The sequence below is a fragment of the Rhinolophus sinicus genome, chromosome 15 (assembly GCF_057876585.1).
Source record: "Rhinolophus sinicus isolate RSI-liver-muscle chromosome 15, RSI-T2T, whole genome shotgun sequence".
NCBI classification, from domain to species: Eukaryota; Metazoa; Chordata; class Mammalia; order Chiroptera; family Rhinolophidae; genus Rhinolophus; species Rhinolophus sinicus.
Genome location: NC_142515.1, coordinates 77,056,040 through 77,128,128, shown reverse-complemented (window position 1 = coordinate 77,128,128; position 72,089 = coordinate 77,056,040). Strand labels below are relative to the sequence as shown.

The 72,089-nt window shown below is 43.0% G+C and overlaps 2 protein-coding genes and 1 long non-coding RNA gene across 3 annotated transcripts in view; 2 read left to right on the top strand and 1 right to left on the bottom strand.

Annotated features, from left to right (window-relative positions):
* Nucleotides 1-3,093, top strand: part of NFILZ (NFIL3 like basic leucine zipper) — a 14,726-nt gene extending 11,633 nt beyond the window's left edge. The window contains exon 2 of the mRNA XM_088792320.1: nucleotides 1-3,093. This exon is cut by the window's left edge and continues 752 nt beyond it. Within this exon, the coding sequence (XP_088648446.1) occupies nucleotides 1-124 (124 nt within the window). The 3' untranslated portion in view covers nucleotides 125-3,093.
* Nucleotides 3,094-17,380: 14,287 nt separating this feature from the next.
* Nucleotides 17,381-29,094, top strand: LOC141572808 (uncharacterized). The gene is made up of 2 exons (XR_012498303.2): nucleotides 17,381-17,553; nucleotides 28,487-29,094. It is a non-coding gene; the product is annotated as an uncharacterized LOC141572808 (long non-coding RNA).
* Nucleotides 29,095-51,330: 22,236 nt separating this feature from the next.
* On the bottom strand, nucleotides 51,331-58,864 carry LOC109434061 (putative adhesion G protein-coupled receptor E4P). Its single transcript, XM_074338708.2, is given in 6 exon segments — nucleotides 51,331-52,485; nucleotides 52,576-52,755; nucleotides 53,885-53,980; nucleotides 54,991-55,057; nucleotides 56,642-56,876; nucleotides 58,669-58,864. Coding segments are annotated over 6 exon segments (792 nt in total). The 3' UTR covers nucleotides 51,331-52,467.
* Nucleotides 58,865-72,089: the final 13,225 nt, after the last annotated feature.

The window sequence follows — 72,089 nt, the reverse complement described above, 5'->3', positions numbered from 1 at the left end:
TCCTGTCGGAGGGAACTATCCTGAGGGTCTCACTCAGCCGTCCCTGCCCCACAAACTGCGCATCAAGTCCCGAGCCTCAGGCAGAGCACCTGGAAGTTGGGAGGGTGGCGGGGGCCCCCTGTGAGGGCTTTCCCTGGGCAGGGCTAGGCCTGTAAGGGGTGGTGGGGCTGAGCGTGAGTTCGTCTGGGGGGATGAGTGGCTTGGCCTTGACCCAGCTCCCATTATTTGGCAAGGCTTGTGGGAAGCAGGGGGGCAGTGCCCTGGCTGGGGAGTCCCCTTCTCAGTGTCCAGGCCTCTAGGAGCAGGGCATGGGGTTCCCTCTTGGATCACACCATGGCTCCCATCTTCCCTAAGATAAGTGCTTTGGGTAATTCCTTGTCCTCCCTTCTTTCCCTTCTTCCGTCTACAATCCATCTATCCATCCGTCTGTTCTTCCATTCATTTATTCATTCAATCACTCATTCTTGTGCTCATTTGTTTGTCATTCATTCATTGATGCATTGTCTCATTCATTTATTTACAATTCACATGTCCCCTCACCCACCCGCTCATGGTCTTTATACCCCTCCCTCTGTGCTCAGCTTAGTGACAAGTGTGAGGACACCCTCCTGGCTTTGGGGTTGTTATTCTGGGAGTGGTGGGTTTTGGGGACAGACATTCTGAGGGCCATCCTGAAGGAAGCGGTAACGTCTCAGGTTGTCTGAATCTTGATTTCTTAGGGGGCGCTTTTTGGGGGTCTTGCTTCCCATCCAGTTTGGGGATCAGACTTACCCAGTCCAGATGGCTTCCTCTGTGTCGTGGGTCAGGACTGTGAGCCACTGGAACAGGTCAGCGATATCTGGGGTGGGGGGTCAGTTTTCTCTCTCTCCCTGGCTGCTCACTGCTTCTTCTCCACCCCAGCTGGACAAGAAAATGCACCTGTCTCCAGGGACCCTGGAGCCCCAGAGCTCAACAAAGTCCCCTCCCCCCACTTTTTAATCACTCACTCAGGCCTTTCTTCTTTTTTAAAAATTGTTTCAGTGCTTTTATTAGATTCTGGATAAAAAGACCCAACTTCACTTGCGGGGAGAGCTGGTGGTGGCTCCTCTGGGCTGATACAGTCAGTGAGTACTGAGTACCTCCGGCCAGGGGTTCCTCGGATTCCCCAAGGTCATTAGGCCTCAGGCACACTACCTACCAGGCTCAGGGGCTGGGCTAGTTCTTGGCTACCCTGGGTTTATCACAGCCTCAAAAGTGTGCAGGCCAAGAGCCCTGCTTCTCCTGGGCAGTGCAAGGAGCCCCATACATCACTGCTCAGCCCTCGTGCTCAGCCCTCCAGCAGGGTCAGAGAACAAAGGACCCACTCAGGCGTCCCGTCCTGCTGGTCACAGCTGCAGCAATCAGCCTTGTGGGGATCAGACAGCACCCGCCCCTCTGAGAATCTGCACTGGCAGCTCAGCAGCTATCCCTGGGCACACATTGGTGGGTGGTAGTCTCCCAGTGCCCTGCTTTCTCTACCATCTTTGGGCTTAGGACACATCTCCTAAGAGTGTCCTGGGGAGGCAGGAAGGAGGGCTGCCTGGAGGAGGTGGCTCCGGTCTGTCTCTCCCTAACCAGCACCCACAGTCAGGAGGGGTAGACTGGGAGTGCAGAGGAGCCCACTCCCGATACAAAGATGCCACACAGCCATGGCTGATCCTGCACAGAGGCCTTTAATGCTGCCCTGGCCTTGGCCAGGGGATATGAAAAAATCCTAAAGGGAGAGGGAAGGAGGAAGTGGGAGCGGCTGGGGAACATCCTGCTGCTGGGAGTTGTGGGTGGCTTGGTGCTTTCCCTCGTTGATGCCACCCAGCCAGTGTGTCCGAGGTGTCTGAGGTGTCCGAGTCCAGCTCACTCATGCCCAGTGGACTCCAGGGAGCAAGAGCTGGCCACGCGTGCATGACTCAGGGCCCCTATAACCTTCCAGCACCAGTCGGAAAAACCCAGAGACAGATCTGCCTAAAGCAAATCAGAATTTCCACATCAGGAGGTCCACCCAGAGTCTCTTGATGAGTGGTCATCCTGTCTCTATTTGAATACATCTAGGGATGGAGAACTCACTTCCTCCAAAATTTTATCACCACTCCTTCGCTAGACTCAAAACCCACTTGTTGCAAACTTCCACCCTAATCCTGTTCTTACCACTGGGGGTCACTCAGAACCCCCTCCTGCATCCTTGGCTCTGCTTGGAGGTGCTGGTTCCTCCTTTCCAAAGTAGAGACCACCACACCCACCTCAGAGGGTTTAAGAAGATTAAATTTCATTTATTGCATTCATCACACTTCATACACAGCAAGTGTTCAACAAATGTTGACTGCCCTCTCTTCCTTTCCTTCTCAGAAAGCTCTCATGTTCCCAGACCCAGAGTAGGGCTCTCTTCAGGGGAAACATCCTCTCATTCTTCAAAATGCTTTCTCTTTGCCCCGGCCTGGCTCTTTTCTTTTTTTCAATGCTATTTGTATATGATGGCCCCTGGAACTAAATATGAATCATTTCTTCATTCATCAAATATGCTTTTTTTCAACAAATATTTTTTGAGCTCTAACTATGTGTCAATCAGGAAATGAATGAGAGGAAAAGGTGCTTCAGACTAAGGAGTTTGCAAGAGGAAACTTGCACAAATATCTAGAACATTCACCCTAGACATGTTGATTTCCCTCCTCCTATGTTGGCCTCTGGGACCACACGTGTGGCCTCTGCCCTCCAAGAGCCAATGGGCAGCTGTCAACCTTCCATGTGGCTGCCTGGGAGGTGGGGCTGTAAGAACTCTAGTGTTATCACCTACCCTGCAGTGTACATGGGCCCCTCAGGTTATGTCTCACATTCATGATTGACTGACTTGGGGACCGAATTTTAAGACATTGTGCAACCACATGTTACCTTTCCTCTTCCACCCATCCTTGAAGGCTGGTGAGATCTCTTTGGCTATGAATGTGTGGAATTCCCTTCCTGCTTCAGGTCCACGTAGAGTGTGCAATAAACATTGAATGAAAGTCTGCCCAGTTAGTTGGTGATTGCCAGGGGCAGAGAGAAGATGAGTTGAAGATGCTGATGAAGCCACATTTCTCTGTCTTGTCCACAAGGAATCACAGACACATCCTGGCTGAATCCTTGTTGCCTGGCTTCTTGAGAGTCAAATCGTGGTCCAAGGACCAGCAGCGTCATCATCACCCGGGAGCTTGTTAGAAATGAAGACTCTCAGCCCCCCCACAAATGGCTGAATCACAACCTGCACTTTCTTTTTTTTTTTTTTTTGATTTTTTTTTTTTTAATTAAATTTATTGGGGTGACAATTGTTAGTAAAATTACATAGATTTCAGGTGTACAATTCTGTATTACATCATCTATAAATCCCATTGTGTGTTCATCACCCAGAGTCAGTTCTTCCATCACCATATATTCGATCCCCCTTACCCTCACCTCCCCCCCCCACCCCCCTTACCCTCTGGCAACCACTAAACTATTGTCCGTGTCTATGAGTTTCTGTTTCTCATTTGTTTGTCTTGTTCTTTTGTTGTTTTTGGTTTATATACCACATATCAGTGAAATCACATGGTTCTCTGCTTTTTCTGTCTGACTTGTTTCGCTCAGCATTACTCTCTCAAGATCCATCCATGTTGTCACAAATGTTCCTATATCATCTTTTCTCACTGCCGAATAGTATTCCATTGTGTATATGTACCACAACTTCTTTATCCATTCATCTATCGAAGGACATTTTGGTTGTTTCCATGTCTTGGCCACCGTAAACAAAGCTGCAATGAACATTGGTGCACACGTGTCTTTATCTCTAAATGTTTTCAGATTTTTTGGGTAGATACCCAGGAGAGGGATTGCTGGGTCATACGGCAATTCTATTCGTAATTCTTTGAGGAACCTCCACACTGCCTTCCATAACGGCTGCACCAGTCTGCATTCCCACCAACAGTGTATGAGGGTTCCTTTTTCTCCACAGCCTCTCCAACATTTGTTACTATTTGTCTTGTTGATGATAGCCATTCTGACTGGGGTGAGGTGATATCTCATTGTGGTTTTGATTTGCATTTCTCTGATGATTAGTGATGTTGAGCATTTTTTCATATGTTTATTTGCCATTTGTATGTCCTCTTTGGAGAAATGTCTCTTCAAGTCCTCTGCCCATTTTTCAATTGACAACCTGCACTTTCACAAGGTCCCCAGAAGATCCACATGCACTTTAAAGTTTGAGAAACATCGATCCAGAGCAGGGTTGGCAAACGTGTCCTGTATGAGGGGCCGGAGAGTAAATTTTTTTGGTTTTGTGAGACAGATGATCACAATTGCATCTATTCGACTCTGTCGCTGTAGCATGAAAGTAGCCATAGACAATATGATAACAAGGGGGTGGAGCTGTGTTCCAATAAAACTTGATTTCCCAGATTTGGCCTGTAGGCCGTGGTCTGCTGATGATGTATGCTCTGGAGTGGAATCGTGGATCCTGGGATGCTTGTCTTCAAACTTGATACTGCCGAAGTGTTCTGTAGAATGGTACTACCAATTTATACTCCCTTGCAGTTTGTGTTCTGCCAACACATGGTTTTGATGGACTCTTTGAGTTTTGCCAACCTGGTGTGTATAAAATGATTTTAACTTGCATATCTCTGTTGAATATCTTTGCCAAAATCTGTAGGCCACTTGGGTTTCCTTGTCTATGATCTCCTGTCCAGTTGGGATATTTGCCTTTTCTCTTATTGATTTCTCAGAGCTCTTTACATATTCTGGATATACATCCTTTATCATGGATGAATATCACAGACTTCTTGTCTGACTTGTCTTTTTATTTTATTTCTGGTGTGTTTTGAACCACTCTGAACCAAGGCACTCATTCCATCCCTGTACACAAGTTGGAAAATTGGATGTAGCCAAATTTATCAATCTTTTATGGTTTGTACATTTTTGTCTTGTATAAGAATCCTTCCATGTCTCAAGGTCCTCAAGATAGTCTCCTAAGTGTTCCTATAAATGTTTTCAAGTTTTACTTTTCACATTTAGATATTTAGCCCATCCTCTTTCTGTCTTTCTTTCATTCTCAAACTCTCTTGAACAAAAGAATCACCTAGAGGTGCTTATTTAATTACAGACCTCCTGAGTTCAGACTTTCCAGGAGGCAGCCTTGGCATCTGTACTTTTCACTAGCACCCAGGTAATTGTTATAATCAGACCAGTTTGGGAAAAGTCGGCTTAGTGGTTAGCAGATGGGATAGGAAGTTGGTCAAGCCCAGCATCCCATCCTGGCTGGTGGTCTTGCTCATATTGCTTATCAGTAAGTGGAGATTCCAAGTGTGCTCATCCTGCAGAAATTTCTTGTGAAGATTAAATAAGAAGAAGTACATAAATGACTTGGCACAGGGCCTTTCCCTGGGAACTGGATTGTTATATCCTCATGGAGAATGTAGCTAATCCTGTTTCCCTTTTTGATTTGGCCACCAGGAGGCTCAGGGCTAAATTTATGGCTCATCCATAACTATTCATTCATTTATTTATTCTAATACTCACTTAGCAAATATTTATTAATGATATACTATGTATCAGGCACTAGGGAAAGAGCAATGAACAAAAGAGATGTGGTTCCTACCTCTGTGGTGCTGGCAGCCTAGTGGAAGAGACAGATAAAAAAATAAACAAGAAAAATGTATAATAGGATCAATGGTAATAAGTGTCATGGAGAAAAGAGAGGTAGGGGGCTTGGGAGAGGTAGCAGTGTGTGGGTTATAAGAATTGAAATAGGTCAGAAAGTGTCTTGCTGAGAAGGTAACACGTGAGCACAGTTGGGGGAACTATGCATGTCCTGGGGAAGAGCACTCCCAAGGCAGAGAGAACAGTGCATGCAAAGATGCTGAGGCAGGATTTTGCCTGGTGAGCTGGAGAAACATGGAGGAGGTCCATGTGGCTGGAGCAGAGTAAGTGAGGGGGAGAGAGGGAGGAGTTGAGGGCAGGTCATGCAGGTCCTATTGGTTCCTCTCTGAGTAAGAAGCGGGTGCCAGGGAGTTTCATATTTCTGCTGTAACTGTTCCTTCCCCAAACCCACTCCATCCTGTGATGTGTGAGGCTGAGTGAAAAATTAAACCCACCACACAGGCAGAGGAGATTTGGCCCATCATCTGAGAAAGTGGGTGACTGACAGCAGTGTCACTCTAACACATCTCCCCACAGGCAGCCACATGCTCCCTGCACTTTGCACTGAAGCTCTCATCACATCTTTGTTTCTGACTCTTTCTGAAAGATGAAGGGAGGAGCAGGTAAAGCTGCTCCATGAGGCAGAATCATGGAAGGAAAATACAGATGTTTCTTTTTTTTATTTGTAGAGCTGCCTTCCACTAAATAACCATTTTGGACACGTGTGGGAGGGTGGGCTGTCAGGGGTGCGTGTGTGTGTGTGTGTGTGTGTGTGTGTGTGTGTGTGTGTTGCTGGAAAGGTGAAGGACTAGCCAAGGTGGGGGCAGGTCAGTGAGAAAGTGACCAGAAATAGCCGAGGTTGAGTAGCTCAGATAAACTAGAAGAACTGAAGATAAGCTGGAGGTAAGGTGGCTCCAGCCAGTGACAGTGAAGATGACAGCCATGCGAGACCAGAGGGGTGAGAAGACGATAGAGGATTACACCTGCCCTACAATTATTGTGACATCTGACTGTCTGTCACCCAGGACAAGTTGGCTCATTTCCTGGTCACTTGGTCTGGGTCAGTGCCTGTGCCTTAGATTCTGATTCATTTACTGCAAGAAGCTTCATTATTATTATCATCAGTAACCAATGAGGAGACTGAGGCTCAGAGCGCTTATACACTTTGCCTAATATTGTTCAGCCAGTGGTGAATGGGCCACTGTCCCCCTCACCACTGCACTGGCTTCACGGCCAACTTTCTCTTCTTTGAATTCCTTTGCTGCCTCAGGCCTTTGTATTTGCTGTTCCCTCTGCTACAATGCTTTCCCCTCCATCTTTATTATTATTTTTTTACTATATTTTACTTATTTTATTATTTTTAAGTTTAGTTGGTATACAACATTATATTATATTAGTTTCAGGTGTATAACATAGTGATTTGACATTTTTATACCTTACAATGGGATCACCCCACTAAGTCTAGCTATCATCTGTCACTGTGCAAATTTAACCTCAGCCTTTATATGACTCACCTTTTACACCTTCAGTTCTTGGCTCAAACGCTATTTCCTCACGAAAGGCTTTCCCAAAACATTCACTCTGAAATAATTGGTTATTTATGTCGACCCTACACATAGTAGGTGCTCAATAACTATTAAATGAATAAACTAGTTGGACAGGAACTGTTGATCCTCGTCATTATAATTTTTGACTGCAATTAACTCGTATGTCACCAGGTTTGACAGTCTGACTCCACCTCAAGGATGAAGGCATGACAGGGACAGAGAGCCTGTCCATTCTGTCCACTGCAGGAGGCCTGGTGTTTGGGACAGGACCTGTTACATAGTATGTGTGTGACAAATATTGTCGAATTTCATCCAAGGTTCAACAAAGAGCCAAGGTCCACATGATGGGGTAGAGGGAGAAGAGGAAGGAGGGTGTCATGTGGGTTCATCATACGTCATTCATTAGTCCACTCACAGCTTTCTGAGAGAATGAAACCAATTCCTTGCCCCTCTGAGCTTGTGCTTTGAGCAGGAGATGGACAAATGGAAGGTCAGGATCATGTCAGACGCTGCTGAGGGCCATGAGCTGATGAGCAGGCGCCTGGGGCATTCAGGGACAGGGGAGGTCATGGAAGGTCCCTCGGAGGTGACATTTGAACCATGACCTGGAAAACATGAGTGAGTGAAAGAAGCCAGTCACAAAAGACCACGTGTTGTATGATCCCACTTTTATGAATTATTCAGAAGAGACAAATCCATAGACACAGAAAGTGGGTTGGTGGTTGTGGGGAGCGGGGGGATGACTGCTTAATGGGTTTCCTTTTGGGGTGAAATGTTTTGGAACTAGATAGAGATGGTGGTTGAACAACCTTGTAAATGCACTAAACACCACTGAATTGTTCACTTCAAAGTGTTAATTTTATGTGATGTGACTTTCACCTCAATTTAAAACAATGCCAGTGAGTCTGTCGTGCACAGAGGTCAGGCGGGCATGTGAGAGACGGAAAGGAAGAGACCTCAGGGAAGTGGGCGCAGAGTGCAGAGGGGCTGTGGGAGGAGATGGGCCTCTGTCTGGTCCCATCGTGGACACATGGCCCTCAGGGGCTGTGGTTGACCGGGGGTTAAGTGCCTGGGCCCACTTGGGTGAGGATCACACACACACACAGACACCCGCTCCTGTGTGCATGTGTGAAACGACGCATGTACACACGTGTGCTCGGGGTCTGAGTGGGGACATGATGCATACACATGCACATGTGTGCTAGAGCCTGAGTGGGTAGGGGGGGTCCCTTCAAGTCTCCCATATGTGGGCCCCCACCCTCTGTCATAGTGGATTCCCCTCTCATAAGCCCAAAGGTGTAAGGGCCAAGGTCTGAGCCAGGGTCCCCCATCACCCCTTCTCTCCCTGCTGCTGTACAGGCCCCAGGGTCAGCCCAACCTCCCCTCCCCCCATGTAAATTCTGAGAAATCCTGTCTGTGGTTTGGCCTGGCCCCTCCTCTGCCCCTGGCTGGGCTGTCCTGGCCACTGTCTTCCTGTCTTGGGGCCTGGGTGGGGGGCCCAAAGGGAGCAAAGGCTAGGACCCACCCCCTCCCAGCCCAGGTTCTCAGATACTGGGGAGAGGACTCCCCCCTGCCTCTGAGCCCTTTCCATTGCCTCTCTGGGCCTCAGTTTCCCTTCTGTAAAATGGAGATAAGAATAGTTCCTGCCAGGCAGTTAGAGCAGCGTCTTGCAGGTAGGAAGGGCCCGATTCCTGCTGTCTGCTGTTTTTACCCACTTCCTGCATCTTGCGTTCCCTCCCTCCAGCCTCCATGCTTTACCCTTGCTGTGCCTCCTCCAGAATGCCCTCACTCCTATCCCCCTGACAAACCCAGGAATCATTCAAATCCCAGCTCATCAGGAAACAGGAGAGCAGTGGGATCAGCCGGGTCTGAGAGATCGGGGATCTGGGTTCGAATCCCGCCTCTGGCTCCGATACGCTGGGCAGCCTCCGATGGGTCACTGTGCAGCTCTGCGCCTCGGTTTCCCCATTGGGCTCTGATGCTCTGTGGCTCTAAGACTCCCTGACGAACAACCTTCCTGGGGTCCCTCACCCCTCACTCCCGCCCCAAGTTACTCTCCCCATCTCCATGCGGAGCCCCCTTCCTGGACTGTTTTTGCCACAAACCGTGAAACCCTTGGAATTTATTTTGCCCGAGGTTTGGGGACCTCCAGAGACCTGCCTCTAACTCTCATGCTTCTGCCCTCCAAAGTGCAGCTTGAATCCGTCTGCTTCTCACCTGGGCTAACAGTTCCCCTCCTCAGGGTTCCCAATTCACTTGGTTGTCCCCACTGGCCTTTCTCTGCCCTCAGCCCTCCCATGGCTCCCTCTTACTTCTAAAAGACAAATTCAAAATACACCCTGAGGCTGTCAATACAACACAAATCTGGACTTAGTCAGGAGACCCTTTATTCAGAAGGGTTCTTGCAAGTGGGGAGGAAAGGGACTATGCCATAGAGAGATCTCTGACCGGGAAGTCTGCTGGCCTCTAAAGAGATAGGCCACAGCACCTTTCTTCTATAGAGAGGAGGGGACAAGGTGGGAAAGAGCCAGGTGTGGGAGGTGGGATGAAAGGACAGGGGGTGGGGATGGGAGAGCGGAACAGAGGAGGTACACCCAGGGCCGCCTGTTCTCAGGAGGGGCTGTCTGCTGGCCGGGGCGAGGGTCCCTAAATTCAGTGTCCTGGAGGAAGGAGCGGAGATTAACCCAAAGTCGGTTAACAAGCATTTTGTTCTGATTGGTCACCTAAATAATCACTTAGGACCCAAAGAATCGGAATTGCAGGGTGTGCGTCTGGCCTTGTTACAGGTAAATCAGTATTAGGATTCTCCAGAGAGACAGAGCCAGTAGGAAGAATGGATCTGTTATCTATCTATCTATCTATCTATCTATCTATCTATCTATCTATCTATCTATCTATCCATCCATCCATCTATCTATCATCATCTATCGAGATATAGAGAGATAAATACATAGAGATATAGATATTTATAGATCTCTATAGATCTATATTATATAGATATGTATAATATAGTATATGATAGATATCTATATTATATACATATAGAATAGATATTACATAGATATCTATATGTATCTCTATAGATCTATTAATATTTTATAATATCTATATAATGTATAGCTCTACAGATCCACACAGATACAGATATCTTTCTGCTTATAGCTATATAACTATATATCTATCTCTTTACTTTATATATTTATATTATTTATAGTATATGTCTATATCTGTATATAGATACCTATCTATGTCATTATCTATTAGATATCTATAGATATAGATATGTCTATAGATCTCTCTATTTATTATCTTTTACTCTATTATCTATCTATCTATCTATCTATCTATCTATCTATCTATCTATATATCTATATATCTAGATATATATCTATAGCCTGGCATATATATTTATTATAAAAAATAGGCTTATGTGATTATGGAGGCTGACAAAACCCGAGATCTTCAGGGTGAGTCTGCAGGCTCAAGACTGAGGAATAACTGATGTTTCAGTTCAAATCCAAAGGTCAGAGAAAAGCTGATGGTTTCGAGGGCTGTCAGGTAGGTAGAATTCTCTTACTCTGAGGAGGGTCATTTGTTGTTGTTGTTCTATTGAAGGCTTCAACTGATTAGATGAGGCCCACCCACACTTGGGGAGAACAATTTGCTTTACTCAATCTACTGATTTAAATGTTTATGTCTTCCATAGTCACCTCAGAGACACACCCGGAATAATGTTTGACCATGTATCTGGGCACCATGTGACCCAGTCAGGTTGACACATCAAATGAACCATCCAGTGGGTGTCTGTGAGACTCATCTAAGTCCTGTGGAAGGGTGGTTTCTTGCAGTAAGCAGTTTCCCAGAACATAAAGGGTGTGTGTGGGGGGGAATCCTCAATCTTCATCATTTTCTGAGACCACAGAGCTTGGGTAAAGTTCAACCTGCCCCATCACCTCCCTGCCCTCACACCTCCCTCACTTTCCTGTGTTCCCCCAAAATGCCACGCTGGTCCTGCCTCATGGCCTTTCCACTTGTGGTTCCCCTCTGCTTGGAATGCTTTTCCTCATCATCTCAGTTCCTCTCTGATCACCTGTCTCATCTCCCTGTTTAATATTCTTCAGCGCACTTTTCAGCATCTGAAACTCTTATTTCTTTTTGTGATTATTGTCTGTTCTTTCCACTGGGCAGAAAGCTTTGAAATCATTAACAAGTAAATGTTGGCTGAGGACCTAGTACATGCCAGTCCCAGGGTAGGTGGCCAGTTACCTCCCGGAAGTCACAGTCTGCTGGGGGAAGCGACATGGGTTAGGTCACTCAGGTAGATACAATGTATGATTCTGATAAATGTTAGGTTGGACTGAAGCCTGGTGCCCAGTGGGGCCTGACCCTCTTAGGTGGTCACACAGGTGACCAGAGTGAGATCTGAAGTGGGGATAGGTGCTACTAGGAAAAGATAGAAAGAAAGAATGTGTTCCTGGTGAAGGGAACAGCTTGTGCAAAGGCCCTGAGGTGAAAGGGAAAGTGCTGAGTTTAGGGAAAGGAAGAGGCATGTGGGAATGGTATACAAAATGCAGTGGGAGCTATGGGGTGATAGTAGGCTTTGGGCCAGATGTCAGAAGGTTTCTGGGAAAATTGTTTAGCTGGAGGGCCATGGGGAACCATTAAAAGACACTGAGCAGGAGAGGGCTGTGCTCAGATTTACTTCTTGCAGAAGAAATTCATGGGGTTCCCTCACTGGAAGGGGAAAGAAGGGATGTTGGGGGGCTGCCACCTGGGCTGGAGGGAGGTTTGGGAGTGGGAAGGTGGGGATGGAAGGAGTGAGGCCAGGAGATAAGCCGAACCCCCTGCCAGGTAATTGCCAACCAGGCGGGCTGGGCCCAGCTTTGCCACCCACTGCCCAGCAACTTGGTCAGCCGTCAGTGGGGTTCTGGGAAAATCGCTTAGCCCCTGATCTTGAACCCTGTCACCTGGCCCAGCACTCCCTCCTTTTTTTCCCCCATAGCTGGCAGCCACATCTGTCCCCACAAAGTTTCAGGAGGCCCCAGGTGACAGCTGGGGTTGAGGGGACAGGAGTGTAAGTGTGTGAAAGACCCTGCTCCCACTAGAAATCCCTTTCTGTCGGAAGTTAAACCTGCCCTCCCCCAGGTTGGGTTGAACTCTGTTGTGCTAAAGTGAGGTACTGGCCATGTCCCCTTGCTCCTGGGGCAGCGGACTGGGCGGGGGTGGACACAGCAGCTGCAGGTGCTGGGCTGTGGGTGGGGGCTGCGGGTGGGACGTGGTGTCGGTGATTTCCTGGTTTCCGTGGGAAGCAGGCCCTGTGGCTTCGCCTCTTGCTGAGCCCTGGCCGTGGTCTCCAGGAGCCTGGTCTTCCGGCTTCTCCTTCCTGGGCCAGCCTCATGCAAACAGGCTCAGCTCCCCAGCCTCACGGTGCCTGTGTCGTGCCTGTGTCCGTGGGGCTGGGACTAAGGCAAGGGGAGCGAGACTTTCCCCTTGGAAAAATTTAAGGGGGTGCCCCAAATCTCAGGAATCAATGTAAATACTTCTTTTTTAATGGAAATACATTAGACATATAGACTTGTGTAAATTTAATGTGTACAACATTGATATATTGTAACATAATTGCCATTGTAGTGATAATTAGCACCTTTATCACATTCCGTAATTATATTTTCTTTTTAGTGGTTGGAACAATTAAGTTCTAATCTCTTAGAAAGTTTGATGATTACAGTTCAATGTTGCTGTCCATATTCACTATACTGTGCGTTAAAGCTCCAGGGCTTATAAAGTAAATAACATCTTGTGGGGAGCCATGGTTACAGGAAACTCTGAGCTTTACAGAATGGCTCGGTTTATGCTACCTGTTTCCTCCCCCTGAGGCAATTGTCTCTGCCTGCACCTGGGGGGAGCTTAAGCTTGTAAGCTGCTCGGGTCTGTGGTGGGAACGGCCAGTTCCTGGACACAGAAGGCTGATGCCTACCAGGGCAATTGATAAGATAATTACTTTTGGGAGTTTCAGTGAATTTTGTGTCTCCTATGTAAAAGTTAAAGAATTTACAGTTGCTAAGATAATGCATACTTTCGTTGCTAAGTTGCACGTACTCAAACTGCATATATAGGTGCAGTAAAATAAACTCAGTGGCTTCAGCATCACTGAGGTCCGCGATCGCCATCATCATATGTGAGAGTGTCTTTTATTCATTCCCACTCCCCCATTCGGGAACCGATCGACTTGTGGCGGCTGGCCCGTCACAACATCTCAATGCAGTGACTTTGATTGAGATTGTCTCCATACCATTCAATCCCCCCTTTGACAGTGTACAACTGAGTGGCAGTTAGGACATTCAGAAGGTTGTGCAACCATCACCTCTGTCTAATTCCGTAACAGTTTCATCAGCTCAGAAAGAAGCCCTGTACCCAGGGGTAGTCACTCCCATTCCTCCCTCCCTCAATTGATTTTTAAAATCAATGCAATTATTTGATTTAATTTATTGATTTAAAATCAATGCAATTCAAAAATCCTACGTAGGAGGATTCCTCTCAGCTCAGCCAAAGTCCTGACTCACTCACTCAGTCATTCAACAAACGTTTATTGGGTGTGACTGTGTGCTGGGTGAATGATACATACGCGGGCCCTGCTCTCCTGAAACTCATGACAGAGGCACGTGACACCATCCGCTGACAAGGAATCCAACGACGAACGGAAGTCAGGTGAGCACAGCTAGGGAGAGAGGAAGGAAACGGAGCTGCCTGGGTAGATGTCAAAGGAACTTAAACTTCCATATTAAAAAGAAATACAGTTCAAAATTCACATGATTCAAAATTCTAATAGTTCAAAGGGCAGGCAGTGAGAAGTCTTCTTCCCACCTCAATGCCCAGGCCCCTGGGTACCCCCAAGAGCTTCAGTCCTCAGTGGAGGTGATGTTGACCCCAAGGGGGTGAAAATTGGTTCCGGGGGGGCAGGTGAAAAAATCTGTTTTTATGTATAAAGCGCAGATATACCTAGGATATATAAACAGATATACAGTGGATCTGTGGTATGAAACTTTCATGGTGGAGGGAGGGCAACTAGGAAAAAATATCTAAAAATGATTGCTCTTTGGGGCATAATAATGAAATAAAGCTTGAGAAATTATTCTCTTTTAAAATTATTTATTTTTGTCTGTTACAGTTGACATTCAATGTTATTTTATACTAGTTTCAGGTGTACAGTATAGTGGTTAGACATTTATACAGTGTGATCAGTGATTCCCCCTGATTAGTCTAATACCCACATGGCACTATACATAGTTGTTACAACATTATTGACTAGATTCCCTATACTGTACTTTACATCCCTGTGACTATTTTCTAACTACAAATTTGTACTTCTTAATCCCTTCACCTGTTTCACCCAGTCCTCAAACTCCCTTCCATCTGGCAACCATCAGTTTGTTCTCTGTATCTATGACTTTGTTTCTGTTTTGTTTGTTCATTTATTTTGTTCTTTAGATTCCACATATAAGTGAGATCATATGGCATTTGTTTTTCTCTCTGACTTACTTCACTTAGCATAATATCCTGTTGGTCCTTCCATGTTGTCACAAATGGTAAGATTTCATTCCTTTTTATGGCCGAGTAACATTCCATTGTATATATGTACCACATCTTCTTTATCCAGTCACCTATTGGTGGGCACTTAGGTTGCTTCCATATCTCGGCTATTGTGAATAATGCTGCAGTGAACATAGGAGTGCACTTATTTTTTCAAATGAGTGTTTTGGATTTCTTTGGATAAATACCCAGAATTGGAATTGCTGAGTCATAAGGTAGTCCTGTTTTTAATTTTTTGAGAAACCTCCATACTGTTTTCCATAGTGGTTGCACCAGTTTGTAATCTCACCAACAGCGCATGAGGGTTCCCTTTTCTCCACATCCCACCAACACTTGTTTGTTGATTTATTGATGGTGGCCATTCTAACAGGTGTGAGGTTGTTTTATTTACATTTCTCTGATGATTAGTGATGTTGAACATATTTTCATATGTCTATTGGTCATGTGTATGTACTCTTTGGAGAAATGTCTATTCAGGTCCTCTGCCCATTTTTTTAATAGTATTTTTTTTATGTTGAGTTGTATGTGTTCTTTATAAATTTTGGGTATTAACCCCTTATCAAATGTATCGTTGGTGAATATCTTCTCTCATTAGACCCAGTGAGCTGTCTTTTCATTTTGTTATTGGTTTCCTTTGCTGTACAACACCTTTTAATTTGATGTAGTCCCGTTTATTTTTTGTCTTGTTTCTCTTTCCCAAGGAGATAAATTAGAAAAAAATATAAGAGCAATGCCAGAGAATTTACTGCCTATGTTTTCTTCTAGGAGTTTTATGGCTTCAGGTCTTACAGTTAAGTCTTTAATCCATTTTGAATTTATTCTTTTACATAGTGTAAAAAGGTGGTCCAGTTTCATTTTTCTGCATGTATCTGTCCAGCTTTACCAGGACCATTTATTAAATAGCTTGTCTTTACCCTACTGTCTATTCTTGCCTCATTTGTCATAGATTAAATGACCACATAGGCATGGGTTTATTTCTGGGATCTCTATTTTGTTCCACTGATATGTGTGTCTGTTTTTTATGCTAGTACCATGCTGTTTTGATTGCTATAGCTTTGTAACATACTTTGATATCATGTGGCCTGATACCTCCAATTTCATTCTTCTTTCTCAAGATTGCTGTGGCTATTGGGGTCTTTTGCAGTTCCATATCAATTTTAGGATTATTTGTTAAAGTTCTGTGAAAAATGCCATTGGAGTTTTGGTAAAGATTGCATTGAATCTATAGATAGTTTTGGGTAGTATGGACATTTTAACGGTGTTAATTCTTCCTATCCATGAGCACAGTATATGCTTCCATTTATTTGTATCTTCTTTAATTTCTTTCTTCAATGTCTTATAGTTTGCCAAGTACAGGTCTTTTACCTCCTTTGTTAAAATTATTCCTAGGTATTTTTTTGATGCAATGGTAAATGAAATGGTTTTCTTAATTTCTCTTTCTGACAGTTCATTATAAATGTATAAAAATGCAACGGATTTCTAAATATTAATCTTGTATCCTGCGTCGTTACTGAATTCATTTATCAGTTCTAATAGTTTTTCTGTGGAATCTTTAGGGTTCTCTATAGTATCATGTCATCTGCAAATAATGACAGTTTTATTTCTTCCTTTCCAATTTGGATGCCTTTTATTTCTTATTCTTGTCTGATTGTTGTGGCTAGAACTTTTCATACTATGTTAAATAAAAATGGTGAAAGTGGGCATCCTTGTCTTGTTCCTGGTCTTAAGGAGAATGCTTTTAGCTTTTTCTTGTTGAGTATAATGTTATCTGTGGATTTGTTGTACATGGCCTTTATTATGTTGAGGTATGTTCTCTCTATTCCCACTTTGCTGAGAGTTTTTTATCATAAATGAATGCTAGATTTTGTCACACACTTTTTCTACATTTATTGATATGATCATATGATTTGTATGTTTGGTTGTATTTCTGTGATGTCAGTTGTCACTTTTCTTTCATTTTTTATTTTATTTTGAGTCCTCTCTCTTATTTTCTTGATGGCTCTGGTTAAAGGTTTATCAATTTTGTTTCTCTTTTCAAAGAATAAGGTCTTGGTTTTATTGATCTTTTGTATTTTTTTGAAAAGACTATTTCATTTATTTCCATTCTGATCTTTATTATTTCCTTCCTTCCACTCATTTTGGGCTTTGTTTGCTGTTCTTTATAGTTCCTTTAAGGTTAGACTCTTTGAGATTTTTATTTATTTATTTATTTTTTGTAGAGCTAAACTTTTTTTTTTGACATTTTATTTATTTTTATTATTTTATTATTTTATTATTTATTTTTTGACTTTATTGGGGAACAGTGTGTACTTTCAGGACTTTTTTTTCAAAGTCAAGTTGTTGTCCTTTCAATCTTAGTTGTGGAGGGTGCCATTCACCTTCAAGTTGTTGTCCTTTCAGTCTTAGTTGTGGAGGGCACAGCTCAGCTCCAGGTCCAGTTGCCGTTGCTAATTGCAGGGGGCACAGCCCACCATCCCTTGCGGGAATCGAAACCAGCAACCTTGTGGTTGAGAGGACGCGCTCCAGCCAACTGAGCCATCCGGGAGTTCAGCGGCAGCTCAGCTCAAGGTGCCGTGTTCAATTTTAGTTGCAGGGGGCGCTGCCCACCATCCCTTGCGGGACTCGAGGAATCGAACTGGCAACCTTGTGGTTGAGAGCCCACTGGCCCATGTGGGAATCGAACCAGCAGCCTTCGGAGTTAGGAGCATGGAGCTCTGACCACCTGAGCCACCGGGCCGGCCCAAGATTTTTATTGTTTTTTGAGGTAAGCCTGTATTGACATTAATTTCCTTCTTTGAACTGCTTTCACTGTGTCCCATAGTTTTTTGGTCATGGTATTTTCATTTTCATTTGTCTCAAAGTATCTTTTGATTTCTTCCTTGATTTTGTTGTTGACCCATTAATCATTTAATAGCTTGTTCTTTAACCTCCATGTGTTTGTGTTTTTCAAGTTTTTTTCTTGTAATTGATTTCCAGTTTCATACCATTGTGGTCAGAGAAGACTCTTGATATGATTTCAATCTTCTTAAGTTTATTGAGACTTGTTTTGCAGCCTAACATATGGTCTATCTTGGAAAATGTTCCACGTGCACTTGAAAAGAATGTATATCCTGCTGCTTTGGAATGAAATGCTCTAAAAATATCAGTTAAATTCATGTGATCTAGAGTGTCATTTAAGGACTCTGTTTCCTTATTGATTTTTTGTCTGGAAGATCTGTCCATTGGTGTGGACAGATGGGGTGTTAAATGGGGTGTTAAATCCCCTACTATGATTGTATTACTGTTCATCTCTCCCTTTATGTCAGTTAATATTTGCTTTATGTATTTAGGTGTTCCTATGTTGGGTACATAAATGTTTACAAGGGTTATATCCTCCTGTTGGATAGATCCCTTTATTATTATGTAATGTCCCTCTTTGTCTCTTATTATAGCCTTTATTTTGAAGCCCATTTTGTCCAATATAAGTATTGCTACCCCAGTTTTTTTTCCATTTCCATTCGCATGAGATATCTTTCTCCATCCTTTTACTTTCAGTCTGTGTGTGTCTTTCAATTTGAAGTAGATCTCTTGTAGACAGTATATGCATGGGTCTTGTTTTCCTATCCATTCAGCTACCCTATTTCTTTTAAAAAATTTATTTATTACTTTTATTTTTATTTTTATTGGGGGAACAGTGTGTTTCTCCAAGGCCCATCAGCTCCAAGTCATTGTCCTTCAACTTAGTTGTGGAGGGCGCAGCTCAGCTCCAAGTCCAGTTGCTGTTTTCAATCTTTAGTTGCAGGGGGCACAGCCCACCATCCCATGTGGGAATTGAACTGACCACCTTGTTGTTAAGAGCCCATGCTCTAACCAACTGAGCCATCCAGCTACCCCTCTGGAAGCTCAGCGGCAGTTTGTTGTCTTCAGTCTAGTTGTGGAGGGTGCAGCTCACTGGCCCATGTGGGAATCGAACTGGCAACCCTGTTGTTCAGAGCTCACGCTCTAACCAACTGAGCCATTCAGCCGCCCTACCCTATGTCTTTTAATTGGAGCATTTAATCCATTTACATTTCAAGTATTTATTGACAGATACATAGTTATTGTCATTTTATTATTTATATTTATGTTCTACCCCCTTCTCCTTTTGTCATTTCTTGTAATACTGGTTTAGTGGTGATGAACTCATTTAACTTTGTCTTCTCTGGGAAGACATGATAGCTTTGTTGGGTAGAGTAGTCTTGGTTGTAGTTCTTACTTTTCATCATTTTGAATATTTCATGCCAATCCCTTCTGGCCTGCAAAGTTTCTGTTGAGAAAGCAGCTGACAGTCTTATGGGAGCTCCCTTGTAAGTAATTAGGTGCCTTTCTCTTGCTGCTTTTAGAATATCTCTTTGTCTTTAACCTTTGCCATTTTAATTATAATGTGTCTTGGTGTGGGCCTATTTGGGTTCATCTTGTTTAGGACTCTCTGCACTTCCCAGGCTTGTATGTCTATTTTGTTCACCGGGTTAGGAAAATTTTCAGTCATTATTTCTTCAAATAGATTCTCAATCCCTTGCTTTCTCTCTTCTCTTCCTGGCACCTCTATGGGTGCAAATGTTGCTACAGTTGATGTTGTTCAAGAGGTCTGTTAAACCGTTTTGATTTTTTAAATTCTTTTTTTCTTTTTGCTATTCTGATTGGGTGTTTTCTGCTCCCTTGTCTTTCAAATCGCTGATTCAATCCTCTGCTTTATCTATTCTGCTGATGAGTCCTTCTAGTGCATTCTTCATTTCAGTTATTGTATTCTGACTGACTCTTTTTTTTTTTTTTTAACAGGACTTTATTGGGGAACAGTGTATACTTCCAGGCCTTTTTTCCAAGTCAAGTTGTTGACCTTTCAATCTCAGTTGTGGAGGGTGCTGTTCAGCTTCAAGTTGTTGTTCTTTCAGTCTTAGTTGTGGAGGGCACAGCTCAGCTCCAGGTCCAGTTGCTGTTGCTAGTTGCAGGGGGCACAGCCCACCATCCCTTGAGGGAGTCGAACCGGCATCCTTGTGGTTGAGAGGATGCGCTCCAACCAAGTGAGCCATCTGGGAGCTTAGCGGCAGCTCAGCTCAAGGTGCCGTGTTCAATCTTAGTTGCAGGGGGCGGAGCCCACCATCCCTTGCGGGACTTGAGGAGTTGAACCGGCAACCTTGTGGTTGAGAGCCCACTGGCCCATGTGGGAATAGAACCGGCAGCCTTCAGAGTTAGGAGCATGGAGCTCTAACCGCCTGAGCCACCGGGCCGGCCCTGACTGGTTCTTTTTTATGGTTTCTATGTCCTTTTTTAAGTTTACTGTCTCTTTGCGGAAGTTCTCACTGAGTTCATCTTTTCTTACCCTAATTTCATTGGGCATCCTTATAACCATTGTTTTGAACTTTGTATTTGGTAGGTTGCTTTCTTTAATTTCATTTAGTTCTTTTTCTGGAGTTTTCTCCTGGTTTTTCATCTGGGACATATTTCTTTGTTTTCTCATTTTGGCTGCCTCTCTTTGCTTTTATGTATTAGGTATATCTGTTATGTCGCCCAGTCTTGGCCAGATGGCCTTATGTAGTAGGTGACCTATGGAGCCCAACGGCACAGTCTCCCTGGTCACCTGTGCTGGGTGCTTCAGGAGTGTCCCGTGTGTGGGTTGTGTGAGCCCTCCTGTTGTAGTTGAGCCTTGATTGCTGTTGGCATGTCAGTGGTTGGGATTGACACTCAGGCTGACTGGCTGTGGGGTTTGGCCATGTCCTCAGCTCACAAGCTGCTGTGTTGAGTGCTTACCCCATGGAGTGGGATTTGCCCCAGTGGGCTCTGGTGCCTGCTGAGATCGTCCTTTGGGTGTGCCACTTGTGGGGCTAACTGGGTGGTGCTCTGCTGTGGTCTGAAGCTGATCTCTAGGTATGTTGGTTCTGGGACTTCTTGAGAGGACCTCTGGTGCAGGCCCTGGTCAGCAACTACCTGTGGCTAGCTGAGGACTACCTAGTAGGAGCTACAACGTGATCCATTGTTGGTCGCTCCCAGTGCTGGACCTGGAGGTACATGGGAGAGGCCATGCTGTGAACTGAGGATGGCTGCCACCAGTACTGGACCTGGGGTAGTTATGCAAAAACCCCAGGGCACCCTGAGGCCTGGTGCTGCCTGCTGGCTCCAGTAAGATTCACCCACTGGTAGAGCCTCATGTGATATGCGAGTTGGGTGGGGTGGGGTCCCAGGGAGTCACCAGGGTGGAGCAAGTGGAGTTTACCAGGCCAAGGCAGATTCAGATTTGGCCATATAGGGGGAGGGCTCAACACAGGAAAGATGCTTTTTGCCTCCTGGCTGCATCGGAGGAGGACTCAACACAATGGAGTCTGTCCCTCTAGGCCTCACCCTGAAGCCACACAACTCAGACTTTCCTTGTATGTCTCTGGTGCCTCCTGAGACACTGTTCCTTTGCGGGAGCTGAGGGTCAGTGCTTACAAGCGAATGCGTCTGTGCATGGGCCCTTTAAGAGGATGTCTGGGTTTCCCACAACCTTCTGTTTCACCAAAAGGCAGGAATGCCCACTGTTTTTCACAGCCAGATGTTGTGGAGGCTCCTCTTCCTGGCACTGGTACTCTGGACTGGAGTGCCCAGTGTCTGGCTTGGGTTCCTCACTCCCCTGAGGGGAACCTCAAAGGGAAAGAGACACCTCCCAATTCTCAACCGCCACATGGAGGTTTGGGGCCAGCCCATTTCGTGTCTCTGCCCCTCCTACCAGTTTTCATGTGGCTTTTTATTTATATCTTTAGTTATAGGACTTCTGTTCAGCGAGACTTCAGACAGTTCTCCAGGTTGATTGTTCTATAATTTAGTTGCAATTTTAATGTGGTCATGGGAGGAGGCAAATACAGCATTTGTCTACTCTGCAATCTTGGATCACCTTCCAAGAAAGCATTCTAGGAGCAGTTACTCTTCCTGTTTCTTGTGAAATCTTCCAGGCATTTTAAATATCTGCATACCCATTTACTCTTATTTTTACATAAATGGTAGCATATTATCTAGATCTTTGTTTTCTTCACTTAGAATATATCCTGAAGATCACTTCATGTCAGTGAACACAGTGCGCTCATTCCTTTTTCACAGCTGCACAATATTCCTCTGTGTTTGAATGAAATGTATTTAACCCATTCTCATGGACCAGCACATAACATTGGAAATGCATATTTCCAACTTTTTTTTACATAATTTATTTACATAATTCCACATATGAGTGATTGTATTTGAAGGAGAAGTTCCCAGAAGTGTGATAACTGGGTCAGAAAGTGTGTGCATTTGTCATTTAAGTAGACATTGCCACTTGCCCTGCATAGGGTTATCACCAATTTCCTTCTTCATCCTCAAGGTAAGAGAGTGCCAGTTTCCCCAAGACTCACCAACTTGGCGTGTTATCAATCATTTGATCTTTGCCAATCTGAATGGTTAAAAAAGGTATCACAGTATAGTTTTAAGGTTCATTTCCCTTATGATAATGAGAATCTTCTCCTGTGACCAAGAGTCATTTGTCTTTCTTTTTCTGTGACCTTAAGTTTCATATCTTTTGCTAACTTTTCCATGGACTGTTATAGTACTTTTCTTGTTGATTGTCTCTAAGAGCTCTTTATATATTATGGACATTATCCCTCTGTGTTATGAGTTATAGTTTACTCTGTTTATTTGTCTTTTAACAATTATCTATTTACTTTATGTTTTAAATTGTCATTTGTTTTGACTTTGTTCAAGGTGATTTTCACCTTGCAGATTCTTTTTGGATGTTTATATGAATTCAACTGTTTTAATCATTCGTTTTATGGCGTCTGAGCTTTGTGTCATACTGAGAAGGGGGCTACCTTTGGGATGGGAGGTGGGAAGGGACATTCTGAGTAGAGGGAATAACAGGTGCAAAGGTCCTCAGGTAGGCAAGCGGCTTGACATGTGTATTAGTCAGGGTCCTCCAGAGAAACAGAAACAACAAAATGCATATGTAGAGACAGAAAGATTTATTGTAGGAAATTGGTCATGTGATTGTGGAGGTTGACAAATCCAAAGTCCACTAGGTAGGTTGGCAGGCTGGAGACCCAGGAAGAACTGCAGTTCGAATCCAAAGGCAGTTTGCTGACAGAGGTCCTCCTTCCTTGGGAGAGTTAAGTCTTTGTTCTATTATGGCCTTCGACTGATTAGTTGAGGCCCACATTATGGGGGGTAGCTTGCTTTACTTAAAGTCTACTGATTTAAATGTTAATCTCATCTAAAAAATACCTTCACAGCAACATCTAGACTTGTGTTTGATCAAACACCTGAGTACCTAGCCTAGCCAAGTTGACACGTAAAATTAACCATCACAAGTCCACCCCTTGGCACAAACACATTTCCTTAAACCATACTTTTGCAGTACATGATGTGGGGCCCCTGCTCCTCGTACTGCTCCCACAGGACCCAGCAGGACAGGAAGGCATACAGCGAGGTCAGGATGGAGCCCCCCATCCACATGAAAAGAGCAGACCCCAGGCGTGTGTGTATGTGCATGTGTGGATCAGGGTCTCTGGTGCTTTCAGTGCCCTGGGTGGGGAGTGACAGGCAGCAAGTGCAGGTTTCCCCATGACTCCTGGGATGAGGTGAGATTTCTCACAACAGACTCGAGGTAGTGAGCTCCCCATTCTTGGGAGTGTGCAAACAGGAGGGGCTCGTGCCCCAAGGATTACAGAGAAAATTTCTCCCCCAGGCAAGGTTTGAGTTCAGGGAACCTTAGTCTGGTCTAAATGAGAGTCCACCCAGCATCCCAGGGATAGCAGGGGTTTTTGCATCCTCTTCACATCCTGTAGCATCAGAGTCTCAGCCTGTCCCACATCCCCTCTGTGTGAGTGTGTGTGGCTGGAAGTGCCCTGGCACCTCCACTTAGGTCTCACTTGAGGTCTGGGATGATGGTTGGCTGCGGTCATTGGGGTTCTAAATTTGATGCGGCCCTCTGTGCCTTGAGCTTGGGGATACTGCCCCCTGGTGGGAAGAATGAGAAGTTTCCCTCACAACCCTGTAACCTTATAGATTCTACAGATTGGGGCTGCTGCTGGGTGGGGAGGTATGGCCAAGGGGCATCCAACCCTGCATGTTTGTGATCTACAGATCTTGGCCTGACTGTGAGGCCATCCCCCACAGACGAGGACCATTCGCTGGCCAAGAATGGGACTGGAGACCCTGTCCAGTCCCCAGGACACAGAGGGACAGTGTGGGTAGGGATAGGGACAGCTCTCACCCACCTCCATTGTCTGAGGGTAGAGGTTGGCACTCTCTTACTTTGAGGATGAAGAAGAAAATTGGTAGAAATCATATGCAGGACAAGTTGCAGTGTCTACTTAATCGACAAATGCACACACCTTCTGACCCAGCTATCGCACTTCCAGGAACTTCTTCAGATGGAGTGGACTCAATGTTTCACAAACAAATGAGTTTCCACTCTGGAAAATTCCTACATAACAACAATGCCAGCAGATGAGTCAGAGAAGACTCAGGGAGAGACAGAGACAGAGAGAACCTGTGAGAGAGGCTCAAATATTGACTGGTTGAAGGAATGAAGGAATGAATGGTTGCTTGGACTGGGGGAGGAGGGGACCCAAGGCTAAGCACAAGCTCTGGCCTCGTGCTTATTTTGTTGATAAGCTGGGAGGATGTGTCCGGGCTGCTGTCCATGGTCTGGCCGTTCACTGGGCTGGACAACGTGAAGGCAGAGAGTTCTGCCTGCAGCCTGGGCCCAGGGTGATGGAGGACGAGGGCAGAGGGAGGAGAGGGACCCAGGGTGCCCTGTGGGGAGAACGCCCCGCCTCTCTGTTCTGAGAGGATGGACTCCCATTCCAGGCCCCTGCAGGGACAAGGTGGGGTGGGACAGGCCTTGAAGGGCCTCCCCAGGGCAGGTCCCAGAGAAAGCTCCTGGGGTGGTGTGGCAGGAACAGGCTGAGCGAGGTCTGGGGAGATAGAGTGAAGTTGAAATGAACTATTAGTGAGATGAGGAGGGACAGCCAAGGACAAACGGCCTCTGGGGACCTGTGGGGGGTGTGGGGAGGAAGCCAGTGTCCAGAGTGAAGTCCCCACCTGGGGCATCTGGCTCAGGGTCATGGTGAGCTGGGCAGCCCTCAGAAATGTCACTGCCTATTGGTGTCTCAGCGAATGGGATGGGGCCTGGGGGTGGTCCTGGGGGTGGGTTCTGGGGAGTTTGAAAATCCAAGGGTGGGGTGTCCTGGATTCAAGGGGATGAGGAATGGGGTCAGGAGGTGCACTGTGAGACAAGACATGCAGGAGAATTCCTGGGGCAGACGCAGGGCAAGGGGATGGCCTGTGAGTAGTAGGGGTCATCCTGGGGGTTTGGGGTTTCAGAACATGGTGTTCTTTGGGGGTCTGGATGGGGGACAGGTTTGGGAGCACTGGATGGAAGGAAGCAGTCTGGGGGAACAAATCATGCTGGGAGGACAGAGTTTTGGGGGGTGATGGAATTGGGGGATGGTCTGCAGATACTGGGTATCCTTCAATGGGCCATTGTAGGAAGAGAACCCTTGAGAAGCAGAACACAGATCTTTATGGTGGATGTGGGGTTTCAGCACTTGTAACGGGGATCCGAGGGGTGCTCAGAACATCAGGGTGTCAGAGAACTTTGGATAATCAGACGGGGAGACCAACAAGGAGGTAGATTCGGGGTGCTCAGAACCAGGGATGTCTTGGCAAGTGGATTTTGGGGGGTAAGTTTGTAGGGCTTTGAAATAGGAGGCAGATTATGAGGGTGGACCTAGGGGCTGGAACACTCATGGAAAGATTCTGGGAGGGGGGGTTGGAGCACCCTGTGCCAGTTTCCTTAGAGAGGAACAGGTTATGGGGACATGGTGGGGGTCCTTTAGGCACATAGCAAGGGGGTGAATATGGGGACTTAGCACCCAGGGGAATCTTGGGGGGCTATAGCTAAAGTAACATCAGGGGGTGAGATTAAGGGGTCCAAGATTTGACAAGTCTTGGGGGTGGGCTTGGGTGGGGTCCTAAGCTGAGGGCGCCTGGATCCAGACAGGCTTCATGGCGCCCTGAGCTTCCCAAGGCCCAACACTAAGTGCCGATTGCGAGGTCTTCTAGGGCTAGTGGGCTGTTGCCAGAATTAGACTGCAAATCTCTCTCTTACGGCAAAACCTCTATATGTCTTACTAAAGAATGACAGTCCTGACTTAATTTCATGGGAAGAACAGGATGACATAGCCTTTAGAGCATTAAAAGAGAGTTTAATAAACCCACCTTCTTTTGGGTGTCCTAACCATCAGATTCCCTTCTTCCTTTTGGTGCACGAAAAGGAAGGGAATGCCTTTGGGGTACTCAACCCCAAACATGGGATCAATATAGATCCCTAGGATACTATAGTTAACAACTGGACCCTGTGGCTCGGGAATAACCCATCCCCCTTGCCTCAGAGCTGTTCCTACTACTGCCCTCCTGGTTAAGGCCACAGAGAAAGTTGTGTGGGATCCCCTCTAAGCACCTTTGTGCCTCATGCAGTACAAGCTCTCCCGAATTCTCATCACGCCCAGCATCTTTCAGTCAGTCGCCTAACTTCCTGTGAAATCCGTTTGTTTACCACTTCCCATATAACCCTTTCTGACATTGTAATAACCTTAATCCAGCTACTTTTCTTCCTTCTGAGACTGAGGAAGCCCCTCATGACTGCCTGACACAGATCATTTCCTGACTCCTCGTGATGATTTGTAGGAGACTCCTCTAGGTAAAGCTGATCTTTCTTAGTTTACAGATGGTTCATACTTAAAAGTTGAAAATGGTAAGTACTGTGCTGATTACGCTGTTGTAGCCCCTTCTGAAGTCATTGAGGCAGCACCTTTGCCTCTGGCCACTTCAGCACAGCAGGCTGAATGATATGCCCTCACTCGAGCTTGCATTTTAGCAAAGGGGACAACTAGCCGCATTTATACTGACAGGAGACATGCCTTTGGAGTGGCTCATGACTTTGGAATGTTATGGAAACAACATGGTTCCCTTACCTCCAATGGAGAGCGAATTAAAAATGGTCCACATGTTCAGGAATTATTGGACGCTATGCTTTTTCTCTGATGCTTTAGCTGTTACTAAGAAAGATTCCAGGACATTCTAAACTTGATTCACTGGAAGCTAAACAAAATCACCTGGTGTATATTTCTGCTAAGAATGCTGCCCTTTAAGGCATTAGCTGCAGTCAAACCTCTGTCATGGTCCAAAGAGATATTTTTCTAGTTGATAACTTAGAAAAACTGGCCAGAGAAGGACAATAATTGGCTTTGGGGGAAAAAATACAAGATTGGAAATCCAATAATTTCTGGTTTGATAAGGAGAATAAGCTCTGGTTTGGACCAAATAACAACTCAATCCTACCAGACACTCTAAAATTCCCACTCCTGACTACCGTACATGCATTAAACCATTGGTCCCCTGACAAAATGGTAGCATTCATGAACCAATATGGTGGGGAGATATTAACAAGGATGCAAACAGTGCCCACCTTAGGTGTCCCACCTGTCCAAAGTATAACCCAGGGGAGCCTGTTCACATGGCCCCTGGACAGTTTAAATTGCCTAACAGACCACTTGAACTCTGGCAAAAAGGTTTTATACAGCTTCCCTCATCTCATGGATTTAAATATGTTTTAGTCCTGATGTGTATGTGCTCTCACTGGACTGAAGCGCTTCATGTAGACAAGCTAAAGTCCTATGAGAAGATTATTCCTACTCGGGAATTCCTCTCGAGCTCCACAGTGATAGAGGAACCCATTTCACTGGGCAGGTGCTACAACAAGTCTGGGCTATTTGGTGAGTTCTACAACATTTTCACTGTGTTCACCACCCTCACTCTTCAGGTTTAGCTGAATATACTAATGGCATTATTAAGATTCAACTGGCAAAATTAGTAGAAACTCTTCAAATACCTTGGCCTAAAGTACTGCCGTTAGTCCTTTTAAATCTCAGGTCTACCCCTTTTGGGACACATAAGCTTTTACCTTTCGAGATAATTACAGGACACCTCATGCATTTGGCCCCTGCCTCTCTTGATCCACAGTTGGTAAAAGGAGACATACTTCAGTATTGTAAAGGCTTAATTGCTTCTATTGGCAACAATCATGCTTTGGTGGAACAACCTTTTCACAGTGCACTCCAGGGAAATAAAAGCCTCAAAATCCACACTCCACAACCTGGAGATTTTGTTTAATGGAAAAGACACCTCAAAAAAGGCTTCCTCCAGCTTTGCTGGAAGGGCCTTTACAGGTACTCTTGACTAACCCCTGTGCTGCTAAACTGCAGGGAGTAGACTCTTGGATTTACGTGTCACCTAAAGAAGGCACCAAACCTTGACTGGAACTGCACACAGTCTGGTGATCTGAACCTACAGCTGTCAAAACTTAAAGCAGGTGACCTCTGAAGGAGACGAATTGCCACACGACAGAATCAGGCCCATGCAACTCTTTTCTTACTATTGATTCTTATTTCATTTTTCTCTTTTCCTTGGAAGGAACATGCCATTGTTCGCATTTCCCAAGCTATTGTGAAAGGAGGGGGGGAATTTCCGGTTGTTGAATCTGTCATCAAAACTTTGATCTAAGATAATGACGGTCTTTGTTTCATCTACAGCCTTGAACTCCTGGTTTAAATCCGTCATATAGACTAGGTCATGCTGTTCTAATCCTGTTTTAAATTCCTATTATTATTTAGCTCTGCATCTGTTGTCTGTTGACCCTGGACATGAGCCATTCCCGATCCACGCACTTTCCTTGTGATGTGAGAGATGACACCCAGAAGTCCTTCCTGACATTGAGGGACAAAAAGGCTGAAGACAGAAGAACTGGCTGTTGATCAGCGATGCTTTGAGAGAAAGATCTTTTTTTTTTTTTAAATTTATTTTTTAAATTTATTGGGGTGACAATTGTTAGTAAAGTTACATAGATTTCAGGTGTACAATTCTGTATTACATCATCTATAAATCCCATTGTGTGTTCACCACCCAGAGTCAGTTCTCCTTCCATCACCATATATTTGTGAGAGAAAGATCTTGATCAAAAGAGGGGAATGAAAAAGATGAACTGTCATTTTAATAAAACTGATTAGGTTGGGAGGTCCATGGGAGGAGCTGGGCTCGTTGGACTCTGGTCCTAACTTACTTTTCATAAAACTCTCCAGTTCTAACTTCCTGTTTCCCTAACTTAGATACCCTCTATCTTAGCACACAAGCCAGAATGTGCATGGGGCTCGCCAGGTTTGCACGTTATGATGCTGTTGCAGCTCTTTGTTTTCCCCCTGAATAAATTCTTTTGGTGACGGACTACACAGTCGATGTTATTTTTCAGTTGACACTGACAGGCAGGAAGTGCACAACTCCTGAGGGTCCGCAGGACAGCCGAGGGTGAGAGACTTGTCCTCTAGCTGTGGTCCTGGACCTTGACTTACATGAAACACACCCGAGGTGCTGTTAGTACTGTGGGGCTGGGTAGGTTGTCACACAGTGTGTCACAACGGCTGTGGGAGGGGCCAGGACGTTAGAATTCATTTTGTATGAGCTCCAAGTTTTTTGACTCAGTGAAGATAGAGGATTTTTCTGTCATTTCAGGGTTTCTCAGGCTTTGTGGCTATCATCAGGGGTGTCATGCAGAGTCTCTGGTCCCGCTCCCCACAAAAGAACGCAGGACATAGTGAGGCCAAAACGGTACCCCCACGGAGCCATAGGTAGGGGAGTCACACCACTCTATTCTCACTGCCGGCCAGGCGAGACACAGTAAGTAGGATCCACACGATCCACAATCCACTGTCCACTTCTCTGCCTGCCAACCAACCCCACGTGCTTACTGCAATCTGCCTCTCTGCAATCTGCGCTTGCTAGCATAGCCATGGCAGTTATATCAGTGGCTAAAGGCTAACTGGTAACAGCCGATGGCCAGCTAGTCACAGCTGACAGCCATCTACTACCTGAGCCAGCACCTTCCATGTGAGGCCGAGAGCCTGGAAACTGCTCTCTGGGACTCTGTCCCCACAGCGGCACAAGAGATTACAAGGTAAATTGAAAAGAGCTGGACCCCAGGCGGGGTCAATTGCATCTGTACATTAGGGGTCAGCAGTGGGGAAGGTATCAGTACTTTGAAACTTACAGACGTGATTTAAATATAAAGCTAATTGTACCCTCAACAGCCTTAAAGTGTGGAGAAAGGTGAAATTGCAGCAATCAATGAGGAAAGAATGACTTAAAGTGGTAAAAGAAGTACCTGATAAACCAATGTTCTATACCCAGCAGCAACATCGCCCAAAATTAAAGGTGAAATAAGATGTCTTCAGAAAGAAGTAAACTGAAAGATTTCATTGTTAGAAGACTTAAATTAGAGAAAATAATTTTCTCTTCAGTCTTCAGAAAATCATTTTCCTTTAGTCCAAGGAAAATGATCCCACTGATAACTGGAAATGCAAGAAGAAATGAAGAACAACAGAAGGGATAAAACATAGCTCAACATAAGTGAATTTTGAGACTGTCACGTAAAGATTAAGAGAGATGTAGAATTAAAATGCATGGCAAGAATTATTAAAAAGGCAGGAAAGAGAAAAAGAGAATTCAAAGTGTTCTAAGGTATTAGCCCTGGGAGGTGGTAGAAGTAACCACGTCTGTTAGGCTGCGCTGAGTGAGGGATTTAGTACATGACCGTGACTGCCGCTTCATGAACACCTGGATGTGTTTGTAACTGACAAGTGTACAGAGAGATCCATGAAATTATGAAAATCAGTCAAGCAAAGAATAATAAGGATAAGAAATCCACTTCATTTTTTTAAATTTTATTTTTTAAATTTATTGGAGTGACAATTGTTAGTAAAATTACATAGATTTCAGGTGTACAATTATGTATTACATCATCTATAAATCCCATTGTGTGTTCACCACCCAGAGTCGGTTCTCCTTCCATCACCATATATTTGATCCCCCTTACCCTCATCTCCCACCCCCCACCCCCCACCCCCCTTACCCTTTGGTAACCACTAAACTATTGTCTGTGTCTATGAGTTTCTGTTTCTCATTTGTTTGTCTTGTTCTTTTGTTGTTTTTGGTTTATATACCACATATCAGTGAAATCACATGGTTCTCTGCTTTTTCTGTCTGACTTATTTCGCTCAGCATTACACTCTCAAGATCCATCCATGTTGTCACAAATGGTCCTATATCATCTTTTCTTACCGCCGAATAGTATTCCATTGTGTATATATACCACAACTTCTTTATCCATTCATCTATCGAAGGACATTTTGGTTGTTTCCATGTCTTGGCCACCGTAAACAAAGCTGCAATAAACATTGGAGCACAGTTGTCTTTATGGATAAATGTTTTCAGATTGTTTGGGTAGATACCCAGGAGAGGGATTACTGGGTCATATGACAATTCTATTCGTAATTTTTTGAGGAACCTCCACACTGCCTTCCATAATGGCTGTACCAGTCTGCATTCCCACCAATAGTGTATGAGGGTTCCTTTTTCTCCACAGCCTCTCCAACACTTGTTACTATTTGTCTTGTTGATGATAGCCATTCTGACTGGGGTGAGGTGATATCTCATTGTGGTTTTGATTTGCATTTCTCTGATGATTAGTGATGTTGAGCATTTTTTCATATGTCTATTTGCCATTTGTATGTCCTCTTTGGAGAAATGTCTCTTCAAGTCCTCTGCCCATTTTTCAATTGGGTTGTTTGTTTTTTTGTTGTTGAGTTGCATGAGTTCCTTGTATATTCTGGATATTAGCCCCTTATCGGAGGCACTGTTTGCAAAAATCTTCTCCCATTCAGTTGGTGGTCTCTTTATTTTGTCGATGGTTTCTTTTGCTGTGCAGAAGCTTTTAAGTTTCATATAGTCCCATTTGTTTATTTTAGCTTTTACTTCCCTTGCCTTTGGAGTCAAATTCATAAAATGCTCTTTGAACCCAAGGTCCATAAGTTTAGTACCTATGTTTTCTTCTATGCAGTTTATTTTATCAGGTCTTATGCTTAAGTCTTTGATCCCTTTTGAATTAATTTTGGTACATGGTGACAGATAGCAGTCCAGTTTCATTCTTTTGCACGTGGCTATCCAGTTCTCCCAGCACCATTTATTGAAGAGGCTGTCTTTCCTCCATTGTATGTTTTTAGCTCCTTTGTCAAAAATTATCTGTCCATATTTATGCGGTTTTATTTCTGGGTTCTCAATTCTATTCCATTGGTCTATGTGTCTGTTTTTCTGCCAATACCATGCTGTTTTGATTATTGTAGCCCTGTAGTACAAGCTAAAGTCAGGGAGTGTGATACCTCCAGTATTGTTCTTTTTTTCTTAAGATTGCTTTGGCTATTCGGGGTCTTTTGTGGTTCCAAACAAATCTGATGATTTTTTGTTCTATTTCTTTCAAAAATGTCATTGGGATTTTGATGGGAATTGCATTGAATCTGTATATTGCTTTGGGTAATATGGCCATTTTAACTATGTTGATTCTTCTAATCTATGAGCACGGAATGTCTTTCCATTTCTTTGTGTCTTCTTCAATTTCTTTCAAAAATGTCTTATAGTTTTCAGCATATAGGTCTTTCACATCCTTGGTTAAGTTTATTCCTAGGTATTTTATTCTTTTTGCTGCAATTGCAAAAGGAATTGTTTTTTGTATTTCTTTTTCTGAGATTTCATTGTTAGTATATAGGAAAGCAATGGACTTTTGTACGTTGATTTTGTAGCCAGCAACTTTACTGTATTCGTTGATTGTTTCTAATAGAGAAATCCACCTCATTTACAACAGCATCAAAGAGAATAAAATACTGAGGAATAAACTAAACCAAGGAGGTGAAAGATCTATACTCTGAAAACTACAAGACTTTGATGAAAGAAATTGAAGAAGACATGACCAAATAGAAAGACATCCCATGTTCATGGATCAGAAGAATTAATATTGTTAAAATGTCCATTTTACCCTAAATTATCTATAGATACAATTATCCATATCGACATGGCTCACAATTCATTTTAAAAAGGCTCATGTGGGCATGTAAGAAAAAATATATACATATATAATTATAAATGTATTAGATTTACTAGTAGATTAGAGACTGAAAATTCAGGAAGTAAAAAAATATCCAAAATTGAAGCAGAAAGAGAAACAAGTGGAAATTACAGAAAATAAGTATTAGGGACATGTTCCACCCAATAAAAATCTCTGGAGCAAAAACAGTAAATACCATGAAATCACATTAAATCTAATGGGAGATGTGTAAGTTCTATCCACCCACAACTAATTGAGAAGTTAAGAAGATATAAATAAATGGAGAAATACACTAACTGCACGCATTGCCAGAATCACTTTTTTAAAGACCTCAGTTCTCCTCCATCGATCTAGAGGTTGCAAATTATCCCCACTGCAATCTTGGCTGGTTTTGGTAGAAATTGATAAGTTGGTAGTACATTTTATATGGAAGTGAACAGGATCAAGACTCTCCAAGGTGTTCTTAAAGAAGAAGTAATTTGGAGAACACACACTGCCATTATCAGACTGACCATAAAGCTGCAGTAATGAGGGCTGTGTAGCATTGGTGCCAGGATGGAAAAATGGAACAGAACACAAAGGCCATAAGCAGATGTGCTGACACATGGAACTCTGGTTTGTCAAAGATGTCACTGCAGAGAAGTAGATGGAGGACAGCCTTTTTAAGCAGTAGTGCTCCATGAACTAGATGTTTGTATTCAATGAAGCGTAACTCCTACTTACAATGTATACAAAAATCAATTCACCGTGAATTTTTTTTAAATTCATTTTTTAAATTTATTGTGGTGACAATTGTTAGTAAAATTACATAGATTTCAGGTGTACTATTCTGTATCACATCATCTATAAATCCCATTGTGTGTTCACCACCCAGAGTCGGTTCTCCTTCCATCACCATATATTTGATCCCCCTTACCCTCATCTCCCACCCCCCCATCCCCCTTACCCTCTGGTAACCACTAAACTATTGTCTGTGTCTATGAGTTTCTGTTTCTCATTTGTTTGTCTTGTTCTTTTGTTGTTTTTGGTTTGGAAGGCAGTGTGGAGGTTCCTCAAAAAATTACAAATAGAATTACCATATGACCCAGCAATCCCTCTCCTGGGTATATACCCAAAAAATCTGAAAACATTTATACATAAATATACGTGTGCTCCAATGTTCATTGCAGCTTTGTTCACAGAGGCCAAGACATGGAAACAACCAAAGTGTCCTTCGATAGATGAGTGGATAAAGAAGTTGTGGTATATATACACAATGGAATACTATTCGGCGGTAAGAAAAGATGATATAGGACCATTTGTGACAACATGGATGGATCTTGAGAGTGTAATGCTGAGCGAAATAAGTCAGACAGAAAAAGCAGAGAACCATGTGATTTCACTGATATGTGGAATTTTAGATCTAAAAGTAGAAAGTAAAATGATAAAACTAGGAGATAACAGATGTCTTCATTGTTTGAGGCAGAGTGTTCTAAAAATTCTTTAACTGAGAACAAAAAGAATTAACCATGAAAGGAAAGTACCAAATATTTAAAGGTGAGTAAAATAAACAGACTATAGTATAAAAAAATCAAGAGAGAGGCACACATGAGGTAGCAAGAACACAGAGAAGTTAGAAAAATTAAAACACTTAGAAATTAGTGTCCTAAGGGGAGAGCAGTCACTGGGTCAAACGATGCTGCGTGGTGAATAAAATGAGGATTAAAAAACGATCCTTAAATGTGGCTTCACAGAAGCAGCTGATGCCCTTGCCTGGTCCTGATGTACTTTTTCCTTCGTTTGCCATGAGCTGGAAAGCCAGAGCAATTTTGGACATTCCATTTACCTGCACAGGAGTAAACTTCCCTGCAGGACTACACTGCAGTCTCCTTCCAGCTCTGCTCCTCTGCTCACCACTGACTCAGAGCTTTGCCTCCAACTGGTGAGTCACAGCTGGGAGGTCCTTTCTGCCTCTTCTGCTCCTCCTGCGGCAGTTTCCATATGCCATGTGCACGATGAGGTTTTCTGACTGCTTTGACGACAGAAAGCCCAGTGTCTACAAGGAAGGTGACTTGGTACTCGGTGGTTTTTCTCCCCTCTGATCTTCAACCCAGGATTCAAAAACACAACCAGGATTTTTTGTGGTCCATCCAAGCAAAGATGGGACATTTTACATGTAAATTCATCTGTGTGTCAGTTATGGAAGTTGAATATGCAAGCTGCATTGAGATTCTCCCACAAACTATAAATCACCAGCTTCTCACTTTCCCTTATATCACCATTGTTTGTAACTTCCTCTCTTTTCCCTTCTCGAAGATAGAAATAAGCATTTTTTATTTTCTCCTGCCTACGAATAATCTCCATTAGTGGTTATTTTTTGAAGGCCTAGAGATTGCAAGTTGCACATTCATCCCTCCCACAATCCCATTGCAGGGATGCAAACACCTTTGTCAGACCCTGGTGCGGGAGGTGAGAGAATTCTTGGACAACGATACCTTGCCTGAGTTTAGTGCTCAGAGTAAATCTCATAAAAAACACAACATCCAACCTGGGGACCTGGTAGACTTTCCGTCTCTGAGTGTTGGAGTTCTGCCAACAGAAGCAGACCCACAAACTCTTTACAGCTTTTTGAAATCTCAACACATTTATGCTCCTTGGTCTTGTGGTTGGAGCATCTTGGTCCTGGGATGTCAAAGAAAAAAAGGAGTTAATTCAGTAATGCCTTCCTCTTAAACTTTTCTTTCATGAACTTTTCCTTAAAAAAATGGGGGCATAGTTTGCATTCTTCAACTTTGCCTACTTGTATGGATTCTCAGGCTGGCAAAACAAAATGATAAAAAATATATTTCTATACAGTTACCTTTCCTGTATTCAAGTGTCCTTTGAAGGAAGAAATAAGTAGGACAATTTGCCTTCATAGGCTATTCCCATTTTAAACAATTCCCTGTACAGGAGTTAAAAGCTGACAGTATTGTAGAGAGCTTCATCTTTGAGAAAGAGAGGGTTGGGGGTGAGTAGGATTTCAACCACGGCTCTCTATGAATGTCTGTAGGACTGATTCTTTTCTGCTTGCTCCCTCTGCTCATTTGAAAAAAATTCACTTCCCTTCTTTCTCTGGATTTGACACTCTTCATGTATTTTGCATTGGCCAATTATGGAATAAAATATTTGTGCATTATTTCATATGTGTTCTCATCTCTGTGGGGATGGTGGGTTTCAGGGAACAGCCGGGGAGGAAGCTGTCTCTGGGCGTCTTGGTGGAGCAGAGTCGAGGTGGTGTCTGTTTCGCATCCGTGAGGTGGGCAGGACGGGCAGGGGTACAGCATCGCCCCGTTCCTGAGGAAACACTAGACCTATGCTTCCACTCTCTGGTCTGCAGACCTGTGCACCTCTAGGACCTCATTTCCTTTGTAGAAAAGCTGACCTGAAGGATGGTGTCGCTCTCCAATCGGCTGAGCTCAAAGAAACTTTTTCATTAGTATATGAGGCTGTCAAGCCCTGAAGAAAACTCTCCATTGGTGGTCATGCTGTTCTGTGTTATCCTATAGCCAAGTTTTCCCCAATAATATACCATGAGGATATTTTATATCAATCAGGTAGCTCTGTATTAATAAATGCCAGTCTCACACATGCACCTCATGCATGTATATGCAATCACTTATTTAACCAACTATCTTGCTGGATTCTTAAGTGACTTCTAATTTTTGATTCTCCAAATGACAGCAAGTAACTGCCTTGAACATATAATTTTGCACAGATTACAGATTAAGATAGTAATCTAGTTGTGTGAAATGTTACCAGATTTCCTTTCAAAATTGTGGTGCGACATTGCACTGCCATCTGCAGGGTGGCAGAGGGCCCAGCTTTCACACACTTAGCGATCTGGCTCTGATTACTTGAGTTTTGTGAATGTTGACATGTGATGCATGGGAGGTAATTATTTTCATTTCAGTTTTTAAACAATTATTGTTAGGGATGTCTATTATTATTTACCACAATGTGGGGTATTTTGTTTTGTGAGTCATATATTCATCCTGTGCCACTTTTTTCTGCATAATCTTATATTTTCTTATTTATTCAAAAGTGTTCTTTAAATTATGTGAATTAAATATGCATAAGTGATACACAAATATTTTATCCTGTAATTTGGCCAGCTTACACTTTGTTTTTATTGGTGTGATTTGACATAAGGAGAACTCCCAATATTTTTGAAGTGACATCTATTTGACTGTTTTCGTTTTTGTTATCCTGCTTTATCTGCCCTAAGAATATGCACATACCAACATTGACATCTGATATGGTTATTGTTTCATTTTAATTTATGCTACTCAGCCCAGATTTAATTTATATTGGTGTAATTGAAAATAGAACACTAATTTGATTTGTTTTCAAATTATCTTTCAATGAACAAATCTTATATATAAATGTTGCATCTTTTCCTGACTGATATATTTTGCTACTATCTTAAAATCTCTCTCTCTCTCTCTCTCTCTCTCTCTCTCTCTCTCTCTCTCACACACACACACACACACACACGTACAGTAATTTGATCAGTGTAGTGTTCAGGGCTAGGTCATTGCTGGAAGAACTATATGTCACTGTCTCATCTTTATTTTTAAAGCTAAATTCACCACAGCAAATAATAGTTGAACACTGGTGCCGGGAAAGCCTATTTCTGCTGTGCAATCTTCTGGAATTTCATGTTGCACCCTGTCATAATTACATTGTTTGAAAATAAAAGTTAGACTGAACTTAGATGAGCAAGAGAGGAATCAAAACAAAGATAAGCTGTAGAGCTCAGTGCCTGTGGTGGTTACTTAATCTGCAAAGAAATTGATCAAAAGCTGCAAGTTTATATTGCTCCTTAGACTCTGTTGTTTTTACCCTTGAGAAAAATCACAGTCACACATTGCTTCTTCCTATTGATTTTCTCCCTAAGACGATCTTGTTACTTATTGTAGTGCAGTGTCCCTGCCTCTGGTGGTACCCATTTCCTAAGTCTGTGAAGCAGGCAGCCTTAGAAAGGCACATTGCAAAAGCTTTGATGGTACCATTCCACACTCAGCTTGTCCTTCCTCCAGGCTCTCCCGATCTATTTCCCTGTCCTACCCAGTTTCCTTGTATGGATTGTAAACTTTTGCTTCATTTCTCTATACCTGCACAGGGCCATGACCACCCTCGTGTTGCTGCCATGGCATGAAGTAGTGTTGACATGTGAACAAATATGTAAATGAGTTATTTCTCTTTTAGCATCTTTTGTGCCTCTTTTTTCCATTAACTCATTTTAGGACATTGACCTCTTTTGAGTCCAGGGTGGCAGGGCTGGACCTTCCAAGGATTTCAAGTACCATATACAGACACATACACTCCAGATTCCAAAGTCCTCAAGAAGCAGCCATCTCTCTGGGCTGAGTAAGCTGCTTGAGCAAAAATGCCACACTTTGCCCTTTGTGTCCTGTGGCAGTTTCTGCTGAAGGGCATGACTTGGTATTTATTTCTAATACTATCCCCTTTGTATGGGTTGAACTACAAAAATAATTGTTATGTCCTGGTCTTTCTTTTCACCATGGAGGAGACCAACAGGTGCCTCCATCTGCTCCCCAGACTATCTCTGGTTTTCCATCTCTACAATGCTTTCCCCAGTGGTGTCAGGACCTTGGAGAGCACCCTGGTGTGGTTACCAGGAGGTGGCCAGAAGATCCCTAATTACACCTGCCAGACACAAATCAAGAAGGTGGCTGTCACTTCAGGGTCCACTTCAGCATTCTCTATCCAGATTGGCACACTGCTGGAGCTCTACCAAACACCAGCGGTATGGGCATGGGGTGCGGGTGGGAGGATTGGGAGGGATGAAAGCTTTCCTCCTCGGTGAGATTGTTTGGCTACTCAAGTGGAACAGAAAGTGGGTTGCATGTTTCCCTAAGGGGAAAATACCTACCACAGGTAGTTCATGATGTGGTGGATGTGATATTCTGGCGGTGAATCTGGGAAAGGGATCAAGTGGACAGGGGCTTACATCACCAGCTAAGGCAGAACATAGTAGCTTCTGGAAATATGGTTGCCCAAATTCTCTCAAAGGGGCGAAAGCTAGGTATCCCCAAATAATCAAACATGAATTATTTATTTTATATTCCAGTTAACAAATCTTAATGTAAACATGTAATTATCACAATTCAGTACTCTTCTAATGCTTTACAAATAGTAACACATTGCATCCTAATATAGGCAATAAAAGGTATCACCATTATGGCAATTTTTAGAGATGTGGGAACTAAGATGGACACAGGTATTTGACCTTTCCAAGGTCATTAAACTAGACACGTTAAAGTTGGGATTTGAACCGAGGCAGCTTCACTCTGAAGCAAAGCTGCCCCCCCCCCCCCAGTCATTCTACCATCAGATAACAGTGCTTCATACAGTGAGTGTTACAGCTAAGAATATAAGCTTGGCTACCTGATCATATGTGTTTTGCTGCAAACTCTGTTTCTTATTTTGCTTCTAGAAAATTACTATAGAACATATTGTTCTCTGTTGTTTCAGATAACTCATGGAGTTTTTGACCCTTTACTGGAAAATAAGGACCAGTTTTCCTCTCTCTATCAGATGGTCCCCCAGGACAGATCTCTGCCTTCAGAGTGGTCTCATTATTGATACATTTTGGCTGGCCCTGGGTAGGAATCTTAGTGTCAGAGGATATAAAAGATGAGCAGTTCCTCTGGGAACTTAGAAGAGAGATGTTTATGAAAGGTCCCTTCATGGCATTTATGGAAAATATACCTGCGACTAGAAGAATGCACACTTCAAATGACTGGAACTTCATGGCCAGAATCAGACTCATCGGCCAATGTGTTTATCATTTATGGTGACAGCAGCACATTAACAACTGTGAGCATTGCAGCAAACGATCATTTAACCACCCAGAAAGTGTGGATCACTACATTGCAATGGGATGCTTCTTTTTCCCCACCTGACCACTTTTTCGATACTTATCATAAGAGTCTTTCCTTTGCACACCAGAATTTTGAGCTCCCTAGCTTCAGTTTCTCAGGACAGTTAACCCCTCTAAATACCCAGAAGACTTTTTCTTTGCTTCAAACTCTGGCTTGAGATTTTCAATTGCTCGCTTGCAGGAACTGTGTGTGGAAAAATTTTGGAGTGCCCACTCAATGCCTCCCTTGAGTCCCTGCCTGAGGAAAAGCTAGACATGACCATGTCTGAATCCATCTACTACACCTATAATGCTGCATATATGTTGGCCTGAACCCTCCATAAAATGCTTCTTGTAACAGAGATGGGGTCCATAATGGATGCAGGCCAGCTCATGTTTCTCCCTTGGCAGGTCAAACTTCCCCCTTAAATATGATTTCCATTCATGGCTTTTTAACATCAGAGGGTTATTTAATTTGGGTATAGAATTATCATTGTGACACTGTCACAAGGTCAGCTGGGACCTGGACATAATAGATTGCTGTTCTTTCTTACTGGTTACAAGTAAACCTTTCATGATTGTAGGGTCTAATTAGCAATGGTTTCAACTCTTGTAACTAGAAATAGTCAATTAAAAACTTTTATTGTGAGAGGTAACTTTGTAAGATAAGACTTAATGACTATCCAACCTAAGGAATTTAAAATTCCAGGGATTTGCAACATTTAGTTCTGGTCCTATCCCATGATGTCCTAAAAGCCTGTGGGGAAGGGACAATTTATTTGAATTTCCTGCATTTTGCTAGGAAGGCTACTGATGGCTAAATTAAAATTTCCTCACTTAAATTTAAAACAACTTTTGGAAGCAAAGAGTTTGATTCCCCCTTTAGAGAGGAGAACCCCAATACTTTGAAATACATTTCACATCCCTGTCTTTTCCAATTCTACTTAGATGAGTTTGTATGTCTACCTAGATTTTTATAATTAATGTGTCTTGAAATTCTTGCTCTCAAGCACAAGGAAGCGAATGTAATATCATATTTAAATACTGCCATATATTGTGAATATACGTGTGTATATATGTATGTATATATATGTATGTATATACAAATATTACTTATACACTTATATGTGAATTTATCAATTAATGCATGATATTCCTTTACTAGAAGCTTTCATTTATTCTCTCCCTTTTAATAAAATATTTTGGTCAAAGGTAGTAAGAAGCAAGTTGTCCTGTTTTGTCTCTTCTTGAGTCCAAGGTAATGTCGCAGGACCCCTAAAGGACAGCCCTGTGATCAGCGCAGCAGTTCACGCCCAGCCCCGCAGCACTTGCCAGACATGGACTCCTTGGGCATGGCTTACACAAGTCACCACATGCTCTCTGGGGCAGGCGATAGTGCCCCCTTGCTTAAACATGCATAATGGTCAACTCCCCCAAATGAAACTCAGAGGATGAGTAAGAGTAGGGAGGGGAGGAGAGTCTCGTTGCTAGGTCATCTCTGGGTCTTCTGCTTCTGATGTCCACGCTCATTTCATTTCCCAATTATGTCTCCCTTTTTAGCTCCACCCATTCCTAAAAACATCCAATGTACAAACAGGTTTGGAGCCCACGTGTCACTGAATGAGAGAAGCAACACTGTGTCAACAATGAATTCTGAACGATTTGAATTTTCCTGAAGGTCTTGGACTTCAGGTGAAAATAGGGGAGTTTGTCCCCCAGGATCCACGTGGTCAAGGTTTTATCAAAAGGAGCTGATACACTGGGCTGTGGGATTCAAAAAGGTTGCAGACAATTTTTTGTTGTTGTTTTAAGAAGGAAATCCTTCCTTTTTTTGTTTTTAATTGGGGAATATTGAGGAACTGTATTTCTCCAGGGCCCATCAGCTCCAAGTCGTTTTCCTTCAATCTAGTTGTGGAGGGCGCAGCTCAGCTCCAAGTCCAGTTGCTGTTCTCAATCTTTAGTTGCAGGGGGCGTAGCCCACCATCCCATGTGGGAATTGAACCAGCAACCTTGTTGTTGAGAGCTCGGTGCTCTAACCAACTGAGCCATCTGTCCACCCCACCGAAAGCTCAGCAGCAGCTCATTGTCTTCAATCTAGTTGTGGAGGGTGCAGCTCACTGGCCCATGTGGGAATCCAACCAGCAACCCTGTTGTTCAGAGCTTGTGCCCTAAACAACTGAGCCATCCAGCTGCCCTGCAGATAATTTAATCTTGGATTAATTCTTCATCAACATCACAAAACAGAGACCATATATGAGCACATGTGTGAAACTATTTAACTCATAACAAAGTCATCATTTATTAATTTTTCTTACTGTCCAAGGGATATTGAAAATACACTTTCGAGGACGTCATCAAAATGGCGGTGTGAGGTGAGCCTCTATAAAACTCCCCTGGAATTTACAACTAAGCGAACAACAATAACTCCACAAAGGACTCCTTGCACAACAGACACGCAAAAAGAAGAGGCCCACTACAGAATTCACCTAAAGGTGGGCGAATTGCGAGAATGGGGGAGGAGGGAAGGGAGAAGTGTGGAGACGGAGCCGCACAGGCGCAGGACGCAGACCTAGCTCAGTGCTCCGAGCTTGCTGCTTCCTGGAACTACCGCAGCTGAGGGAGAGGGAAGAACTCGGACTGCTAGGGCTCCGCTTATGGCCCACAGGGCTGAGGGGGCAGCATATAACACGGCTGAACCCAACGCTCATGGCAGAGACCTCAGAGAAAAGACTGAGGGAAGAAGGCTGAAAAAGGTGGTTTAAGCCCTCACTGCCGAGCAGAGAACGGAGCCTTAGGCACTGAGACTAGCCACCCCCTCCCTACCCTCCCAGAGCTCACCCAGCTCCCACCTGCCCGGTGCTAGAAGCGGAACAGTAGCAGTGCCAGATCAAAAGAACAGAATATATGCAGTTCTGGGAACTGTGGACCACAGACACAGATTCGCAGCCCAACTAGTTCCGACAAAGGGGAGGGAGCTGTGGAAGCAGGACCGGCTGTGGTGGTGGTTGCCGCCATTGCTCTGGGCCACCTCTCACAACTCACCCTGCCCCTGGCCCCATCTATCTGGGCGGATCCCTGCAGGAGTAAACAGAACTGCTGAAACATACGGGCTCTGAATGTGGTGCAGGAAGAGCTTTGGAACTTCAAAAGCTCTCCACAGACCCACACGGACACCGTGCCCTGTGACCCAGGCGAACTATAAACAGAGGAGAAGCCCATCTCCCAGGGAATCCCCCCATTGTGTGAGAAGCTGGAATAGTGCAGAGAAAACATAGCACTAGTGTGAGAGAGAAAAAAAAGGCTGCAGTCAGAGAGACAATAAAACATTCTACCAACAAGTACTAGAAAACAAAAGAAAGACCGCTTTCTATCAACCTGTTGCAGAAGCCACTGCTGTAGATGTCTAGGAAGAGAAATAATAAATCAGTAATTGCCATGAATAACCAAGGCAACAAGACAGCTCAGAAAGAAAGTGAAAAGTCTCCAGAAAAGGAACTTAAAGATATGGAAATATGTGACTTAAATGACAGAGAATTCAAGATTGCAGTTCTGAAAAAACTCAACGAGATGCAAGAAAACACAGAAAGGCAGTTTAATGAACTCAGAAACACAATCAAAGAACATGAGCATTTTACGAAAGAGATTGAAATTTTAAAAAAGAACCAAATAGAATTTCTGGAGATTAAGAATGCAACAAAAGAAATTAAGAATGAAATAACCAGCTTAGGTAGTAGAGTTGACCAGATGGAGGAAAGAATCAGTGACATTGAAGGTAGAAACCTGGAAATGACGCAGATGGAAGAAGAAAGAGACTTGAGACTTAAAAGAAATGAAAGAACTCTACAAGAATTTTCTGACTCCATCAGAAAGAGCAATATAAGAATAATGGGCATACCAGAAGGAGAAGAAAGAGAGAAGGGAACAGAGAATATATTCAAACAAATTGTCGATGAGAACTTCCCAAACTTGTGGACAGAACTGGACCCTCAAATCCAAGAAGCAAATAGAACACCCAAACCTCAATCCCAACAGGCCTTCTCCAAGGCACATTGTATTGAAGCTGTCTAAAATCAACGACAAAGAAAGAATCCTTAAGGCAGCCAGGGAAAAGAAGACGGTAACCTACAAAGGAAAGCCCATTAAATTATCATCAGATTTTTCAGCAGAAACTACAAGCCAGGAGGGAGTGGAACCAAATATTCAAATATTGAAACTATTGAAAGAGAGAAATTATGAGCCAAGAACAATATATCCAGCAAAGATATCCTTTAGATATGAAGGAGGAATAAAGACCTTTCCAGACATACAGAAGCTGAGGGACTTTTCTAATACACGACCTGTATTACAAGAAATATTAAAGGAGGCTATTCGACCACCATCAACAGGGACAATTTGTGGCAACCGAAACATAAAAAGGGGGAGAGTAAAGGCCTGAACCAGAATATGGCAATGGAGAAAGTAAGTGTGCTGAAGATAATGGAATACTCTAAATATCAAACTTTTTTTTTACATAAACTTAAGGGCAACCACTCAAAAAAAAAATCCACAACTGAAATATATACTGTAATAAAAGAAGAAACAGAGGGAAACATCATAGAATACCACCACACAGAAATAATAGACAACGACAAAAAGGCAAAGAAACAATGGAGACACAGCCTTACCAGAAAACTAAAGATAGAATGACAGGAAATCCTCACATATCAATAATCACCCTAAATGTAAATGGACTGAACTCACCAATAAAAAGGCACAGAGTAGCAGATTGGATCAAAAAACTAAACCCAACCATATGCTGTCTCCAAGAGACACATCTCAGCTACAAGGACAAGCATAGACTCAAAGTGAAAGGGTGGAAATTGACACTCCAAGCAAATGGTACCCAGAGATAATCAGGTGTAGCCAAAATGATATCAGATGAAACAGACTTCAGGGTGAAAAAGATAACAAGAGACAAAGATGGACATTTCATAATGGTAAAGGGGACTATGCAACAAGAAGATGTAACTGTCATCAATATTTATGCCCCCAATCAGGGAGCACCGGAATATACCAAGATACTAACAGAACTAAAGGGAGAAATTGACCAAAACACAATTATACTAGGGGACTTAAATACATCATTGACAGCTATGGATAGATCATCCAAACAGAAAATAAATAACGAAACAGCAGTCCTAAATGACACATTAGATGAAATGGACATAATTGACATATATAGAGTACTTCATCCCAAAAATCGGACTATACATTCTTTTCTAGTGTACATGGAACATTCTCAAGGATAGACCATATATTGGGAAATAAAATCAGCCTCAGCAAATTTAAGAAGATTGAAATCATACCACGCATATTCTCTGATCACAAGGCTTTGAAATTGGATATCAACTGCAAAAAGAAACCAGGAAGAAACACAAACACATGGAGATTAAACAACATACTTTTAAAGAATGACTGGGTCAAAGAAGAAGTTAGAGGAGAGATCAAAAGATACATAGAAACAAATGACAATGAAAATACATCCTATCAAAATTTTTGGGATGCAGCGAAAGCAGTTTTAAGAGGGAAATTTATCTCATTACAGGCCTATCTCAAGAAACAAGAAAACTCCCAAATAAATAACCTCATGTTACACCTTAAAGAACTAGAAAAAGAAGAACAAGTAAAACCCAAGGTTAGCAGAAGAAAGGAAATAACAAAAATTAGAGCAGAACTAAATGAAATGGAGAACAAAAAGACAATAGAAAAAATTAATGTGACAAAGAGCTGGTTCTTTGAAAAGATTAACAAAATTGACAAACCCTGGGCTAGACTCACTAAGATAAAAAGAGAGAAGACACTAATTAACAAAATCAGAAATGAAAAAGGAGAAGTTATCACGGACACCACAGAAATACAAAGGATCATCCAAGAACACTATGAAGGACTATATGCCACCAAATTCAATAACCTAGAAGAAGTGGACAAGTTCTTAGAAACATATAGCCTTCCAAGGCTGAACCATGAAGAACTGGAAAATCTAAACAGACCGATCACCATTAACGAAATTGAATCAGTCATCCAAAACCTTCCCAAAAGCAAAAGTCCGGGACCAGATGGCTTCACTAGTGAATTCTACCAAACCTTCAAAGAGGATCTAATACCAATCCTGCTCAAACTCTTCCAAAAAATTGAAGAAGAGATAGTACTCCCTAACTCATTTTATGAGGCCAACATTACCCTGATACCAAAACCTGGTAAGGACAGCACAAAAAAAGAAAACTACAGACCAATATCTCTGATGAATACGATGCAAAAATCCTAAACAAAATTCTAGCAAATCGAATACAACAATGCATTAAAAAGATTATTTATCACGACCAAGTGGGGTTCATCCCCGGGGCACAAGGATGGTTCAACATCCGCAAATCCATCAATGTGATACATCACATAAACAAAATAAAGGACAAAAATCATATGATTATATCAATTGATGCAGAAAAAGCATTTGACACGATACAACATCCATTTATGATTAAAACACTTAATAAAATAGGTATAGAAGGAAAATACCTTAACATAATAAAGGCCATATATGACAAGTCCTCTGCTAATCTCATAATTAATGGTGAAAAACTGAAGCCCTTTGCTCTACATTCAGGAACACGACAGGGCTGTCCCCTATCACCTCTGCTTTTCAACATAGTGTTGGAAGTCCTTGCCAGAGCAATCAGGCAAGAGAAAGAAATAAAAGGCATCCAAATTGGGAATGAAGAAGTTAAATTATCACTCTTTGCAGATGACATGGTGCTATGTATAGAAAACCCTAAAGACTCCACCAAAAAGCTATTAGAAACAATCAACGAATACAGTAAAGTTGCTGGCTACAAAATCAACGTACAAAAGTCCATTGCTTTCCTATATACTAACAATGAAATCTCAGAAAAAGAAATACAAAAAACAATTCCTTTTGCAATTGCAGCAAAAAGAATAAAATACCTAGGAATAAACTTAACCAAGGATGTGAAAGACCTATATGCTGAAAACTATAAGACATTTTTGAAAGAAATTGAAGAAGACACAAAGAAATGGAAAGACATTCCGTGCTCATAGATTAGAAGAATCAACATAGTTAAAATGGCCATATTACCCAAAGCAATATACAGATTCAATGCAATTCCCATCAAAATCCCAATGACATTTTTGAAAGAAATAGAACAAAAAATCATCAGATTTGTTTGGAACCACAAAAGACCCCGAATAGCCAAAGCAATCTTAAGAAAAAAAGAACAATACTGGAGGTATCACACTCCCTGACTTTAGCTTGTACTACAGGGCTACAATAATCAAAACAGCATGGTATTGGCAGAAAAACAGACACATAGACCAATGGAATAGAATTGAGAACCCAGAAATAAAACCGCATAAATATGGACAGATAATTTTTGACAAAGGAGCTAAAAACATACAATGGAGGAAAGACAGCCTCCTCAATAAATGGTGCTGGGAGAATTAGATAACCATGTGCAAAAGAATGAAACTGGACTGCTATTTATTACCATGTACCAAAGTTAATTCAAAATGGATCAAAGACTTAAGCATAAGACCTGATAAAATAAACTGCATAGAAGAAAACATAGGTACTAAACTTATGGACCTTGGGTTCAAAGAGCATTTTATGAATTTGAGTCCAAAGGCAATGGAAGTAAAAGCTAAAATAAACAAATGGGACTATATGAAACTTAAAAGCTTCTGCACAGCAAAAGAAACCATCGACAAAATAAAGAGGCCACCAACTGAATGGGAGAAGATTTTTACAAACAGTGCCTCTGATAAGGGGCTAATATCCAAAATATACAAGGAACTCATATAACTCAACAACAAAAAACAAACAACCCAATTGAAAAATGGGCAGAGGACCTGAAGAGACATTTCTCCAAAAAGGACATACAAATGGCAAATAGACATATGGAAAAATGCTCAACATCACTAATCATCAGAGAAATGCAAATAAAAACCACAGTGAGATATCACCTCACCCCAGTTAGAATGGCTATCATCAACAAGACAAATAGTAACAAGTGTTGGAGAGGCTGTGGAGAAAAAGGAACCCTCGTACACTGTTGGAGGGAATGCAGACTGGTGCAGCCGTTATGAAGGCAGTGTGGAGGTTCCTCAAAAAAATTATGAATAGAATTACCATATGACCCAGCAATCCCTCTCCTGGGTATCTACCCAAAAAATCTGAAAACATTTATCCATAAAGACAACTGTGCTCCAATGTTCATTGCAGCTTTATTATTTACGGTGGCCAAGACATGGAAACAACCAAATGTCCTTCAATAGATGAATGGATAAAGAAGTTGTGGTATATATACGCAATGGAATACTATTCGGCAGTAAGAAAAGATGAAATAGGACCATTTGTGACAACATGGATGGATCTTGAGAGTGTAATGCTGAGCAAAACAAGTCAGACAGAAAAAGTAGAGAGCCATGTGATTGCACTGATATGTGGTGTATAAACCAAAAAGAACAAAAGAACAAGACAAACAAATGAGAAACAGAAACTCATAGACACAGACAATAGTTTAGTGGTTGCCAGAGGGTAAGGGGGGTGGGGGGTGGGAGATGAGGGTAAAGGGGATCAAATATATGGTGATGGAAGGAGAACTGACTCTGGGTGGTGAACACACAATGTGATTTATAGAGGACGTAATACAGAATTGTATACTAGAAATTTATGTAACTTTACTAACAACTGTCACCCCAATAAACTTTAATTAAAAAAAAAAAGAAAAAAGAAAGAGAGCAGAACTAAAGCCACTGGGGACGCTGCTGAGTCTGTAAAATTCTGTGACTCCATACTGCTTCTCATAAAGCTAATAGACCAGATTTATATGAAATAATTATGGGACATTAGATTACACAAAGCTAAACAAGAACAAACTGGAGACTTATTTAGGGGGAAGTAAAAATTTTATGTAAAAAACTCATACATTTATAAAGTCTCATTGACTAATAAGCGAAGAGCTTGAGTCAAATCAACTTGTAAAGTGACACTGGGTCCTGTCCTTATCATAAATTCATCATCAGAATTATCCTTCAACTTGGCTTGTAGGAGAGAATACTTTTTTAATCCTTTAGAGTCTTTTTAATTTAATCCCAGGATGTTATCAAAATAAGTAGTGTAATATGACCGTAGTCTTTGGAAGGTAAAGACCAAGTCTACAGGTATTAAAACAGTTGTGGGGGCGGGGCCCCAGAGAGTAGTTTCCAGGCTCTCGGCCTCACATAGAAAGGTGTTGGCTCAGGTAGTAAATGGCCAACTGTGATTGCATGGCCATCAGCTGTGGCTAGTTGGCTGTCAGCTGTAACCAGTGAGCCATTGGCCACAATATAACTGCTGTGGCTATGCTAGGAGAGAGGGAGAGAAGAGAGAAGAGAGAAAGGATGGGGCTAGCAAGGAGATGGCGGCTGGGCTGGCAAACGTGGATGGCGGTTTGCGGACAGTGTGAATCCAGCCTCCAGTGAGAGTATAGTGCCGCAAGAGAGAATAAAGTGGTATGACTCCCCTACCTATGGCTCCGTGGGTGTTCCTTTTTGGCCTCACCATATCCTGCGTTCTTGTATGGGGAGCGGGACCAGAGACCCCGCAGGCCTCCCTGCATGACAAATGGTGCAGCGAGCAGGGTCTCCCGCACGACAAATGGCGCAGCGAGCATGGTATGGTGCCGGCCAAAGCTCTCCGAAGGATGGTGGAGCAGTTTGTGCGTATGAACACTCAGTCTGAGGAAGACCAGGAGGAGCAGCTGCCGGAGAGCTGGACCCCCGTGGAGAGGTGGAAAGATGTGGACGGTTCTCCCACCAGCACAGGAAAAGCCATGCAGCTGCTGGAGAGCTGGAGCCCCGTGGAGAGGTGGAAAGATGTGGACGGTTCCCCAACCAGCACAGGCCGGAGAAAGCAAAGGTCGTTGCAGCCCTGTGGGCCGGGGAAGTTCCTGCTCAGGCAGCCCGGATGCAGGACTTACAGTCCCAGGAGGTAACGCTTGCTGAGTCCTCCGTGGGAGATGAGGGTGAGGTCAAGGTCGTCCCTCACCCCCAGGACAGCCCTGGTGAATGACTATGGACTATGGGGAATTGCCTTCCATCCCTAATTTAATGGACCGCTTGACTGTTTGTTTGGGAACTGTTGTTAGTGGAACTGGGGGATATTTGCTTTTGTCTTGACTGGCCGCCATTGAGAATATGTAAGCACCTTGATTGTGAGTCGCTGTTGTTCCAGCAGGGTACCCTGAGAGGCACAGAGAGAGTGGCAGTGCGCTGAGAGGTCTGGCTGAGCCCTGAAGATACCCTGGCTGTGCCCAGGAAGTCGGGCTGTTCCCAGAGAGAGTGGCAGTGCCCTGAGAGCCCTGGCTGTGTCCAGGAAGTTTGGCTGAGCCCTGAAGATACCCTGGCTGTGCCCAGGAAGTCGGGCTATTCCCAGAGAGAGTGGCAGTGCCCTGAGAGCCCTGGCTGAGTCCAGGAAGTCTGGCTGAGCCCTGAAGGTACCCTGGCTGTGCCCAGGAAGTCGGGCTGTTCCCAGAGAGAGTGGCAGTGTCCTGAGAGCCCTGGCTGTGTCCAGGAAGTGTGGCTGTGCCCACAGAGAGTGGCAGTGCCCTGAGAGCCCTGGCTGTGTCCAGGAAGTGTGGCTGTTCCCAGAGAAAGTGGCAGTGCCCTAAGAAATCCTAGCTGTGCCCGGGGAAACTAGTGGTACCCTAAGAAGTCCAGGAAGTCTGGCTGTGCCCAGGAGTACTGGTGGTGCCCTGAGAAACCCTGGCTGTGTCCGGGAAGACAGGTGGTACCCTAAGAAGTCCAGGAAGTCTGGCTGTGCCCAGGAGTACTGGTGGTGCCCTGAGAAACCCTGGCTGTGTCCGGGAAGACAGGTGGTACCCTAAGAAGTCCAGGAAGTCTGGCAGTGCCCAGGAGTACTGGTGGTGCCCTGAGAAACCCTGGCTGTGTCCGGGAAGACAGGTGGTACCCTAAGAAGTCCAGGAAGTCTGGCTGTGCCCAGAAGTACTGGTGGTGCCCTGAGAAACCCTGGCTGTGCCCAGAGAGCCTGGCTGTGTCCAGGATATTGCATTCACCCCCAGGCTCCTCGCACAGGTCCCCTCGCGGAAGACGCTTGTCGCGTAGATTGTGAGGCGAGAGCCTGTAGGGGTGGAGTGTGGGGGCGGGGCCCCAGAGAGTAGTTTCCAGGCTCTCGGCCTCACATAGAAAGGTGTTGGCTCAGGTAGTAAATGGCCAACTGTGATTGCATGGCCATCAGCTGTGGCTAGTTGGCCGTCAGCTGTAACCAGTGAGCCATTGGCCACAATATAACTGCTGTGGCTATGCTAGGAGAGAGGGAGAGAAGAGAGAAGAGAGAAAGGATGGGGCTAGCAAGGAGATGGCGGCTGGGCTGGCAAGCGTGGATGGCGGTTTGCGGACAGTGTGTATCCAGCCTCCAGTGAGAGTATAGTGCCGCCAGAGAGAATAAAGTGGTATGACTCCCCTACCTATGGCTCCGTGGGTGTTCCTTTTTGGCCTCACCATATCCTGCGTTCTTGTATGGGGAGCGGGACCAGAGACCCCGCAGGCCTCCCTGCATGACACCCCGCATGACAACAGTTCACTGAACATTTGGTGTTGGTGTTTTAAAATATGTTTAGGTTCAGTAAGTTTTGTAATAGTTGCATTTGTGTACACTTCGCTTGCTGTTTTATTTTTCATGGCTGTTAAAGGATCCATTGTATTAAATTTGTAATTGTATTTCAATTGAAATTGTAATGAATGTTTGAGAAAAATTAATTTACTTCATTTTGATGATTAGCTATATACATTTAATGATGGAGCGCTGATTCGTTACATGTAATTGCAGCGGTAGGAGCAACGCAAATTGACTGCAAAGAGAAACTGAAAATCTTGTAAAGATGCACAAGCTCATGAAGTCAATGACCGTGATGCTGGAGAACTGCTCAAAACACCACAGACCGGGGGTCATCGAACCACACCCGCAGACCCAATGCAGTCTACCACTTGTCACTATAAATAAAGTTTTATTGGCACCAGCCACACCCATTCATTGACATACCGTCTATGGCTGCTTTCACGCTATAAGAGCAGAGCTGAGTAGCTGCGACAGAACTCTTACAGCCTACAAAGGCAAAAATACTTACTATCTAACCCTTTGAGAAAAGTTTCCCGACCCTTGCTATAGGCAGACAAGAATCTGGCAAATTGGACCAGAACACTTAAAAAGTGAAACGCAAAAAAAAAAAAAAAAAAGTGAAACTCTAAAAAGGATCATGACAAGACAGATACGCCAAAAGAAAATAATTAACATATCAAAGGATACAGAGAATCCTCTTGGAAAATAAGTAAATCCCAAATTATCCGTACAACATCATAGTTTGAGAAACCCCAGCATCACATAAAAATGATCATATCAGAGCTATCACAAAATTGCGCTAAATGAAGCCCCTCCAAAATCAATATTTGATTCTTTTTTCATTCTAAGAATTAGCCCATAGTCATAATTATAAACTCAGTTTTCTAATATAGCAAGCCAGACATTTTCATAATGTAGAAGTTTTTTTCCCCCAAGAAAATGTCTTAAGCGAGGCTTCTTCAGTATTTACTATGTTGTCCCCATTTGTGATTTTTTTTCTCTTGTCGTCAGTTAATATGAATTTTGTATTGATCTATCCAGTTTCGGCTACTGCAGGGCAGATTCAGATCCTGAAAGGTTGTGCCTGGAACAATCACCACACAACCACCACCTAAGAAATGGGGAGACACAAGAGAAGAGACTTTCAGAGGCAGTCAAGCATCTTTATGGGTGAGCCCAGGAGATGGGCAGGCTGGCTTACCTTGTGATTGAGGAGGCAGTAGACCAAGTAGATGTACACGCCCTGAAGGACGTTGATGCTGGTAAAAGAACAGGCAATCACCGGTCTGATGGGATCCACGACTCCTTCAACCAGAAAGAAGCTAAGGCCCCAAGAACAGCCCAAAATGAACATCTGAGCAATGTCTTTAAAGGTCAGCATCTTGCCAAAACCAAGGTGCAGAATGATGTCACCTGTTTCAACGCCACCATCCACCTCAACACGTTATGTCACGTAGCAGGATGCTTTTACACTTGCTTTAGGCTTGGGACCATTTAGAATGTCAGATTGTTAAACATGATTACCATTGGCTGTCGTGTTAGAGATGAACTGATATGTAACATGAGCATAGTATAATGTATCTCAAGTAATTATTTATACAAAGCAATACATAAATACATTTTATGTTTGGTATAATTAAATAACATATGTTTCAGTGTTTGTAATATTAACATGATGGCACTGTATTATTATTATATAATTGTATTAACTGTCTTCTATTTTCTGTCTCTGTTGCTTTGGGGCCTTGCTGAACCTGGAGGGACCGCCCCTCCAAGGGTTAGCCATTCACAGAGATAAAGAATTCACACAGAAGCACGTCTTTCCAATGCAAGCTAACCAACCTAGAGCCCACCCCTTCCACCACCTCCTTTATAGCTTCTCCTTACCTCTCCCACCTACTGTCCCACCCCCACCCTCCCATCATAGCATGGCCCTCCCCTTGGGGTCTGTGAGGGTGGCAAATGATGTTTGCAAGGGCAGCTATCTCCTGATCTGTTGTCTTTACTATAACTAACACTTGCATAAAACAATAAGTTCACACAATAATATTATATGCATATATATATATATATATATATATATATATATATATATATGTTTCAAAATATTAAGTACTGGAAAGGACTCATAAAAGAAATACATCCTCAGCGCTTCATATGCTGGCTAAGTTTTAGTTTTCACATGGACCATATAGTTCCCCAAGTCATAAAAATGGGGAACACTGCTCAGGCTTATTCCCTTAACTCAGAGTTTCTCAACCTCAGCACCACTGACTTTGAATAGGATAATTCTTGGAGGGTAGGGGTGCTGCCCTATGCATTGTAGGAAGTTTGGCAGAATCTCTGGCCTCTACCAACTAGATGGCAGCAGCAATCATCCGCTCTCCATCCCCAACCAAAAATGTCTCCAGAAAATTGCCCCCAGTTTAGGACCACCACCCTAACTTTGTGCAGTGAAAAATTCTGCAAAAAAACCCCCACTTGTCTCTGCGTTTTCTGCTCTGTGCCACCTACCTGGTATTCTGCATCCTGGATACTTCATTATTGAGGGAGCTGAGTTTGTCTCTTAAAATCCATAGTGTGGTCAGATAGAAGGACAAGTTGATCTGTAGAAGTGACATGAAGGATAGAGCTTAAAGTAGCCTTATATCCAGTATTTACAATTAGATAGGAAATTGATGTAGGAATGTATTCTAGAACTCGTAAAATATATGTTTAAGATTTCTGAAACTCACTGGATATACACCTTGATTTTTAAAATTAGCTTTTTTTTTCTGATCAGAGATGTAATACACAGGTATTATCAAAAAGTAGGAAAAATGCAAAAAAATATACAGAACTTATCTGTAATTCTGCGCACAAAGATAAGTACTATTTTCATTTTGATGCTTATCTTTTCAGAGGTTTTTTTTGTTTTGTTTTGTTTTTGTCATTATTGTTCCTTATGCATACCAAAAATTTAAATTATGCATTAAATGTTTTGCATGGCCATAAAAAAAAGAGATTGAAGATCAAATTCTGTCTGCAAAACACATTCTATGTGGTTACATAACACGCTGTCATTGGGGAAAGCTAGGTGAAGGATACCTGGAACTCTCTGTACTATTTTTGCAACTTCTTGTGAGCCTTAAATTATTTGAAGATGAAAAAGGTGATGGAAGGAGAACTGACTCTGGGTGGTGAACACGCAATGGGATTTATAGATGATGTAATACAGAATCGTACACCTGAAATCTATGTAATTTTACTAACAATTGTCACCTCAATAAATTTAAAAAATAAATTAAAAAAGAAAAGAAAAAGATAACAAGCTTGGCGAGAATGTGGAGAATTGGAAAACTTGTAAACTGTCGGTGGGAATGTAAAGTGGTGCAGTCCCTGTGGAAAACAGTATGGAGGTTCCACAAAAAATTAAAACTAGAACTACCACGTGATGTAGCAACCCCACTTCTCTATTTCAACTCAGATTTGCTCCACGTGACTTTCCACAAATAAAAGGGTCCATAATTTCTTGCCATGCTCTCTCTGTCTTAAGTCCAAGAACTCTACAGAAAATGTAAACAGGTCTTTAAATTTCACAACTAAACATGGTAGTCTCTAAAAAGTAGAAACCCACCAGAATAATAACAAAAAGAGGTCCTATGAAAGACCAAATGAATTTTCTATGGAAATCGAGCCAGCAGCTAAAAAAAAAAAAAAAAGAATCCACAACTTTCCATATCTTTATAAAAAGAAGCAAATACATTAAAATTGAAATATCCTTTACTGAGCTGAAGCATAGGGAGAACTAGCACAGAAACTAGGTCAGGGAGAAGTAAATAATAACAATAATAGTAACAACAATAACAAAGAAAAAATTAACACTCATTAACGTCCATTGGAAATTGATTAGGTTTTAGGTATTGTAGCACAAGCCATTCAATTACACACAGGCTTGACTGAATGCTGCCACATCATTATAGTATCTGAATTCAATGACAAAACCAGAGCAATGGTTTTGAATAGTCCAGAGTTCCTGAAAGTTGGCTTTCCCAACATGACAGGGTCACTCCTGTGCATTACGAAACATTCAGCACGGTCTCTGGCCAACCCCATCCCAAGTTGTGACAACCAAAATTGTCTCCAGACATTGCCAAATATCCACTAGCTGAGAACCACTGGAATAGGCCAGTAACGAAGTAAATATATATTTTGCATTTAGTAACAATAATATTTAGGTTCAATTCCAACTGTTGTCCATAAACTTTAACTTTTTCTCAAGCTGTCTTTCCAAAGTAAGCTGTTTTACCACTCAGTTCAGTGGAGACGTTTGTACATTGTTTCTTTTCCAAGAGTCATCTCTACCCTAAACATATGATTGATTTGCAAATTAGAAGAGATTATGAAAGAAATTCAATGTGTAGGTTGGTAGACAGAATACTGCTACCCTCTACCCTCCTCATCCCCCCCCGCCCCCCCCCCCGCCCCTGAGGGTCTTAAAGATGTCAATGTCCTAATCCCCAGAATGTGTGAATATGTGACCTTATATGGAAAAAGGGACTTTGCAGATGTGATTAAGTTTAAGGATCTTGACATGGGGAGATTATCCTGGATTATCTGAGTGGATCCAATGTAATCACAAGTGCTCTTAGAAGTGGAAAAATGGAGGTAGAAGGAGAGTCAGGATATATGAAGGGTGGTTAGACAGATGCAATGTTGCTGGCTTGGAGGACAGAGGAAGGGGACACAAGCCAAGAAATGTGGGTGGCTCTAGAAGCTGGTAAAGGCAAAAAAAAAAAAAAGAAGAAGGATTTTCCTTAGAGCCCCAAGAAAGAATGCACTTTGCTGACACCTGGGTTTTAGCCTAGGGAGACCCATGTTGGATATCTGAGCTACAGAAGATAATACATTTGCATCGTTTTAAGCCACCAAGTTTGAGCTAATCTGTTATAACAGCAATAGGAAATTAATATGGTAAGGCATTTAAAAACTCACATGACAAAGTGTACCTCTCAGTGGCCCCCCGACCACACTAACTCAAAACATCACCCCATCTATATTCCCATTTCCTAGTTTGCTTCTTTTCAACGGAACCTCTCATGACCTAAGATTATATTGCGCGTCTGCTTGCTTATTGTCTGTTTTGTTTCCTGAGAACAGTGCTGGTAGTAGATGTTCAATACATGTTTGTTCAATGAATAAGCAAGTAAATGAACTAACCAGTGAACCAATGAGTGTGACTTTATGCTCGTATGATTATTTCCTCATTACAAAGACACCGTGCTTACCGGGTACGTGTTCCATAACTGCTGGGTCTGACACCTGCCGACACAGCTACAATCACAGCCGGGATCCCGTAGCCCAAAGCGTACATGAACCTCTTCTTGAACTTCCCCACACTGATGCAGTTGGCCACCTTGAGGTTCCTGACAGTTAAGAAAAGCTGCAGCTCTTCGAGGAGCATCCAGGTGAAGGAGGCCAAGCAGAGGTAGTGCAGGCCCCCTGAGATGATGGAGCACAGCAACTGCAGGGGAGGGAAGAGTGGATGCGTGGAGAACAAGGTGCGCCATTCCTATGGGACACAAGGTAAATGGGACAGAGTCGTACAGAGTCGCAACAGGCTTAGATGGAGTTCTTGTACTTTGTGGAGTCAGCTCACCGGTCTCAAACTCAAGTACTTACAGAGGGCCAGGCACATATCTGTGAAGCCGGCCAGCTTTGGGGAGCAGGCTGTGATGGGAACCATGCTCCAAGACCCCTCTTTCAAAGCGGCAGTTGCTACTCTCCTCCAACTATTGATTCTGTGCAAGAATGTGAGCCCATTGCTGCCAGCACTTCCATTCTTTCAAAGAGTTGGAAATCGGGATTGTCATGCAAACATCTCCTAAGTTTTAAATGCTGGCAACTATTTCTTTAAGTTGTGGTAAAATATATATGACACAATTTAACATCTTAACCATTTATAAGTGGGTAGTTCAGTGGTAAGGACATTCATATTATTATGCAAGCATCACCAGCAGACAGCCCCAGAACTCTTTTTATCTTGCAAAACTGAAACTCTGCGCCCATTACACAACAACTCCCTATTCCCCTTTTCCCTGCCAACCCCTGGTGCCCACCATCTACTCTCTGTTTCTGTGAATCTGACTCCTCTAGGGACCTCCTGTGAGTGGAATCACACAGTATTTGTCCCTCTGTGTCTGGCTTATCTCACTGAGCGTCATGTCCTCAAGGTCCATCCAGGCTGTAGCAGGTGTCAGAATGTCCATCCTTTTTAAGTTTAAATAATCTTCTCTCCTATGTATAGACCACATTTTGTTTATCCATCATCTGTCTATGACACTGGATTTTTCCCACCTTCTAGCAGGTATTATAAATAACGCTGCCATGAACATGAGTGTGCAAATATCTCTTTGAGATATTGCTTTTAATTCTTTGGGGGTAAATACCCCAATGCTAGTAATGCTTTTTAAATGCTAAAACATTGAGAAAACTCAACAAAAAACAACTGCTGGCCAGTTAGGCCCGGGAAACAATTTTGTGACCTTTAATTTAGATCCATCTTGCTCATGCATATAAAAACTATCCAAGAGAGATGAGTATTTTGTGTGTAAACTTTCCATTTAGGAAAGTTCCATTTAGGAATAGCCTTAGATGAACCATATTGTCCTGTAGTCACAAAATAAACGGTTCAGTTACCTCCTTTATATGGGGGATGAGCTTGATGCCGATAGATTTGCACAGTCTATGATGGGAGCTATGAGAATTCATGGGGCTATTTACATTTTAATTAATTAAAATTAAACAAAAGTTGAAATTGAGTTTCTCAGCTACACTAGCCACATGTCAAATGCTCACTAGCCACGTGTGGCTGGTGGCTACCATATTGGAGAGTTCAGCTATAGAACATTTTCATCCTCGCAGGAAGTTCTGTTCGAAAGTGCTGGTCTAGATCTGTGAACCCTGGATTCAGTGAAAGACCTAAAATCTCATAACAACTCCTATGTGATTTCAGCCCAGTTATCTCCTTGCCTTAAGCCTCTGGTTTGCCATGTTAAAATAAATTAATTTGACTAGATATGTGATTTTCACCATTTTATGGCCAGGGAACTCTGTTCTAACACTCTTTCCCAGAAGCCACCAATGACAGCAGTAAAATGGCAGCTATTGGCAATGAAGGGGTGGACTCTCCAGCCAAAGTTTTGGACTCTCCTTCCATCTTCCTTCCTCCAGCAGCCGCCAGTGAGCTCGGTGACCGTAGTCGGGAAGCCACTGGAAATGTTCTCAGAGAGGTAGGTTCCCGCTGATTCTCCTTCCTTGGGCTTAGTCCGGTTGATGCTCATGAGGAAGAGCAAGTCGGCCAGGAAGAGGCAGATGGAGAGCTGCAGGTGGAGGGAGGTGCCGGTGTTCTGGATGGGTCGGCGCAGGAGGAAGGTGAGGGCTGCCAGGAAGAGGCACAGCAGAGACAAGCTCGTGGGGCTGAGCTTGTGATCACATAGCCAGGGCGCCATCTGACTATGAGCCACCAAAGGGAGAAATCTGTCATAGTCTCCATCTGTGCACTACGTTCCTGATGGGGAGTCAGATGGGCTTCCCAGTTCAGCCCCTCCGATCAGGGACTTAACCTCTCTGAGATGTGTTGTCCCCATCTTCAACATGGGGCAGTGTTATGGGTTGAACTGTGTCCCCCAAATTCATACATTGAAGTATTAACCCCCAGGACCTCAGAATGTGACTATTTGGAGATGGCGTCTTCAGAGAGGTAATTAAGGCTCCATGAGGTCATTAGGGTGGGCCTTAATCCAATATGACTGGTGTCCTTATAAGAAGAGGGGATGAGGACACAGACACACACACAGAGGAAAGACCACGTGAAGGCACAGGGAGAAGACGGCATCTACAAGCCAAGGAGAAAGGACTCAGGAGAAATCAAACCTGCCAACCCCTTGAACTCGGACTTCCAGCCTCCAGAACTGTGAGAAAATAAATTGCTGTTGTTTAAGCCACCCCATCTATGGAACTTTGTTATGGCAGCCCTGGCCAACCAATACAGCATTAATAACATTTTCTACACAGGATTGTTGGAAAATTGAAACCACTAAACCGGCATTTTCCAATGAAATATCATATGAGCATTATTCATTATAGCCAAGATATGGAAACAACCTACATATCCATCAATGGATGAATAGATAAAGAAAATGAGGTGCATATAGACAATGGAATATTATTCAGCCTTAAAAAATGAGGAGATCCTGCCATTTGCAACAACATGGATAAACATGGGGCACATTGTGCTAATTAAAACAAGCCAGACGCAAAAAGACAAATACTGCATGATCTCATTTATATGTGGAATCTGAAATAGTCATACTCATAGAAGCAGAGAATAGAATGGTCATTGCCAGGAGTTGGGAGGAGGGAGAAACAGGGGGACGTGGTCAAGGGTACAAAGTTTCAGTTATACAAAGTGAATGAGTTCTGGGGATCCAATGGATGATAGTCAACAATACTGTATTTTTGCTAAGAGGCTATGTGTTAAATGAAATCTTCTCATCACAGGCACACACAAACTGGGAACTTTGTAGAGGTGATGGGTAAGTTATTTAGCTTGATTGTGGTGACCTCTCCACAATGTACACATATATCAAAACATCAAGTTGTTCACCTTAAATATATACAATTTGTTTTATATCAAGACTATCCCAATAAAGTTTTTTTTTAAAGAAAAGAAATATCCCATGAGACACAGGTAATTTTAAATTTTCTAGTAATACCAATAAAAATGTAAAAAGAAATGGTCTACTTCATTTAACTCAAGGAAGTTTTATTTACCAACGTAGAGATTACCTTTAATCCAGTTGACGCCACGAGTATGGCAAAGCTGGAGAGGTGGTTGCAGCTGCAAAGGTTTTGATTTTCATCCGAAGAAATGACTTGAAAGCCTTTGTTAGACCAAGATGACCCATGTCAGTAGACACAGAGGGCCCGTTCCTTTTCTTTCTTCATCTGGGGATTAATTATATTGCCTCTTAGTTCAATCATTTAATAACTATCATTTACTGATTATTGTTCATATCCCAAAATATGCTAAGCATTTTGCATATGTTATCTCATTTAGCCCTCACAAAAGCTTCATAAGGTAGGTATTAATATACTCATTTTACACAAGAGTAAATTGAGAGTTAGACCACAGTATCACATAATCAATGTGGAGATGGGATGCCAGTCCTGGAGTTGTGACTTTAGAGCCCTGATTTTTTTTTTTTTATTAAATTTATTGGGGTGACAATTGTTAGTAAAATTACATAGATTTCAGGTGTGCAATTCTGTATTACATCATCTATAAATCCCATTGTGTGTTCACCACCCAGAGTCAGTTCTCCTTCCATCACCATATATTTGATCCCCCTTACCTTCATTTCCCACCCCTCACCCCCCTTACCCTCTGGTAACCACTAAACTATTGTCTGTGTCTATGAGTTTCTGTTTCTCATTTGTTTGTCTTGTTCTTTTGTTTTTAGTTTATATACCACATATCAGTGAAATCACATGGTTCTCTGCTTTTTCTGTCTGACTTATTTCGCTCAGCATTACACTCTCAAGATCCATCCATGTTGTCACAAATGTTCCTATATCATCTTTTCTTACCACCGAATAGTATTCCATTGCGTATATATACCACAACTTCTTTATCCATTCATCTATCGAAGGACATTTGGTTGTTTCCATGTCTTGGCCACCGTAAACAAAGCTGCAATGAACAGTGGAGCACACGTGTCTTTATCTCTAAATGTTTTCAGATTTTTTGGGTAGATACCCAGGAGAGGGATTGCTGGGTCATATGGCAATTCTATTCATAATTTTTTGAGGAAACTCCACACTGCCTTCCATAACGAGAGCCCTGATTTTTAACCATCACTCTTTAATGCCTCTCTCATATTATAAATGAGAAGAGGAATGAAAAAGAAGACCATTTTTGATGTCAAGGGAATATGACTGCCTAGAAGAGAGAACACCTGTTGTCTTCCCTAATAACAGTCCAGTCCTTTTCTCCCTTATAATTGTCATTGTTACCATCACAGTCAACATTAACAGGGTGTCATCCATGTGCAGGGACCATTCTAAAGACTACTAGAATAAATCAATTAATCTTCACAAGACATGATGCTGTTCTGAGTAGCAGAATCTCAGCCTAATAGGTTGAGCTCAGCACAAGGTAACAAGAGGTTAGGTAACTTGCTTAACTAGTGAATAGGAAGAAAGGTGGGATTTGAGCCCAGACTGTTGAGTCCCAGAGACTATACAATACCTGTTGTGGTTTAAAAAATGTCCACAAATTCTTTGACACTCCATTCAAGAGATCAAGCCTATATCCCCTTCCCCTGAGTGCAGGCTGGCCTTAGTGACTCTCTTGTAATGAATATAGTAATGCAGATGTGATGTTGTGTGAGTTCTGAGACTGTCCACCTTGTTCTCTCTGGTCTCTTGGATCACTCACTCTACAGGAAGCCAGCTGCCATATTGTGAGAACACTCAAGCAGCCCCTTGGTGACGTCCATGAGGCAAGAAACTGAGGCCTCCTGCCAACAGCCACATGACGGAGCTCTCTTGAAAACAGATCCTTCCACCCCAGTCAAGCCTTCAGATGACTAAAGCCCCGTTGGACATCTGGATTGCAACCTGGAGCCAGAACCACACCACTGAGACACTAAGCCACTCCCAGTTGCAGAGCAACTGAGTGAGATAAATAATTTTTTTAAGTACGGCGCATAGTAAGCACCTCAGAAAAACCTAATGACGATCAGTCGTCTCATACGCTAGCTCCATATTGGTTCCTTCTTAAAGTGGAGGAACTATATGGCCCCAGAACTGGGCCCCCTCCTCTAGATTGGGTCTGACCAGTCCAGAGCCTTGGGGGACGCTTGGGGGGGCTGATTCTGAAAAGGTTATCTCCTAAAGGGTATACAAGTTTCCCAGGGAGCCACATCACACTCTTGGCTCACTTTGAACTTTCCAACACCATGCCCTAAACTCTCCTGGATAAGTGAAAATGTAACCTGCTTTTAAAAACTTCCTACCTATGAGTTCATCAGTATGGAACCATGCCCATTTAATTACTAAACTCCTGCGGATATAATAAAGTCACCTGGTTTACACACTCCTGTTCATGCTGAAACATGAAATTAACAGACCCGGAGAGTGAGGCATTCTTCTTGGATCCCAGGGTACCACTTACTACCTTGGAGTTCAGGTAGAAATGATGCAACTTTTCCTTCGTCATTAGGTTTTCCTCAGACACAAAGTTCTCATTGATGATGGAACCAATGGAAGCATAAGCTATAAATGCAACAGTACCTGGGATAAAGAAGAAAACCCCACTCAGTTTTAAAGATACCCATTTGCTGGCAAAGTAAATGATTTAAGGAATCATCTATGTTCACTTTCATGTATGAGTAGGATGCCAAGCCATTGGGAAAAAATGATTTTAGCTCCCATTTATTGAGCCTTTACTCTGGGGCATTGTGCTGAGTGAGTCGTTCACATAAATAACCATAATTTTAAAATTTATTTTTTGTTTTTAACAATAACTTAATCCTCATGGCTACTCTTAAGATAGGGATAATTTTCTTTTACATTTTGCAGTTAAGGAAAATGAAGATTGAGATATTAAGTAACAAACCTCAGGTCAGAGCTAGGAAAAGGTGAAGTAGTTATATATTTCTGAAAAATTGCAACATGAATGATTGAATTAATGGAAGGAAGGAAGGAAGGAAGGAAGGAAGGAAGGAAGGAAGGAAGGAAGGAAGGAAGGACAGATTGCCAGCGGGTAAGTTTGCAGTGGGGGAAGCTCATATGAAAAGCAATAAAAGAAAAATCTTAAAGGTTATTAGGGATTGTGGACAGCTTTAAAAATGAGCTACAGAAATATCAAATCATGTTGTACATCTGGAACGAATACATCAATTATGCCTCAATTTAAAAATTTTAAAAATAAAATGTAAAAGCAAATAAATAATAAATACTGAATATTTAGGAGTTTTCAAAAAAGAGCTAAAGGCTGTAGTTTTCCTGTAGGAAACGGAAGCCATTCACCATACAAGTGAGGGGGTAGGGAGAATGACACCGAGCTTTAAGGAAAGTAACCTAGAGCCTCGTGGAGGACAGAGGCAACTTAAGGGAACTGAGAGGGAAGTCATTAAGAAATCTACAATTCTAGGTCCACTCTGACACATCCCAAGTAAACAAAATAGGAAATTAGATTCCTATCTCCCCCCCCCCCCCCCCCCCGGGGATGTGAAAGCCAAACGTGAATTTCCCCGATTCCGGCTTTATAAAGATCTGTGAAAATTAGGTCACAATGAACCCTGTTATAAAGGTGCAACCTGGCATTTCCCTGGGAAATTCTCGCATCGTGTGGTCTAAATTTTAGGGCCACCATGTCCTGTACCTTCCAAGCTCTCCTTCTCAATGGTGGTGCAGTGGATGTCTGTTATCTGTTTTCTGCTTTCAGCCTGAACGCCGTGTTCTTCAGCGAGCAGCAATTCTTAACCTTCAGAGTTTCAATGGCTGAAAGACAGAGAAGGTGTGGGAGACACCAACTCGGCTGCCTGCTCCAATGTGATAATCCTCCAATGGGATGCAGCCAGGGAAAGCCCGCATGCTGCTGGATTACTCCTCAGTTGTGTGGAGAACTGCATCCTCACCTTGTGGCATTTAGCCAAGTTCAAAGTGTAAACTACGATTAACCAGCCACTTTCACTCTTTTTTTCCCACGATTGTGGTAAAATATACCTAACACAAACCATGTTTAAATGTGCAGTTTAGTGGCATTAAGTACATTCACACTGTTGTGCAACCATCCCCACCATCCATCTCCAGAATTTCCTCATCTTCCCAGACACTCTGTCCCCATTAAACACTCACTTCCCTCCCCTCCCCCAGACCCTGGCTCCCATCATCTACTTCCTGTCTCTGTGAATCTGACTCCTCTGGGGATCTCCTATAAGGGAATCACACAGTGTTTGTCCTTCTGTGTCTGGCTTATTTCACTGAGCATCATGTCTTCAGGGTTTATCCATGATGTAACAGGTGTCAGGATGTGCTTCCTTTTCAAAGGCTGAGTAATATTTCGTTGTCTGGATGGACCACATTTTGTTTATCCATCATCTGTCAATGAACACTGGGGTTGTTTCTACCCTTGGCTACTGTGAATAACGCTGCTATCAACACGAGTGTGCCAATACCTCTTCAAGACCCTGCTTTCAATTCTTTTGGGTATGGACCCAGGAATGGAACTGCTGGATCTTAGGAACATTCTCTGTTTAAATTATTGGGAAACAGCTATACTGTCTTCCACAGTGGCTGTACCATTTACATTCCCACCAGCAATACACAAGCATTTCACTTTCTCCACATCCTTGCCAACACTGCTATTTTCTGTTTGTTTTTTTTTACAACAGCCATCTAATGTGCCTGAAGTGGTTCCCTGGCTCTTTAACCCAGCACGGACTCAGGCCAGGAAGGGAAGGCAGAACAGAAGAACCACTTCCAGGTCAGCAAGGGCGGCCTGCATGCAAAACGATGGAGGGCAAGAGCCTGGTGTTTGGGAGCCACCACCCTGCTGTGTGGGACATGCTATGGGTGACCTTGGGCTGGTGGCTTAATCTTTCTTAGCTTTAATTTCTTCATCGATGAGTTGGAGATGGTAATAATAGTCACTGAAGCAGGAGTTACCATAGGATTAAAGAAATTCATTAATGCACAAACACTTTTGGGGCACCTATTACGAGCCAAGCCATAGTAGCAAACGAGAGAGATGGTGTCTCTCAGTGTCCTGGATTATAGAAAATTTGCACTCTGGTTTTATTCCCCTGGATTTTTCTCTATCTGTGTATACTCCATGGAAAATGAAAGACTGTATTCAATGCCTCCTTTATGTACCCCTGCAAGTGTCTGCAAGTGCCAACAAACGCGGGACACCGGCCACAAGGAATAGTTTCCCTCCGCCCCCTGCTGTCCACGGCCGGAATGACCACAAACCAGGAAGGACTCAGGTAATATACCTGGGTGGGTGGGATGGAAATACCAGTCAGTCTGCAGGCTGACCACTGATTTTGTTAATTGGCCTGTTGTCGTGGAAGAGTATGTCCTTGTTCTTAGAAAATTCACACTGAAGTATTAAGGGGTAAATGGTCTACATCTTCTAAAGTGTATTAGAAAAAAATACTACGTGTATGTATATTATATATATACACAAATGTATGTATATGTGTATGTATTATATATACAAATGTGTGTATGTGTGTATTATATACATAATACATAATGTGTGTATTATATATATAATATGTATATTATAATACTTATCACAAATATATAAGGCAAACTGTTAACAGTTGAATGGGGGGGATTGTGTTAGGTATTCTTTTAATTTTTCTGTAAGTTTGAAACTATGAAAAATGAAAAGTTATCAAGGAAGAAAGAAGAATGGAAGGAGAGGGAGGGAAGAAATGGGCTTGGCCAACATGATTTTTTTGTTGTGTGTCTGGACCAAAAGAAACAAGACTCCATTTTGGTAGTTGAGTACAATTCACCTGGAAGGGATGAGAGAAATAATCTCAAACCCTTATATGGCAACTACTATGTGACAGGGACTGTTTCAGCCCTTTACAGAGAGTAATACCAACTCCACAACAACTCCATGAGATGTTTTTACGGATTAGGAAATGAGGCACAGAAAGGTTAAGTAACTCGCCCAAGGTCACACAGCCAGTAAGTGATCGAGCCAGGATTCACAGCTAGGAAGTCTGGATCCAAAAGCTATGATCTCAAGGGAAAGTTTTCACCTTCAGGCATCCTGAGAAGCAGTTGATTTTGTCACAAGAAATAAGGCAGGTTTTGGAACCTTTTCTTTCAGTCCTAGGATGCTATGGAGAAGTTCTTAAGATGAAGATAAACTTGGCTGCCAGCGAGTGGCATTGGGGGTGGGGATGCGATAGTTTTCAATCCCTCCAGCCTCAAAAAGCTATGCCTAGCCTTGCTAGTATGTGGTTGACCTTTTCTTATTGTGGCTGCTATGAAATATTAAAGCCTATATTTGGTTTACATTCTCTTTGGGTTGGAGGGCTCTGGTCCAGTTGAACAGGATAGTGACTGGCCTAAGGGACAGTTTGAGGAGGAAGATGAGTGAGGTAGTAATGGACTGGGTTTGGAGGATTGTGGGAAAGAGAAAGGGGGGCAAGGATGCCTCTTGGGATTCTGGTGGAAGCAACGGAAAGATACCAGGAAGAGAGCAGGGTTGCTTTGATGAGGCATTATGGACCTTTTGAAAGCATTAGGCAAAAGTGGAAAAATGACCTTCTCATCCTGCCTTTGTATGACTCTGGGGAGAGTCTTCAATATGAACCCAATAACAAGACCTCTAGGATCACCTTAGCTCCAACAACACAAAATTGCTAGTTTTTGACCACTTTTGACTTACAAAAATGGCAATTTCATGTGGCTCAACCTAATTAACTAAGAATTGTCCAGCTCAGGGAAACCATGTCAGATGTTGTCATTGTCTGTTGAGACAATGGGGGCAAGATCACATTCTGGAATGTCCCCTGTTGCAGTGAACAATCCCATTTAAATATACTGGGCAGTGATTAATACTTTGCTTTTGGTTTTAAGCACCAACATACCTCTGCTCCATGAGTTGTGTATTCCTGTGAAAGACCAAGCAGGAAAGCCCTGTGAGAAATAAAAGAAAGGAGTTAGCATTTCAGGAATTGTCCTTAAATCCTTCAGTGGGCTTTGGAAAGTCACTGGGCCATCCACTTTATGTTTCTCCCAGGAAATCTTGATTTACAATGTAGACGTTAGTTACTTGACTACAATGAAGGGTTGCATGTGACATCGAGCTAAATGTATCATTGTCGTAGACCAGGTTCGTACTAGGCTCAGTAGTTTGTTAATTTATGTAGACTCAGTTCTCTTTCTCTCCTAATGACAAGCAAATACACTTTATTAAGTTTTTAGTCAATTTTATAAAACTAATAAACCTTAACAAACTTGATAAAATGATCTATTTTTCAGAAGTTGCTGAAAAATTACATTAGGTTTAAGGTGGCGTGGCTGACGACCAATTTGAATAAAATCAAAATAAATGTTCATTACTCATACGATACCCCCCCCCCCAAATGTGGGGAAATATATATAAGGATGGGAAGAGTGGTCATTTCTAAGTGGTTTTCATTTTTGTTTGTCTGTGTTGTACAATTTTTCCTATGGTAAACATGGATTACTTATATAGTGACTTCAAAAGCATATCTTTAAAAAAAAAAGTGACATGCTAGTGTAGAAAATAGGCTGCGAGAGTGCTAGAAAACACCAGCATTCGAGAAAAAAATATCATCATTATGACCACCACCACCTCCAGCCCCAGCAATATACAGGAATACTGCCAGTTTTTGTGACGCTCATAAATTTTAATCAGTGACCATACTTGTTTTGAAGACAAAGTTCTGCTTTTTAAGCAAAGCTTTTGATTGTCCTGACAGCTGAAACCCCACCTTTTCTTTCTTGTGTGTGTCACTCTGGCTGTTCTGATAAAACCATTAGACAGAGCTTCTGTTCCCTGACCCCATCAGCTCAACTCCAAGGTCAGCTAGAGGGAACAGCCCCTTACCCTGTCACTCCAGTAGGCAGGCACCAGCTCCACTCCTGAAACGGAGCAGGACCCAGTGATGGATGTGGTTCTTGCAGAGCTGGAGGTTGAAACAAACCAAAAAAGGAACTCGGGCAATTTGACCTCTCAGTAACACTGTCCTCCCTTTTCACAATGCCCTGTAACTCTGATTTAGATTGTACCGGGTTGGGTGGGTGGGGGTGGGCATGGGGCAAAGAAGAGGAGAAGAGAAAATAAGAGAGACGGTGAAACAGGAAACGTTTGGACTAATCAGCAAGGAGGAAGCTCAATTGAAGTTGAAAGAAGCAAAACATCCCCTCCTAACTCTGAAATTTTAGAATTCTCTAATTTCGTCTCTCTGTTTCAACATCCTACCTTGTACCCATCAAATTCCATAACGGTTCTGAATGCACAGAAACAGAGAGTAGAGTGGTGGGTACCAGGGCTGGGGGCAGAGGAATTGGGCAGAGGCTGTTGAAGGTCACAAACGTGGAACTCACAGATAAGTAGACCCTGGAGCTCTAACGCCCAGCAGAGTGACTATAGCCATCAACACCATATTACAAACTGCAAAGTGTCTCAGAGAATAGATCTCCATTGTTCTCAGCACAACAAAGAAATGGTCATTATGTGAGGTGATGGAGGTGTTAGCTAACTATGGTGGTCACCATATTGCAATATAGAAAGGTTTCAAATCAACACATACAACTTAAACTTACACAATGTTACTTGTCAATTATATCCCAATAAAAATTTTTAAATTAAATTTTAAAAGATAATGGTTTTGATGCAGACAGCTACAGTGGAACAGACAGACAGGGAATGAGTTTCGCCAACCCCTGACAAGCACCTTCGAGATATTATCTCAAGGACTCCTCCCAACATTCTCAAGAAACAGAATCTCTTCTTAGCCCCATTTTACAGAAGAGGAAACTGAATCAGAGTGGTTCAGGGATTTGCGCAAGATTACACAACGGGTAAGCGTCACAACCCCACCTCTCACTATGTGATACCACTCCAGCCTTTTTCATTAAGTGCTCCTACACACCCTGGATTTCTGAAATCTCACTCCTTTTAATAACACCGTGTTACTAAACCAACAGTCCTGAGGACCAGAACGTGTCTTGCTTTGTGCCCTAGGGAGGGGAGAGGATGATCATGGTAAGATTCTCTCCTGCTTGTTTGGAATAGATCCTCTGAGCATTACATGGAGATGTAAATTCATTTCCAACTCTATTTAAATGACTCAGCACTCCCTGGAGACCCTCATGGACTGTCCCCAGCGTATCCCCAAATCCAAAGTTCCCTGTCAACTGCCAATTTTCATGTATACATGTTAATAAGACTGAAGAAGAGAGGTACTCAATACTGAAACTTTTTTTAAAAATTAACTATACCAAAGGTCAGGAATTTCATGTTGATTTTGTTTTCTGTAGATAAATTTACCAATGAAGCTGTTTTCTAATTTTCTTTTTTTAGCTCATGCTCCATTTTATTTTATTTATTTTTAATTCCCACAGCTTCCTTTGAATAACTCCTTATTTCAGGGGCTGGCCTTTGCATTGTAGAGCATAGAGCACTACCCCGGGGCACTACCCAACGAACGTTCAGCATTCTCCCGAAGCACGACAACTAAAAATGTCTCCAGAATCACCCCCCGTTGAAACTACTGCTTTAAATGTTCTTTCTATCTGCAAGGAAATTCAACATTGTATCTAAAAGCAAATAAAAACAATTAAAATATTGAATGTGCCTATGTCAGCACACCCTTAGAAATCTGGACATGCCACTCTCGGGAGGTGCCCCTCACACCACCCCTCCACCAGCTCCAATGCAATAACCTTATACAACTATTCTAGAACCAAAGAAAATAAGATGTTTAACACTGACCACATAGGTGACAGTTTGTATTCTTAACCATAGCTACTCCAGCTTCTAACTGATAACAGACAGGGGACTGTCATCTTATTTCCTATTTCTCAAGGAGTCTTGGGGTTTCAAGAGGGCCACTATTTGTTTGTGTAATTGTCATGGGTCAACGGAAGGTTGAATTAAAGGCAGTGTCCTGAGTCCCACCTTCTGCAAACCATTGGGTTTCACATCATTCCCCTTGCAGAACTCTCTGGTCACTTAGTCGCTCGTGGACCCAGAGACCACACAAGTAGAACATTGCTGACTTTGGGGTGCTAATGAGCTAAGCCAGCAACCGCCATGCCAGCACTGCATGCTTGGCCAAGTGTTAAAAAATATCTGCATGTCCATGTTCATTGCAGCGTTATTCACAATGGCCAAGATATGGAAACAACCTAAGTGTCTGTCAACAGATGAATGGATAAAGAAAACGTAACACACACACACACACACACACACACACACACACACACATGCATATACATACAAAGGGATATTATTAAGCCTTTTAAAAGAAGGAAATATGTCATTTGTGACAACATGATGATTCTGGAGGACCTTATGCTCAGTGAAATAAACCAGACACAGAAAGACAAATATAGCATGAATTCACTTATATGTGGAATCTAAAAGAGTCCAATAGATAGAGGCTGGGGGTAGAATGCTGATTGCCAGGGGCTGGGTGGGTGTAAGGAGAAATGGGCAGATGTCAGTCAAAGGGTACAAACTTTCATTATATGCAAGGTGAACAGATTCTGGAGACCTGATGGGCAGCATGGTGACTGTAGTTAATAATACTGCATAGTGTACCTGAAATCTGCTAAGAGAGTAGATCTTAAGTATCCCCACCAAAAATTGTTCTTAAAAAGGTAACTATGTGTGGGGACAGAGCCAGGAGTGCAGTTTCCAGGCTCTCGCCCTCACATGGAAAGGTGCTGGCTCAGGTAGTAAATGGCCATCAATGGTGGTTGGATGGCCATCAGCTGTGGCTAGTTGGCTGTCAGCTGTAACCAGTGAGCCATTGGCCACTAATATAAGTGCTGTGGCTACGCTAGCAGAAAATGGAGGCTAGCAAGAAGATGGTGGCTGGCAAGCGCGGATTGCAGTTCGGACGGCGGGTTGCAGACAGTGTGGCTCCTGCTTCCTGTGTCTCCAACCCAGCCTCCAGTGAGAATATAGTGGTGTGACTCCCCTACCTATGGCTCCGTGGGTGTTCCTTTTTGGCCTCACCATGTCCTGCGTTCTTATGTGGGGAGCGGGACCAGAAACCCCACAGGCCGCCCCACGTGACACTATGTCAGAGGACGGATGTTGTGGGGACAGAGCCCCAGAGAGTAGTTTACAGGCTCTCGGCCTCACGTGGAGGGGTGCTGGCTCGGCTGTGGCTGATTGGCCTTCGGCTGTGGCCGGTTAGCCGATTGGCCGCTGGTATAACTGCTGAGGCTACGGAGGAGAGCCGAGGACTGCCGAGGATTGCCGAAGAGCCGAGCAGAGCCGAGGAGAGTGGAAGAGGAGAGCCGAAGAGAGCAGAAGAGAGGAGAGGAACAGAGTCGAGAGAGTGGAGGGGAGTCGTCGGTTGGTCGGTTGGCGGAAAGGCGGACGGCAGGTCGCGAGTCCGGTGGGCCCAGCCTCCAGTGAGACCATAGTGGTATGACTCCCCTACCTATGGCTCTGTGGGTGTTCCTTGTTGGCCTCACCATATCCTGCATTCTTGTGTGGGGAGCGGGAGCAGAGACCCCGCAGGCCGCCCCACCTGAAAAATGGCGCAGCGAGCAGGGTCTCCCGCATGACAGATGTGTTCATTAGCTTGACTGTGGTGATTGTATCACAATGTCCACATATATCAAAACATCACGCTGTACACCTTAAATGTACATAATTTTCATTTGTCAATTATACCTCAATGAAGCTGGGGGTGAGAAAAATAAACGGAATCAAAACCCTAGAAGGAGATATTAAATGTTAACACCTGCAGCTCAGTAGGTAAAGGAGAGGATGGGTTGACAATAATAGTAAAATAGAAACATGTCAGTTCCAGACCTCAGGCTTTTAGGATTTGACCTGTGAAGTAGAGAAGTTGCTTTCCTTCCTCCTTTTCCTGGTGTTTCTGACACTCAGAAATTACTTTGAAATGGGTTTTCTTAGCCTGTTCT